A 72,089-nucleotide genomic window follows, 5' to 3' on the forward strand; every position below is an offset into this window, starting at 1 on the left:
CAATCCAAACACACTGGTTTAGATAAAACAATGAAGCAAATTTATTATCTACAGATTTTAATTGATTACAAGTGATGAGGCACATACGTCAGAATTGGTTACAAAGAAATGAAAGGTAAAATGCAACTAACACCTAACTTAGGAAGCTAAGGGAATACAAAGCAAAGGTCTTTCTCACCACATGTTCCAGCTGTCTTACTGGTTGAATCTCTTTCAGTCAGGATCTCCCACCCCCAGTCCACCGTTGCTTCCTTTGTTCTTCAGGTGTTGAGGATGTCGTGGGTAGAGAGAAAGGGAGAGATGATTTGAGGCGTCTGCCCTCTCCTCTTATAGCCCTTCCTCTTCCTATCTCCTGCTGACATTCAGGGGACAAACTCTGTGTGGCCAGGAACCTTAAGCTGCTTCTTTGTCAAAATGTAGATCTTTTGCCTACACCCTCTCTCCTGCTGAAGAGTGGCCACTTAATCAGCTAGTGGTCCCTTTGGTCCCATTGATACCTGTCTGAGGCCTTGGCTAGCCTTTTGTCTCTGGGGAACTTGTTTGTGACTGCCCTTCAGAACATGTTGGAACATGTTTTGGTAATATCCCACCATGGAATCTTATAGCTTTACATACAATGTTCCCACACATTTTATCAGGACAATAATGATCAGCAAATTATGAGTTTTCAAATGATACCTTAAATTTTGTACAAAGCGTACCATGTAACATAGTCTTGTAAAAGGGGGGAACATAGGGGTACAGACTGTCAAAATTGGATTCAGACTTCTCCCAGAGGGTGTGTTGCTGACAGTGCTGTAGCCCGTATGATGTATGAGGAATACTGAATGGTCACAGAAAAGAACAGTTTAAGACCGTGGTGGGCAACCTGCAGGCCACATGTGGCCTGTCAGGGTAATCTGCTGGTGGCCCGCCAGACAGTTTATTTACATTTGCACTGCTGCCTAAAGCTCCCAGTGGCCATGGTTTGCCATTCCCGGCCAATGGGAGCTGCAGGAAGTAGCGGCCAGCACGTCCCTTCAGCCTGCGCCACTTCCCACAGCTCCCATTGGCTGGGAACAGCAAACCGCGGCTACTGGGAGCTGCAGGCAGCTATGCAAATGTACATAAACTGTCTGGTGGTCCGCCAGCGGATTACCCTGATGGGCCGTAGGTTGCCCACCAATAGTTTAAGGAGTACCAGATAACAGGTACGTTTACTAGCAAATTATCATGTTTTCAAGGTTGGAATGTAAAGGCAAAAACAACATCAAAAGGAGCAGAAACCAAACTACACAATTTTATTAGTACTTCAAATTAAAAACTCAGACATACAACACCGACAACATGTCACCTCAGCATTCCATGCCCTGTGCTCATTCTTTACTGCCTGTCTGGTTCTGGATCAAATTATAAACCAGGGGCCACATTCTGCAGTAGGCATTAACCATGCTATATCACTGATGCCAATAAAGGGGGGAGCCAGCCTTTGGAGAATAGCTCTTGTGTAAGGAGGTTCTGTGTGCAGTCATCACAGTGGTGCTATTCTACCTTTCCAGTGCCCAGCATAAATGAGTGTGAAGAAGAAAGAGGGCATAGCTGGACTGCACCGAGGCTACTCTAAATTATACTGGGGGTCAGGCCATCTCCCCCTGGCTGGGGCTAGAATATAGAAGGCATAAAGGAGGCTTAAAACTACTTGTACCTTCTTCAACAGCTCTGTTCCTGTGCTGATCCCTCTTGGCTCCAATTATCTAATGGCCAGATTCTAATACCCTTATATGCATGGTACTGCCTTACGTCACAAATAATCCCACTGATTTCAATGGCACTTCATATGGAATAAGGTACTTCACGTTACATCATATAGTACAAGTAAGGGTATTACAGTCCATTCCTTGGAGTCTACATCTGCCTCCTGAAACATGACTGTGATGTTATTAATATAACCTGTGACCGTATAGGTCATTGGTGCAACCACTGTTATATATTTGCAGCAAATATTGTACAAAGATTGTCATTTAAGGTGTCTATGGAAAGGTTATGATTTGCTAATTATGATTATGCTATCTGTGTGTGTATCATTTTTGTAGTTGAAGTTATGAATATTGGCTATGTACTTGTATATCAATGTGTTTTGATTCTGAAGTAGCCTTAGTGAAGCATTTGGTCAGCTTCTTGAGAAAGTAATTTGCAAGTTGAGTGCCCAGTCAAGAAACACTTAACTGACAATAGACCTTGGAAGACTCCAATCCACATAAGAAGTCTTTCTGGGGACATTCAAGATAGCATGTGAGCAATGACTGCTACCTGTAAAGAACTGAGTCATGCATGGACATGTGGCTTGCCCATGTGACTCCAGGCTCCATCTTGCTGCTGTGATCTTCCACAGGGCAGAGGATATAAAAGGCCCTGAAAACTCCTCCATTTTGTCTTCAGTCTTGCTTCAGACCTCTGGAGGGACTTTGCTACAAACTGAAGCTATGAACAAAGGACTGAAGGACCCATCCCAGCTGTGGATGTACTCCAGAGACTTGATTTGAACCTGCAGTTTATTCTATCACTGCTACAAGCCTGAACCAAGAACTTTGCCATTACTGTATGTAATTAATTCCATTTAACCAATTCTAGCCCTCATCTATATCTTTTTTCCTTTTATGAATAAACCTTTAGATTCTAAAGGATTGGCAACAGCGTGATTTGTGGGTAAGATCTAACTTGTATATTGACCTGGGTCTGGGTCTTGGTCTTTTGGTATCAGGAGAAACTTTTTCTGTTACTGGGGTATTGGTTTTCATAACCATTCATCCCCATAACGAGTGGCACTGGTGGTGATACTGGGAAACTGGAGTGTCTAAGGGAATTGCTTGTGTGACTTGCGGTTAGCCAGTGGGGTAAAACCAAAGTCCTCTCTGTTTGGCTGCTTTGGTTTGCCTTAATGGTAAAAGAACTCCAGCTTTGGGCTGTAACTGCACTGCTTTAAGCAATTTGTCCTGAATTGGCACTCACAGTTGTGTCCCACCAAAGCCAGCTTTGTTACAATGACCTAGCCTAACAATGCCATTCCACAGGAGTTCTGGAGCTGACAGTGCCAAAGGGGGAAAACAATATAGTCAGGGGACTATGTATTCCTGACAGCAGACATGCAACACCTGATCATCCTTCAATAAGATGGTAGGTGGAAGAGAGAGCTTCGATGAAATTCAGACATTGCAAGTCAATTAATTCTGTCAATCTTTTAAAACTTAATTTTATTATTGTATATTTACAGTACATGAAAGCTAAGGAGAAAACAAGTGCTAAATAAAACTCAATGGTGTCCTCAGATGAACCTTATAATACAATTGCTGTTTGTCTAAAAACAACAAGATAAGCCAGTGGAAAAGTGAAGGGCTAGGTTCTGTTCTCACTTACACCTGTGCGATCTCATTAACAGCAGTGGAGTTGCATGAGCAGAATTTGGCCCATGCAGACCAGTAGTTTATTAAGTGGTGCTATAATTATTTTAACACTAAAATGTTTATCAAAATAATAACAACAATAACTTTCACATGACGAGATGTCATGGTGGATTTGGGAGGAAGAGATTCTATTAATAGGTGCTATAACAATAACTTTGTGGAGAAACAGCCATTGTGTACAGAGACTTAGGGTATGTCTACAATACAAAATTAGGTCAATTTTATTTGTCATTGAGCCTCCGATTTAAGCAGGTTGATTCTGCATGTCCCCCACTATGCACGCTGTGTCGGTGGAGCGCATCCTTACTAGGAGGGCTTGCATCGACTCACGGAGCGCTGCACTGTCGGTAGCTATCCCACAGTGCCTGGAGCCGAGTGGAATGTTGGGTTGGGTTGGGCTTGCAATGCCTCATGGGACCAAAACATTTCTGCGGGTGGTTATGGGAACGTGGCATTAGCCTCCCATGATACACTTGCCTCCCTCCCTCCCTGAAATCAACGGCAAACAAACCAAGCCTTTTTTGCACCTTTTTTCCTAAGTGTGGGTTACCCACACAGACACCATAGCATGATAAGCATGGACCCCACTCAGCTATACACTTGTTGTGAGCATTACAAATAGCTCATGCCTTATCCTGCAGTATTTGCTCAGCCAAAGCAGGAGCTGCCGTGCGGAACAATGAGGCCGTGCAAGCAGCCCTGGTGAAAGCCATAGAGTGGAGCAATTTGCAGATGCTGGCGACAGTCGCGCATCACCTTGACATGGTGGAGTGCTGCTTCTTAGCCTGGGAAACAAGCACTGACTGGTGGGACTGCATTGTTATACAGCTATGGGATGACAAGCAGTGGCTGCAGAATTTTTGAATGTGCAAGGCCACTTTCATGGAACTGTGTGAAGAATTTCCCCCAGCCCTAAAGTGCAGCAATACTAAAATGAGAGCTGCAATGACAGTGGAGAAGCGAGTGGCGCTAGCTCTGTGGAAGCTTGCAATGCCAGACTGCTACCGGTCAGTGGGGAATCAATTTGGAGTGGGTAAATCTACCGTGGGGTCTGCTGTGACCCAAGTTTGCAGGGCCATCAACAGACTTCTGCTAAGAAAGGTAGTGACTCTGGGAAATGTGCATGTCATAGTGGATGGTTTTGCTGCAATGGGGTTCCCTAAATGCAGTGGGGTGAAAAATGGAACACATATCCCTATCTTGGCACCTGATCACCTTGCTAAAGAGTACATAAACCAAAAGGGGTACTTCTCAATGGTGGATCACAGGGGCCGTTTCACTGACATCAAAGTGGGATGGTCGTGAAAGGTGCATGACGCACACATCTTTAGGAACTCCACAGAATCATAGAATATCAGGGTTGGAAGGGACCTCAGCAGGTCATCTAGTCCAGCCCCCAGCTCAAAGCAGGGCCAATCCCCAATTTTTGCCCCAGATCCCTAAATGGCCCCCTCCAGGATTGAACTCCCAACCCTGGGTTTAGCAGGCCAATGCTCAAACCACTGAGCTATCCCTCCCCCAGTTTGTTCAGAAAGCTGCAAGCAGGAATTTTCTTTCCAGACTGCAAAATAACCTTTGATGATGTTGAAATGCCAATCATAATCCTGGGAGACCCAGCCTCCCCCTTGCTGCCATGGCTCATGAAGCCATACACAGGAAGCCTGGACAGCAGTAAGGAGCGGTTCAACCGTAGTCTGAGCAAGTGCAGAATGGTGGTGGAGTGTGCCTTTGGACATTTAAAAGCCCGTTGGTGTAGTTTGCTTACTAGGTTAGACCTATTGAAAGCAATATCGTGATTGTTGTTGCTGTGTGCTGTGTGCTCCATAATATCTGTGAAACAAAGAGAGAAAAGTTTCTGTCGGGGTGGGGGGTGGAGGCAGATCACCTGACAGCCAATTTTGAGCAGCCAGACACCAGGGCAATAAGAAGAGCACATCGAGGTACGCTGCGTCTCTGAGGCTTTGGAAACTAGTTTAATCAATGACCCACAGTAATATGACACTTATGTGTGTTGTTCCTTACCTAGCTGTCCCCTTCATTGCATATACTCCGCTGTAAACTACACCCCCACTAACCACAATGTGCTGAATGAATAAAGAGCCTTTTCGCCTCAATCCACTAATTTTTATTATGCTCACAAACACTGAGAGACAACAAAGAAAAGTAAGATAACCTGGGGCAAAAGGGCTGATAACACAGAGTGGAGGTGGGGGGTGGGTGGAGAAACAAGGGCAGCTTGCTTATAATTGCACTGCAAGTAACAATCAAAGGTGTGGGAATGGGCACCGTCTGGTCCTTGTATCTTCCCTTGGAGTTGAGTGCAAGGGATACCGGACTTTCCCTGCCACATCCTAGGACATCTGGGAGAGGAGAATGTGGAACTCAGCATAGGATGCAGGAAGACTCTAGCGTCCAGCTGCCTTTCTTGAACCTCAACCAGAAGCCTCAACATGTCTGTTTTCTCCCTCATAATCCACACCATCTCATCCTGCATGTCACGCTCGTGTTCCCTGCATGCTCTTCTGTCCTCGTGGTCATTGTGCAGGCTCTGAGACAGTTCAATCCTCCATGCACTGAGCTTCGTCTTCTCACTCTCTGAAGGGCACATTAACTCATTGAACATGTCCTCTCAAGTCATCTTTTTCTGCCTTCTAATCTGGAAAGTCTCTGTCCCGGCAAGGAGGATGTGGCTATGGACAAGGTTTCAGCTGCAAAGAATGCAAAGCACAAGATTTCAGCTGTAAAGAATGCAAAGCACATTGACAGTGCATACATTGTTTCTGGTGCAAGGTTAAATATTTATATTAAAAACACCCCTCAATGCACTTCCCTGCAAGCCACAAATTAAGCAGAACCGCTGGCTAATGCAAGAGTCACTTTGCTGCTACAGCCATGGTGAGTAAGGCCATGAGGCATGGGCGAGAGGTCTTGTGCTGCAGCTTTTGTTAAGACATCCTTGGGATCAATGGTTGCAACCTCAGCACAACCCCCTTTCCCATAGCAAGCTGGATGATGCTTGAGGACAGGCACCAGAGTAAAGCCCCACAAACAGTTTGACTGTTACAAAAGCAGCACCGGGTTGGGGTGGAACAGAGACAAACAGGAAGCGTCCCCCCCACTCCTTTTTAAATGCTGGCTGCAATATGCAGTGATCCCTTCCAAATACAACCAGGGCATGCTCGGGAAAGTGTGGTTGTGTGACCCAGAATTCACCAGATGGGATGGATTACTTATTGAATTGCTTGCGGTTTAAGGGCTAGCATTTAAAACTTCCCCTGTTTTCCGTAGGTGACCCTATGCGATAACCCTCTCCTGAGGGTAATAGAGGTGGAAAGGGAGCAGATGCTGCAAGCGTCTAGGTACAGACCTGGTCCTAATGCTGCTATGCTGTGTGCTGCAATGATGCCAGAAGAGTTAATACTGGAGTATCCTGGTGGGCGAAATAAGGCAGCCCTTCCCAGAAACCTTCTGCAAAGGATGGCAGAGTACCTCCATGAAAGCTTCCTAGAGATCTCCAAGGAGGATTCCCGGGCCATCCTTGTGCACATAAACAGTCTTTTTCAGAGAGCACCCTCTGCATAGCTGGAGTGGCTGCTGATAACTTCTATCCCAATGTTTTTATTCAGATTCAACATTAAAAATAATAGCATGTAACCCCTACAGTTCAATTGGAAATGTGTACTCACCAGAGGTGCCTTCCCTGGCATCACGCTGCACCGACAATTGGTCCTGTAAAGGGATGGGCTCCAGAGTTAAAGTTCTTGGCTGTCTGGGAGAATGGAACCTCCCCTTGCCTGCTGTGCATTCTCCTCCTCCTCTTCTTCCTCATCAACAATGTCCTCCCCCTCATTGTTGCCTGAGGTTGCCTGGGGCTCCTGGGAGGTATCTACAGAGTGTTTTGAGGTAGTGGGGGGGTTGCCACCGAGAATTGCATGCAGCTCCTCATAGAAGTGGCATATCTGTAGTTCAGAACCAGAGTGACTGTTCGCCTCCCTTGTCTTCTGGTACGCTTGCCAAAGCTCCTTTATTTTCACGTGGCACTGCTGTGTGTCCCTTGTGTAGCCCTTCTCCCCTATGCCCTGCACGATTTTGACATAGATGTCACAGTTTCTTCCGCTGGTTTGGAGCTCTGCCTGCACAGACTCTTCTCCCCACACAGCAATAAGATCCACTACCTCCTGTGTGCTCCATGCTGGAGCGCGTTTGTGGCCTTGAGCACCCATTGTCAGCTGTGCCGATCAAACAGGAAATGAAAATTCAAAAGTTCCCGGGGTTTTAACGGGGGGCAGCTGTTTCCTGAGTACCTGGCTGAAGTGCAGTGGAGTTGAAAGTGCTCTCCGGAGCGGTCACAGCGGAGCACTGCGGGACACCTCCTGGAGGCCAATTCATTTGAATCACACAGTGCAGTGTCTACACTATCCCTGTGTCGATGTGTGGATGCCAACTGAAGCACTACAACTCTCGCAGAGGTGGAGTATAGAAGTCAACTTTACAAGCCCTTTAGGTCGGCAGAAGGGACTCGGTAGCGTAGACACATACATTGTTAACTTGACCTAACACTGCATATGTCGACATAACTTTGTAGTGTAGACCAGGCCTTAGCATTTACTAGATGTTCTGTATTTCATCTTCTGCAATTAGACTTAAAAGTAGTAAATTAGGCTTATAAATTTCAGAGCTAATCATTACCATTACATATTTGAGATACCACCGGGTATTTGCAGTATAATTAATGATATGGTGACTCTTGTGTAGTGAATATTCACTGCATACAAGTATCCATCATTTTAATTAGTTAAGGAAGACAATCTCACTTGCTTCAATAAAACAAACTTTATTTATATGCTTATGAATAGACCATGAAAAACTCTCTGTTTTAAAATATCTTTCCAAGAAGTTGACTAGAGCTAGGTAAAAGTCAACATTCACATCTTAAATAAAAAAAAGAGTTTGAGCAGCTCTAAAGCTCGTTTTACTACATAATATAGGGAAATAAACATAAATCTATCCCCTGTATCCAAAGCATGGCAGACATCAACAAAGTCATCAGGGACAAACAAGGCCACCAACTAACAACAGAAAAAGAACAAGAAATGGGCTGGCTAGAGCATTTCAAAGAATTGATGAACAGGGAGCCACCTAAAGAGGAAGCAAACATCCAGGAGGCAGAAGAAGATCTTGATATCAACACAGACACCCCAATGAAGGAAGAGATCATTCAAGCCATCAAATCCCTAAAAAATGGGAAAGTTTCTGGCAAGGATAAGTTGAATGCAGAATTGTTCAAGGTAAATCCTAAATTAGCAGCATCTATCCTGGCCCCTCTATTTATATTGGTCTGGGGAAAGGGAAAAAGTGCCAGAAGAGTGGACCAATGGGGTTATAGTGAAGATACCAAAGAAAGGAACTCTCAGTGATTGTAATCACTGATATGGTATATCACTTTTTTTTATCTGTGCCAAGCAAAGTATTGTGTAAGATCATAGTCCAGCATATATCAGAGACAGTTGATAGCATTCTCAGAAGTGAGCAAGCCAGTTTTCGGAAAGGGCGTGGATGCACAGACCAGATCTTCACTCTACGAGACATAATAGAACAATGCTTAGAATGCAACCGTAACTCTACATAAACTTCATAGACTTTGAGAAGGCTTTTGATAGCATCCACAGAACCAGCCTATGGTGCATTCTGCAGGCATATGGAATCCCTCTTTGTATAATCAACATAATCAAAAGCTTCTATTTCAACCTTACATGCAGTTGAAGTCAAAACAGGAGTACGTCAGAGGTGTGTCATGTCTGCAAACCTCTTCAATATTGCCATCAACTGGGTAATGCAGCATACAACAGAAGACATGCCAGGAGGCATTAAATGGATACCCTTCTCATCCCTTGAAGACCTGGACTTCACAGATGATCTCTCTTCTATCACATAGCCAACATCATATACAAGAAAAAACAACTCGACTCAACGCATTCATCCAGCAAATTGGACCGAAAATCAACCGCAATAAGACAGATATCATGACCTTTAATATTACCTCACCATCACCAGTATGGATAGAGGATTATGTTCTCACCAATGTGGAAACATTCACATACTTGGGTAGCATCATCAGTCAGGAAGGTGGAACAAGCCAGGACATCCAGAACTAAATCAATAAAGCCAGGAACACCTTCAGGAGCTTAAATAAAGTTTGGAAATCATCAAAATACAACACCAAAACCAAACTCAAGATTTATCAGAACTGCATACTTTCAACATTACTTTATAGTGCAGAATGCTGGGGAATGAGAAAGTATGACACGTCCAAACTGTCTTTATTCAATACAACCTGCCTCAGAAAAATCCTCCGTTATCTTTTGGCTCAGAACAATCTCAAACCAAGATCTATTGACACAGTGCAGCCAAGAGGATCTGAGCACAATCATTGCCAGGAGGTGTTAGAGATGGATTGGTCATGTGCTTCGGATTAAAACTGATTCCATCACCAGAGTAGCAATAAGATGGACACCTGAAGGCAAGCAAAAATGAGGCCTCCTGAAAACAACATGGCAAAGAGCTGTGGAAGCCAAGCTGAAAAACCTGGGGCACAGCTGGGGAGCCATTTGAAAGACTTGCCAGGAAAGGGTAGGAGTGGAGGCACTCCATCACTGCCTTAAATGCCAGAGGTGTAATGGGAACATGATGATGACCATGATCCAAAGTATGTATTTCACACTAATCTAAAATATGGTATCCTAAAGCAAATCAATATTTCAGTGTAACTGATCAATCCATCCAAAGCAGATGAGTAATTGTGTAAGATAATAGGTTTCTAGCGATAGCCATTCAATGGGAACTGAGGGAAAGGTGGCAAAATTCAGTTATCATATTCTGCTTCTCAGCATCAGGCTAAAGTTTTAGGTAGAATCTTCAAAAGCACTGAGCATTGGCTTAACTCTGCTCCCATTGAAGTCAAAGGGGGTTTTACCACTGGGCACAATCAGGCCAGCACTGAATGGTTTGAAAATCCCACCCTTAGAAACTTTCAGGCTGAAAAATGAAATGAAATCCCATGTTGCTAATTCTTCCCTAACCTGATCAATGGAGAGATGTTGGAGGGATGAAGGTCCTCCTGAAACAACACATTGCAGTAGCTGTGTCTTATCCATCAAGCTTCAAGATATAGGAGGAAAAAGTTCTGTGGGTCTTGAGATTAAATATCTGCTGAGCTGCAGCTGAAAAAGGTGAAGAAACAACAACAACAAAAATCTGAGTGAAGGCTCACTGAAGAGGAGTTTTATTAACTCTAGTGTTCTGTTGATCCCTGTAATCTGACAGATCAGAGGGGGAGAATTTTTCCTTGTGTTATGCCTTCCTTTGTTGATTCATGTTCAGATCCTGCAATCAGATTAGTGTGAGGCCTGACCAGACCCTTTCGTCCCCATGGATCCCCAGTGACTTCAGTGGAATAAATGTACTGAAATAATCTATATTAATATAAGCACCTTTATACTGGTATAACTGTGTGCACATTTAGGGTTTGCACCAATTTAAGTATATTGGTTTCTAAAATGGTAGTTAAATTAGTACCAAAATATGTGAAGATCAGCTCTTAGTGGTTAAGTGTAGCTACTACTATACTGTAGTTAAAATTCAAAAGTCAGTTTTTCAGCATCACACAAAGAACCCTGGTTAGTAACAAATAGAAAATTGCTAGAGCAATATGCTTTCTCTGGCTATTCTGAGACACGTTCCCAAAAGTTATATTCTGTGGGTATGACATACTCAAAGAGGATGGTTCTAGTGTGAAGTTTTGGCACTAGGTAATGCTTTTGTATATTGTGGATATCACTAGCAGAAAGCAGTTACACCTAACAGTGATTTTGGAAGATTCAGGCAGAACAGATTTTACTAGTGATGTTTGTCAGATGCACTCTGATACTACTAGACAAATATAATAAGCTTCTACAAAGAGCAGTATGGTGGCTGTTAATAAGTATTTCTCCAAGGTCTAACTCCTGATCATTCAGATGAACAGAAACATCAAGAAACATCTTGCAATAGTGCCCTCTGGTGACTTCTCATATTGTTACAACTGGAGGGTTCTTCACAGAAGGAAGGCATCTTGTGTCTCCATTTTAAGCCCATTCCTCAGCGAGCTACCATTCCAGCTGTCTGCATCCCAGTGCCTGTCAGCTTAACTGAAACATTCTCAGTGGTTGTCACAGGCGATTCATTACAAATCATTTACCTTATTCCCACACAATCATGATTTGCATCTCAGCCACAAAAGTCTTGATTCTGATTTGTTTCTCCTTTATGGCATCTTCTTCCTTTACCTCCTTGGACATTTCCTCTCCAGAATCCTCTGGAATTTTTCACCACGTTTTTCCAAGAAGTTGATACTACACCACCAATAGGGCTACATATAGGTTGGCAAAAAATGGTTGCATAATTCTCCACCAGTGGAAGAAAGGTCAGAAATTGAAGCAGAGACAGTGTTTTTTACCACTGTGTCATCTAAGCTTACACAGATGAAATGGTGATAAAACACTACCCTCTGTCTGCTACAGCTGCTATCATCAGCACAGACAAGGACTGAATGTTTGCTTTCCAGTTACTGCTGATGCTGTTGTTGCTAGCTGAATTTACGAGGTTGGTGTTGGCAGCTTAACTCTTCATCCATATCCCAAGGCTGGGAAATTTGCCACTGGGATATTAATCTACTTTTAAATTAATTCCTTATTAACTCCCTTTGGTTTAGTTCATCTTAGATTCTTGGTTTTGGGTATTCAGTTCCTGAATGCTGTCTGAAACCTCTCTCACTTGATAACTTTCTTCACAGACTTAAAGGAGTGGGAAAATATGTACTGCTCACAACTAGACCAGGTCTGGAATTTTTCCGCTAAACCTGTTTTTTTTTTTTTTTTGTATTTTTGTTGGAAAATGCCAATTTGACAAAACCAAAGCTTTTTGTAGAAAAGGGTTCATTTGGATGAGTTTCCTATTTTTGGGGGGAGAAAAAGTTTTGAAATGATCATTGTCCTTTTTTAACACATTCTCTAAATGAAAAGTTCTATTTTTGGTTTGAAATAACTCTTTGTTTTGAAATTTAAGTTAATTTATAATTAAAAAAAAATACAAAGGCTGAAATCAAAATGAGACATTTCAAAATTACTGAAACAAAATGTTTGTTTAGATTGACCTGTTCCATACACACACTTTTCCCCGCAGACCAAATATATATAATTTCCTTGGTTTAGGAAAAATTTCAAGGTTTTAACTTTCCATTCTGATCTAGAATGGACATTTTAAAAAAACTTTGAACATTCTTGCAAGATGGAAAAACATTTCCCACCGAGCTCTACTGACAGCCTCTCTTTGGCTGAAATCTCAGTTCTGCTGTCCTGTCAGAATCAGTGACGTTGATAGTCCTCCTCTTTCAATATGCAGTATGGCTGGCTGGGAAACAACAATGAAGTTTTGCAAAAAAATCTGAGGCCTTGAAATTTGTTTTTATTCCCAGGCGGAATGGGAATGAGACCTTTCAAAACTTTCACAAAAGCCCATGAGCGAGAGCGCACCTCCTTACATTAAACTAGCCAGTAGGCTGGCAGTTAGGGTTCCTGTCCTGAACCTGGGTCTCCCACATCCCTGATGAGTGCCCTGTTAGCTATTCTGGGTGATTCTTGCACTCCAACTCCTAAAGGCGACTGATGATGACACTTTAAGTGGCTGTATTGGTCTCTTTCCTTAGGCTGAGTCTGGCACATCAAATACCCTAGGCTCGTTCCATACAGATGTCTGTGTACATGACAGCAGAAAATCAGAGGCTTTTATAGGTCATTGGGTAGGCTTAACCTTATTTTTAACCTGAAATCTTCCTCATTATCCAGATCTGTTATTTTGCCAACTCAACTGTTCATAGAAATCCTTTGTGGCTTTTTCATTCATACATTTCAATGCACATGCTGCCCCTAGGGCTTCAGCTCCAGACCTCTTAATTAACAATTTACATACATTCTCAGAATTCCTTTGAGTAGCATCCAGTTAGGACTTAAGCCAAGTCTTTACTCTCAGGCCTTGGCTACACTTACAGATGTACAGCAGTGTGAGTTAAACCCGCCTTCGTACAGCTGAGATGGGCAAGCGCTGCAGTCTGTCCACACTGACAGCTGACAGCGCACTGGTGTGGCCACATTTGCAGCATTTGCAGCGGCACTGGGAGCGGTGCATTATGGGCAGCTATCCCAGCATTCAAGTGGCTGCAACGTGCTTTTCAAATGGGGGTGGTGGTGGTGGAGTGTGACAGGGAGCGTGGGGGGAGAGAGAGTCGGTTTTTGGGGGGCTGAGAGTGTGTCAGCGAGCTGTCTTGTAAGTACAGACCCCTCTCCCTCCCCCGCCTCTCTCTCTCTCACTGAAAGCAAATGGCAGCTGTGTCTTTTTTTCTCGTGGACGAGATAAGCAGCCGCTCGCTGAAATGGACCCCAACCCCCCCCCCCCCCCCCCGCCGCCTGTCTCTTCAAGCAAACATTAGCTGTCAGCACTCCCAACGGAGCCCCCCTGCCTGCCTCTCACTCGTTCAAAGCAAACGGTAGCTGTGTTTGTTTTTTTGATAAGCAGCTCCCGAAACGGAGCTTTGAAACGGCACTTCCGCGTCCGGAGTTCACAACAAAACAAGAGAGGACGCTTCAGTTACAAGGATTATGGGACGTTTCCGGAGGTCAATCAGAGCGCAGGAACTTAACTCCTCCTTCACGCTGACCTTGGGGCGTCTCAGCCACTGCGCAACAGCCGTTATCCCTCTCGGGGAGGTGGAGTACCAGGAGCGCTCCAGCCAGGGAGTCAGAGCGCTCTACGTGCCTTGCCAGTGTGGACGGGGAGTAAGGGAGAGCGCTCTGGGAGGCTTTATTGAGGTATAGCATGCAAGTGTAGCCAAAGCCTCAGTGAGACAGTTAACCCGGTAGAAACACATTATACCTGTCTCTGTATATCCTGTGTAAAGGTTTTCAGTGGTTTCCACATACTTTTCCATTAAATAAGCCACATCATAGGGGTTAGATTCGGTAACTAACTTGGATACTTTCATGACTTTTCACTGTTTCCATAAGAATCATAGTTAGGAAATCCCTGTCCTGCAAAGCATTACTGCTGTAATGAAGCCACACTACTTTTATTTTTGGCATTTTAAACAATATTTTATTGTATTGGCTCATTTCTTCAGATAGTGATGTTTGGAGAACAAGGGTTTTATTCATAGTGCAGTTCACCTGTTGCCTAGCAATGTGTATACCTGTGTTAGAAATAGAAAACTCTTAATATTCTCCTGGATGGCTGACTTAGTTCAAACAAGCTTTTCTAGAGCCTTTCTATATTTCTCCCTCACTCTGAGTTCTGCTTGTATTGTGAGGGTTTCATTCCTTGTCATTATACATTCCTAGTCTGGTTCCTGCCATAAAAATTAGGAGCTTTGGACAACTTTAGTAACGTACTATTAAGACTTTGAGCTCTCACTATGACTAGGCTCGTTGCTCTGCATTCTCAGCATGACTATCTTTATTCATGTTGTGGTCAGATCCAGTTTGTCCTCTTCAGATAAGCAGGTGGCTGCTTCTTACGTCTGATGGGCCTACAGGTATGAGGCCTTGGATAATTCAGATGTCTACATCAAGGACCTCCTAGTTCTGGTCTTTCCTGGGCTGAAATCCTGGCCCCACTGAGGTCAATGCCAAGACTTCAAAAGATAAAGATTTTATCCCTTTTGTTCTCTGCATCTCTCTAGGGGGTATTCACAAATCCTTGTTGGCTCTATTCCTCTGAGGTGCTTAGGATAGTTAATAATTCTCCACTCTAACACTTTCTAGGCTGTCTTAGGTATCAAAAGATGTTTCCTTAGTGCTGGATATCTTTCTTAATGAGCTGATCTGTTGCCTGCAAGTCATGGAGGTAGAAGTTGGGAAACTGAGTCATAAGTCCACCCAGTTGAGGCTTAAACAGTTTTCATCTTTATTTGTACAATTTCAGACAGAATTATTGTCACCTATAGTGTCTGGACATGCCATTTTATGGCAGACAAATAATAACAGACAAGACTGAATTCGGAAAGGGGCCCAAGTTACCACATTCCAGGGAACCAGGAAGTCCTTCCACCTTCCCTGATGCCTTGGTGGGGTCCTTCAGTCTCATCCTTCAAGTTCTGGTTCAGTGTTTCCCCAGTTTGGGCCCATGTTCATTTAGGTCTTTTATATATTTCTTCATTACAGATCACTTAATCTTTATCCAACTGGATTTTAACACATCAGCCCTTTGGGTTTTAGGTAACCTGTACATTAAGCATGTGCAAACACCCAACTTCTGTATTTTTTTTTCTGCTGCTTTTGCAGAAACTGGGTCATGTCATTTTGTCTCCCTGCCCTAGGTCTTTTCAGAAAAAGGGATTTTTATTACAGGATTGTGCGTTCTTTTTTTTTTTAATCTCAAAACATCCAGCACAATGTTGCCTTTGTTTGTCAGCAATAATATCATTTTTGAAGCAGATCATCAACCCTATGTAAAAGAAGAATTGGCAAAAACACTCTTATGTCAGCAAGGCCTTGGCTGAACTGTTACCTCACCTGTACTCATTCACTGTCCAGAATTACAAATCCTTAAAATATGACTAACAAAGCTTTTAATTTTACTATTTGGCAATTGTTCATTTTTATATTACATTATTATTGGTCAGTATACATTATCTCTTTAATCTATTTGTGGAGAAGAGTTTGGAGAGCATGCTACGATTCTTTAATGTCAACAGGTTTTATCTTATTTAAACATGGGTTTTTTTATTCAAAGTCCAGTTTTGTTTGTGAATCTACACATAAACTTCATTGGAAATTTCCCTGGAAATGCATTTTGAGAAATGTCTCTATTTTAGGGCCTTGACATAATTGCTTTTAATGGTACCCAACAAGGCAATACTTTTGTTGTCTCAGCTGCCTGCTTCCTAGATGGCGTAATTGTGATTGTCTCTAGTTATTTGTTCTTCTTTTTTTCCCTCCCAGGTGGTGCTGATATCAGAGCAATACAGGTAACTTTTTTCCCTTCGCTTGCTTATGTTTTAAGGCTTGCTTAAAATTTCCTCTCTCAGTTTTGATGGTTTGTTTTTTAATTCTACTTTTGTTCATCTTATAGGTCAGAGTAATTTCCTTTGCCAGCATACAACTCTCTTAGCCTAATTCTTCTCTCATGCTACGTAAATCAGGAGCAACGGCATTGTTGCCAGTGGAGTTACACCAGTTTTACATTGGTGTAAGTGAGAGGAAAGTCAGGACCTCTGAATTTTAATGAGTTTCTAAACTTATCCAAATAGGGTACTCTGTACTAGTCTGGAATATGATAGTTAAAGGGACTAAAAAGAGACAAAGGATATTGAATCAGTGGCCTCTTTATAGGATTCTCAGAATTTGTACAAGGTAGCTTATAAATAAAAAAATCTTGATGCTCATTTTAACACTTTGTTTTATGGAAATAAACACCACTCCCATCCAAGATGGTGATTTCTTCCCCTCACATAAAGCTATTTGAATCACAGCAACTGTTCAGATACCCTCATAGGTACTCAAAAATCCTACTAGTTGATATTCTGTAGGGCACTACCTGTTTTATTTCTCCTTTCTAGAGTTTTTAACCATTGACCCCCAGGTGAAATAGCACAGACAAACTCCAGCCACATTGCAATATACAGTAGAGGAGGAGATTTTTTTAAATTTATTTTAAAAATTCAGTTTAAAATATGGTGGTACAACTTAATTGCATGTGTTTTTCATATACATATCTCATCGTGCACCATTAAAATCATGGCAATACTACCATAAGAAAGTGGGGACACCCTACAATGTATTCACTTTTACACTCCTAAATGGGAAAATCCTAAAGGCAGGTATTTTGAATTCTACATTTCCAGATGCTTCTGCAGTCCCCAGATAGCTGTGCATTGTTTAATTAATCGTCTCCTAGACTTAGCACAGACATTCTTCAATTTCAATTACATCCCTTCACACAACATTTAATTTAAGAGGCCAGTAAATTCCATGTAGGGTTTTCCAGACATAGCCTCCAGAAATTAAATTTAGCTTGTCATACATCCAACACACACTGCCCCAGATTCTGATCTCAGTTACACTGATATAACACTGGAGAAAGGCCATTGAAATCAGTAGAATCTTATTTTTTGGTGCACCTCTTCCATATGCCAAGAGTGTGTGTGTGTGTGTGTGTGTGTTTGTGTTTGTGTGTGAGAGAGAGAGAGAGAGAGAGAGAGAAAGAAAGCTTTTCCCTTTCTAGATGCATTTCAGCTACCACATCACAGCTAGCTGGGGAAAATGCCCAGCCAGAACTTGGTGGTGCTGAACAAGCAGGATGTCCAAGGTGGGAGCGAGCCACTCAACCACTTTGGACGGGCGGGGGGCATAATGGGATGGGGACTGGTGGGCGTGCATGCACAATAGAGATCTATGGGATAATGAATGGTAGAGAGGAAGTCAGCTGGGCTCTCTTACATTTTCCACTAAAAGTATCAGAGCATACCAGAATTAAATGATGGCCAATGGAAAATGTAGTGGAGAGAAGCAAATGCTTTTCACACAACATAAAATTAACACACTTAGTTCACTACCATTGGATATTACTGAAGGAGACCTTAGTATTATATTCAAATATGGATTTTAGAGAGAGGAAGACTCTGAAATTTCATTAGCGAAGATAAAAAATTATAAGGGTTGTCAGTCTAGAGGCTTCAGGGCGTACATTGTTTAATAGTGAGTAGGAATAAATTTCACTCTTCAATAACCCCATATGGTATCACACAGCTGTTATTATTTGTTGTCACAATAGTACTATTGTGCTAGGCACTGCACACAAAAAATAAGTGATACTCCTTGTCCTGAAAGTCTAACTCTGGGTCTTGTTTTACTAGAGTGAAAGTGGGAGGAGAAAGAGAGGTGCAAAGAGGAAGGATGGTTCAGTGGTCATTAGCCTGGGAGTCAGGAGGCCTGGTTTCAGTTCCTTACACTGCCACAGACTTCCTGTGTGACCACGGGCAGTTGCCTAGCCTCTGTGCCTCAATTGCCGGTCTGTAAAATGGGGATAATAGCACTGCCTTCTCTCAGAAGAATGTTGTGAAGATAATTCTGCTAAAGACTGTGTGGTGTTCAGCTCTCATGGTCGTGAGCCCATATAAGTAGCTTAGGTAAAGAGACTTATCCAAGGTCACATGGCAAAGCCAGGGATAGAACCCAGGTATTTTGACTCCAAGCCAGTGTCCTGTCTGCTACACCAGTGGTTCTCAAAGCCGGTCCGCCACTCGTTCAGGGAAAGCCTCTGGTGCGCCGGACTGGTTTGTTTACCTGCCGCGTCCGCATGTTTGGCCGATTGCGGCTCCCAGTGGCCGCGGTTCGCCGCTCCAGGCCAATGGGGGCTGCGGGAAGGGCGGCCAGTACATCCCTTGGCCCATGTTGCTTCCCACAGCTCCCATTGGCCTGGAGCAGTGAACCGCGGCCAGTGGGAGCCACGATCAGCCGAACCTGCAGACGTGGCAGGTAAACAAACCAGTCCGGCGCACCAGGGGCTTTCCCTGAACAAGCGGCGGGCCGACTTTGAGAACCACTGTACTACACAATATTGACAAGTGAAGTTAGGTCCCTCAGTGTGTGATCTTATGTGTACCTCTGAATCATTTGGCATTGACCATTGTAAGATAAGATACCAGCTTTGATGAATGATTTGCTATGATCCAGAAAGGCAATCACCGAGTTTCTGAATGGGGCATTTGTTAACCTTTTTTTACTTTGCCAGAATATAGAAGTTTCAACATAGATTGTTCCCAACAAACCTGTTTATAGAACATTCCTACCAAACCAGCATCTTTGTGGTACTGTGGGTGTATGTTACTGTACAGTGTCATCTTCCTTTGAAAAGCAACACAAGCCTCTTACAGAAGTTTGGCTACTCTGCAATGTGCTCTTTGTGGGAGGCAGGGGCAGGAGCAAGTTGTGGTTCAGTGTTACACAGATATCTAAAATGTTCCCCTATAATGGTTTTGTCGAGATTTTGTGATCTCTAAGTTTGAGAAATAAGATGCTCCTGGCATTGCTGTAATTTAACGTATGTGGAAAAATTCAGGTCTGCTGGGGCATTATAAAACATTTATCCTGCAAGCCTAATCATGTTAAGCACCAGCATTGAACAGACTCTGCATAGCTTGGCAGAATATTCAGTACCTCTTAACAAAGGCTGGCATTAGGCACTGTATCTGCTGTGCGACGTTTCACTTAAGCTATACCTGATCTAGGTTTTCCAGGTTTGTCTACACTCTGCGTCAGTGCACAGCGAGCCAGGGTATGAATCTGCAGTGCACTAGACTGCTGCACACTAACTGGCTGTGTACACGCTGGTGCCGGGCACTAAAAGTTCCGTAGTGCACTTTGACGTTCTGCTCTTTCACAGGGGAGGATGTCAAAGTTCAGCATGGACCTTTTAATGCCAAGTAGCAGGGACCACCTAGCCATTTAGTGCGCAGCAAGCAAGCATGTTGTAGATTCACACCCTGACCTGACCTAGAGTAACTCACCATGGAGGTCAGAGCTGCAGTGAGCTGTTCACCGTGTTTGGACTCTGGACATTACCCCATGTAGGTTTGCATGAATAATGAACACTCTGCTTTCGTCACCATTCTCACTCCTACCTGACATGTCACTTCCTTGGTGTTGAATATACCTAATCCTTTTTACGGAGGCCTTGTCTACACGTAGAGAAAGGGTTGTTAGAATAGCTATACTGGCAAACATTCCCAGCAGAGACTCAAATTATACAGAAAAAGAGTTCTGTTGCTAGCATAGCATAAATAAGTTTCCTGACTGGAATAAGCTATACTGGTAAAAGGATTATTTTGCCAGTAAAACTGAATCTAGACTGGGGCTTTTGCCGGCATAGCTATGTCACTTATGGGTGTGATTTCCCTCCCCCTACATCGTCTTAGGCACTACAGTGTAGACCAGGGCAGAGGGAGACTGTAGAAACTATCGAGGAAAGCACTTGTGTTGTCCCACTTGGACATTGTTAATCAAGTTGGTGTAAAGAGACAAGACCGTCACCTTGAAGAAAGCACTAGAAAAGGCTGGATTTTTCGATGAAATAAATTCTATCATCTGAAGCTGAAAACAGGAACCAGAACTAAAGGGGACAAAAGATATGTTTATTTTGAATATTTGAGTTTATTGTAGATAAAACGTATGGATAAAGAAGAGGGGTGGTGCAAGATCTGCAGCAGGGAGAGGGAGAAGCAAGAGCATGTTTTTAAATTAGTCTCTTTAAAACATTGCCAATTGTCTTTATGCAGTGTCTAAAAAAGAACAGCAGCAGCCTCTGGAAGCAGCATGAAGCCTGAAACTTGCAGGTTTAATGATTCCCAGCTTTTAAAAAGAGATAATTTGCACAACAGATTTTCTAAGCTGTCATATCAGTCTAAGTTCTGTGACTTCAAATGATTTCATGCACTGAAGTTTGCTAATCTAAAGCATGCCTTTTCTGTAGTTATTCAGGGGGTGGAGGATTCTCTTCCCCAACTCTGCTAAGGGTCCCCCGTTCTACCTGTATTTTCTAGCACATATACAACCTGAATCTCTTGCTTCGTCTTATTTATCCCTTCAGTTTTCCTTGTTCTGTAGTTGTCCTTGTCTGCTCTCTTCCCTCATCTTGTCCCAATCGTCTCATTTTCTTCTCTCATCCTACACTCATCCCCTTCTAGTCCAAGTCTCCCTATAGCAAGTCTTAACACTCTCAGTGCCATCCACATCCCCTCACTTTATACTGCTCCATCATGACTTGTCTCCAATCACTTGTGGTGCATCTTATCATATTTTAGCATCCAATGGGGCACCCTACATGTATGTGTTGCCCTCGGAGTCAGAGCTCGGGCATTCTCTTCCCCTGCATTTTAACTTTTGAAAAGTTAATGCGGTGTTTGGGTCAGCTGCCAGAAAAAGTGGAAAGCCAGGCTTGTTAAGGCACAGGGCTGAGGACCCTGTGAGACTGGTGGGTTGTATAATATCACAGAATCTGAACACTACATCATAAAAGAGACGAGGATTAGTCAACACATCAGAACTAAGTTTTGAAATGTTTATTTTCAGGGGAGGTCAAGTGATTGGAGACAGAAGGATGTGGTGTGAGAAGCTAGCCAGGCGTACATCAGAGTCTCCATGCTAAAAATGGCAGCATTGGCATTGACCATTGCAAAACAGGGAAATGGTACAACAAAGGGACTACAGGAACAAATAAAACCAGAGGCATCTACATACCAGGGTTATCCGTCGCAGGATAGGCCACTAAAATAATGAGGAAAATCCTGAATTAAATATGATTTCTTCAGATTAAATTAGATCTCTGATGGGGGAGCAGGGAACGAGGAGGGGAAAAGAAGACAACTAAAAGCATGAAAACTAAAACAGTTGAAGAAAACTCAAATATTCTGAGGATGCAGGCTAAAAGCCATTTTTTTCTCATTTTGATTATGTTCATGCAAAGTATCTCATTGCTGTCAGTGGAATTTTACACACAGAGCTACTCCTCTGAAGTAACGTGTTAGAATTTTCACTTGCAAAGTCCATATGTCCCAATGATTTTTGCAGGTACTAATACTGGCATTTGTGTGCACACAAGGGGTAGAATTTTTGAAGTGTAGGTGCAGATGTTTGCACTTGGAATTTGTGAGTGCATATATGTAGGTGGGCAGTTGTGTGTGCACTTCTGAAATCTAGGGGCTGAAATTATGCCCTGTATCAAATATATCTGTAGCATCAGGGTGGGTGCCTTTCACAGAGAGAGACAATGCCCTCCTTAACACTGAAACCAGGAAATGTTGCAAAGTTTTGCAGCTGTTTAGGATTAAAACCTTATTTATTGCTGGTTACGAGTGCTTTACACAGTTGAAAACAATCAGGTTGACTACAGTGACGGTAAATTGAAGTCCATTTGGATTAATGCTGGTTAGAAGAGCTCTGGACAGTTTAAGCAGATTACTGAATTTCATCCAGAAGATGAGAAGTTAAACAAACCCAATGGCTGCTCCACCATGTAGAAGCAGATACAAGTATTTGATGGAGTATAGTGAAGTTATCTGAGCATTGGAGATGGTTGGACTGGGAGAAAAGTTTCAAAATAAATTCTGTACCTATTGTGGTACTATACCCTATATTCTTCAGGGATATTATATGATTATGACATAATCATAATATTTTATGCAAGATAAGTCATTTGAGGTGTCATTGGAAAGGTTATGATTTACTGAATATGATTATCCTATTTGTATGCATGGGTTTTTTTTATTTGAAGTTAGGAATATTGACTATACGTCTGTATTACAAATGTGTTTACACCTGGGGAACACCAGTGATAAGCTGCCAAAATCTTAACAACGGGTTCCCTCTTCACCCCACGAGGGGGTCGTTGCCCACCTCGCCCCATCCAACCCCCCTGCATTCCTTGACGCCCCCTCCCCCAGCCCCATCCACCCCTCTTCCCTGTCCCCTGACTGCCCCCAGAACCGGGCAGGAGGGTCTCATGGGTCACCGTAGTGGGTGCCCACCCCAGCCCTAAGAGCCAGAGGAATCTGCTGGGGGGGGAGGTGGAGAGTCCCGGAGGTGCTTACCTGGGGCAGCTCCCAGGAAGCATCTGGCAGGTCCCTCTGACTCCTAGGGGTGGGGGAGCATAGCTGGGGGGAGCAGGGGGAGCGGCCGCTCCCCCACTGATCACATCAAAAGTGGCACCTTAGGCGCCGACTCCCTGGGTGCTCCGGGGCTGGAGCACCCACGGGGAAAATTTGGTGGGTGCAGAGCACCCACCGGCAGCTCCCTGCCCTGCGCCCGGCCCCAGCTCACCTCACCTCCACTCCACCTCCTTCCCTGAATGCACCGCCCCGCTCTGCTTCTCCGCCCCCTGGCTTCCCGTGAATCAGCTGTTCGGCGGGAAGCCGGGGAGGGCTGAGAAGCAGGCGGCAGCTTCCCGCTCAGGCCCAGGATGGCGGAAGGCGGAAGTGAGCTGGGGCGGGGAGCGGTTGCCCTGCCCCCTCTCCCCCCTCGCAGATTACCTGCTGCGGTGCAGGCGGCCCTCCTCCCACCCCCCACCCCCTGCCCCAGCTCACCTCTGCCTCCCTGGGCCTGAGCGGGAAGCCGTGGCCTGCTTCTCAGCCTGCCCCGGCTTCCCGCACGAACAGCTGATTCGCAGGAAGCCTGGTGTGGGGGGCAGAGAAGCAGAGTGGGGCAGCATGTCCAGGGGAGGAGGCGGAGAGGAGGTGAGCTGGGGCCGGGGCTGGGGGTGGGGCGGGGAGCTGCCGGTGGGTGCTCTGCACCCACCAAATTTTCTCCTTGGTGCTCCAGGGCTGGAGCACCCATGGAGTTGGCGCCTAAGGCGTCACTTCGGGCCGGTTAAATTTAGAAGCCCTTTTAGAACTGGTTGTCCCCCGCGGAACAACCGGTTCTAAAGGGCTTCTAAATTTAACAGCCGGTCCTAGCGAACCGGTGGGAACCGGCTCCAGCTCACTACTGGGGAACACCCACTAGATAAGATGCTTTCATTCTGAAAAGCTGGCTAGGAATGGCCCATTCAGGTTGAATGGCCATTAGACAAAACAATAGGCCTTAGAAGAAGGCTATTTCCCACCTGGGGGCCTTCCTGAGGATGCTGCAGACAGCCTCAGACTCATGGCTGCTGTGACACTACAGGGACATGTGACCAGGTCACCTGGTGCTGGACTCCATCTTGCGGTATCAGTGTTTTTCCACTGACTGGCATGGGAACCAAGCTTTGAAACAAAGGGTTCCCACCATATGCAAAACTATTTAAGGCAGGGGAGTGACATCATCATGGTTCTTCACTGACTCCCCACCCAAACAGACTCCTGGAAATACCTGAGGAACAAAGACTAAACTAGGGGAAGAGGTGAACCCAGGCTAAAGGGATTTTTAGCCTATGAATGGAACATCTGGGGATTCTGAGCTGTCAGCAATTGCAGCTTGCCCCTTAAGAATCTGCAGCCTGCTTGTATCATCGCTTAGGGTGAGGATCTGCTCTTCATATCCAATCTCTTTAGTATATTAAGCTTAGATTGTATTTTTATTTATTTGCTAAGTAATCTGCTTTGAGCCGTTTGCTGTCCCTTCTAATCACTTAAACTTGTTTTTGCTTTGTCTAAAGCGGGTGTGTGGGAGTTATAACACAGGGCAGAAAGTTGTATATTTCTCTTCACATTGAGGGAGGGGGCTGAATTTAATGAGCTTATGCTGTACAGTTCCCTGTGCAGTGCAAGACTGTATAATTTTTGTTTTACGCTGAAGAGGAGGGTGTGTACCTGAGTAGCTGGGAAGTTCCTTAGCTGCAGCCTTCCCATGCAGAGCTGGTCATAGTGTCTGCATATAACTGCAGCTGGGTGTGTCCTACCTGTATGTGTGCTGGTGAACGTGCAGGCTGGAGCCTTGGAGAGGGCTTGGCAGGGTGGTCACAGCAGTCCAGTGTAAAGGGAGCCCAGGCTGGTGGGTCAGGGGGGCTCAGTGGTCTCCCAGTTCCAGGTGGCACCCATTCCACTTATCAATACATTTGCTTCTGTAGGAGTGGTAGTGGGAACACTGAGTATGTATTTCAGAAGTACTAGAATTTATTTAGTCTTGCCGATTACATCTAAAGGCTTTTGTCACAGCTCTTGTAGGGCTCCCCCTGGCAGGACACTCACCAAGCTGTTGTGCTTGGATTGTGGTATGCTGGACCTGCGTGCTCCTAAGCTTCACTTTGTCTGAGTAGGTTGCAACACCGTCTCTTCTCTTGGCCTCTCTGGGTATGTCTACACTGCAATTAAAACTCTGTGGCTGGCCCATGCCGGCTGACACAGGCTTGGACGAAGGGGCTGTTTAATTGCAGTATAGATGTTTGGGCTCAGGCTGGAGACTGGGCTCTATGACCCTGTAAGGTGGGAAGGTCCCAGAGCTTGGCCTGTAGCCCAAGACTGAACATCTACACTGCAACTAAACAGCCCCTTAGCTCAAGTCCTATGAGTCTGAGTCACCTGGCACAAGCCGGCCATGGGTGTAATTGCAGTGTAGACATACACTCTGGCACACTTCCTGGGGCCAGGTTCTGTCTGTTACCCCTTCAGAGAAATGGGACCTTGTGGCCCAGCTCTCCCAGGACCAGTGCTGACCCCATACCGACCAGTGGCTTAAGCACACCCTGCCCAGAGCTCCAACCTTGTGGGCACCCATAGGATAGTTGAAAGCAAAATACCAGCAGACTTCGCAAAGGGTTCCTAAGCATAATTATTCATTTATTTGTATGTCACAACAGATCCACAGATCTACCCACACTAATAGGTACACCTACACCCATTTCCCAGCCTCAGTCTCCTCACCACTCCTGAGCATTCTTTGGGCTTAGAACAAAGTCCTCCCACCTGCACATTGTTTCTGTTCCAAATCATGGAGCCTCTTTCTCCACTGCAACCCATTATCTTCTTCCTCAGCGGGTCCTGCAGTTAAAAATAGCACCCCTGTGCTCTGAATGCATGCCCATTTCCCTCTCTCCTGCTCAAGCTTCCTATGGGTCAGAGTCCCCTCCCCACCTTCTCAACCTTTGCAGTTTTACAGGGCTGCACCAACATTTAGTTTTTCTTCTGCCGCTGGGGAAAATTCCATGGTACTAGACCAGGGGTGGGCAAACTATGGCCCACGGGCCGGATCCAGCCTCTCAGGTCTTTGGATCCGGCCTGAAGGATTGCTCCCCGTGGTGCCGTAGGCCCCACGCTGCTCACAGAAGTGGCCGGCACCACATCCTTGCGGCCCCGGGGGCGGGTGCAGAGGGCTCTGTGCATTGCCATTGCCTCCAGGCACCGCCCCCCGCAGCTCCCATTGGCTGGGAATGGGGAACTACGGCCAATGGGAGCTTTGAGGGAGGTACCTGGAGTCGTGGCAAGGGCAGCGTGCGGAGCCCTGTGCCTCCCGGTCCCCTAGGGACCATGCAGGGACGTGGTGGGTGGTGCAGCGCGGGGCCAGGGCAGGCATGCAAGGAGCCTGCCCTGGCCCCGGTGCGCACCACTGCCACCCCGGAGCCGCTTTAGGTAAGCGGCGCTGGGCTGGAGCCCGAACCCCTCCTGCACCCCACACCCTTCCTTCACCCCAACCCCCTGCACTGAGCCCCCTGCCACACCCCACACCCCTCCTGCACCCCAGCTCCCTGCCCTGAGCCCCCTCCCACAGTCCGCACCTCTGCCCTGAGCCCCCTCCTGCACTCTGCACCCCTCCTGCACCCCAACCCCCTTCCCTGAGCCCCCTCAAACACCCCACACCCCTCCTCTGCCCCAATCCCTTGCCCTGAGCCCCTTCCTGCACACTGCGCCCCCTCCTACACCCCACACTCCCTCCCGCACCCCAACTCCCTGCCCCAGCCCTGCATACAATTTCCCCACCCAGATGTGGCCCTTGGGCCAAAAAGTTTGCCCACCCCTGCTCTAGACCCCCAGCCCCCTTCAGAGATATCAGAGAAAAAGGGTTTTCCCAAGGCTTCAGTCATCCTTTTTTCCCAAGTTGCTTCCACTCGAATGGGAACAGTTCAGGCTTTTAAAATAGATCAGTGAATATACCAAAGAAGTGGAAGAAATAGTAAGTCCTTCATTAATGCCAAGTCTAAGGAAATTAAAAGTCAATGGCTTTCTCTTGCAGGTTTATTTTTTAATCTGTGTAAAGCTGATTAAATGACATGAAAGTTCCCCTGCTCCCGAGAGACATTATGGCTCTTGTCTAGCACCGTTAGGTAGAATACTGAACAGTCCACTTTTTCCTGTCATGGTACAAGTGCGCATTTATCTGATTATCGGAGGACGACTGAAAACAAATCCACAGATCCGAGTTTGACGTTATCTAATTAAACTATGACCATATAGATCGTTGTTGCAAACACTATTATACATTTGCAACAAATCTTGTACGAAATGTGGCATGTAAAACATCTATGGAAAGGTTATGATTTGCTGAATATGATTATGCTATTTATATACATGTATCATTTTTGTGTTTTAAGTTATGAGTATTGGTTCTATACCTGGATTTCAAACTTTTGCTCCTGGGGTAACGCTCACAAAGTAGTTAGCCAGCATAACTTGGAGGGACTATTCAAATTGAGTGGCCATTAAAGGACGCTTAACTTACAATGGAAGACACCTATCTACTCTTAATGGACTTTCCTGCCAGGACTAAGTGAAGTCATGCATGGACATGTGACTTGCTCATGTGACTCCAAACTCCATCTTGTACCTGTAATTTTCACTAGCTGCGCTGAGGGCTTTGTTTGAAACAATGGATTTCCCTTCACATGGCAGAAGCTATAAAAGGCACTGGAAACATCTCAGTTTTGCCTCTTTCCTGCTCCAGCCTCTGGACTATGAACTTATACTAATGGGAGCATTCTAACCAATGGACTGAGGACCTTTCAATGATTTGGAAGCAACCAGAGACTTGTCAAGCGAGGAGTTTATTCTATCACTGCTACAAGCCTGAACCAAGAACTTTGCATTTATTGTATGCATTTGACTCCTTTAACCAATTGTAATGCTCTTTTTCTTTCTTTCTTTCTTTCTTTCTTTCTTTCTTTCTTTCTTTCTTTCTTTCTTTCTTTCTTTCTTTCTTTCTTTCTTTCTTTCTTTCTTTCTTTCTTTCTTTCTTTCAATAAACCTTTAGATTTTAGATACTAAAGGATTGGCATCAGTGTGATTTTTGGGTAATAGCTGAGTTGTATATTGACCTGGGTGTGTGGCTGGTCCTTTGGGATTAGAAGACCCTTTTATTTGGGGAGATTGGTTTTAAAGAACCATGCATCCTTGTGTTTTTGGTGGTGATACAAAGATTGGTATGCTTAAGGAATCTGCTTTTATGACTTCTTGTTAGTTAGTGTGGTGAAACAGAAGTTTACTTTTGTTGCTGGTTTGGTATATTTCATGGGAGAATAACCTCCAGTTTTGGGGTATGTCTGCCCTATTTTTCAGCAGGTTGTCCTGAATTTGGTACACTTGGTTGTGACCCACAAAGGCACGGTTACACCAAGCATACCTGAAATTTGGGGGGTAGGGACTGGAAGCCAGATCCAAAAAGGAATGTCACACTTGGCCCTTCTGCTAAGCTTAACTAAACTCTTCCTTCAAATATACTCACTCAGACTTTTGGGTCTGAAGGGAAGGGGCTGCTAGATTAGAATCAAGTTGTGTCCTCTAATATGCATATAGTATAATATAGGTGCACACACTGTGTGGTACAAATGTGTAATATGAGATGCTATAGTTACTTCCTGTTATAGGCATAGGAAAACAAGTGCAGTATCTCAGATACCACAGTGTGGTAACTATTGGTGAATGACTGTAAGGGCCACCCCAGTCTGTCATATACATACTCACTCATTCAACTACAAGCCCTGTAAGTGTGACCTGGAAGAAAGTGATGTGACTGAAGTGTTTCAACATTTTATATGCTGTACAGTTGATAGCTATTTGGTCCTTTTTCACTTTTAATGCGGAGAGTTAGGGTTACTCATAATAAGGAAGGCCCCTGATTCTGCAAAGACGTACGTACTTGCTGAAGCTCACACATTGAAAGCAGTCCCACTGTAGTCAAGGAGCGTGCTCACAGTGCAGAAAGCTCTGCACTTGCTGAAGTCTTTGCAGGATCGGGGCCTACATTTGTTACAATTATTATTTTAGAATATTTTCCTTCAGACCTTGCCAAACAAAGAGCTAACTCGGAATTGAATTGAATTTTGAAAGCTTGTGTATATAGCTACTGTAACACTTTTATCCTGATTTATATTTTTGCTCTCAAGTTCGGTAGCACAATGGCTTTTCCTACTGGGTATTTTTATTCAGTCAAGTGTGGTTTTAAGAGTGGCTGTGTACAAAACAATTTCTCTTGTGCTCTATTACAGAATAGCATGTTATTAACTTAGCAAATATAAACATCTGGACTTTTTTCCTAAATTGTGATTCCAAAATTACAGTATTTTTCAAATAAATATTAATTAAACTGCTATTGCGATTTAGCAATCAAACCTTGGGAGCCACACATTTTCATAGCTATTAAAAATTGTTTCCATGTCATTGCTTGGCAAGCAACTTGTCACCACTATCAACTTTTGGCAGCCCAAAGAAATGCAAGACCTCAGATACATTTGCACATAATACACCCACACTTCAGTACAGCAGCATTTAAACTAATTAAACTGTTCTGCTTGAAATGTCTGTCAGGAAGAGACAACCCACAAAATGTCCCACCCGTAGCTTGTGATAAATCCAATTCAGCACACTTGCATGCACTTGCACAGGGCTGGCGGAAAGGGACCAGAGAATCTATTTGTTTTCTCATTGAAACAAAAACTTTCTTCAACCCATAGCTAAAGTGTCCTTTGCTAGAAACGGCCACACTTTGTTCCCAAATGCTTTACTGAGTATAGCACTGGTACATCATTCAGATCTACCCAAGCAGAATTAGGGTCTAAACTAATAGTGTGGTGTAGCGTTCAACCACATCTACTGAAGATAGGAATGGAGGCTTTGCTAGAGAAGAGGTGAGGAGATGCAGGGGCTTGGAATTGATCCTGGGTGCCCTCTCCTGCCTTGTTTCATCTTAAAGCAGTCCTGTGTCATGCAGGAAGAGAAGATCTGTGGCACCCCCCATTGCAGCGCACAGTAGCATGTTTATATAACGAGAGGCAGCAAATGGCAGGTGGGCAGTCCAAGCAACAAGCCAGGCAGGCCCACCAGAGAATCCTATCAGGAAGTTGCGATAATGCTTCCAATCCTCTGATCTGTCAGATTATAAGACCTTTCCTATTCCTTGGAGTCTAAAGATGGTGTCACGCGTTTGTACAGCACGAACCATTGCTGCCCAGTTCAATCGCTGATGTCTCTACTCTCCTTTCCCCACTCTGATGCTGATTTTGTCTGTATCACCACTGAAGGCTTCTGCTAACTAAAACAAAGGTGGTTTTATGTTTTATCCTGTGATCCTAATACTGCTTGAGATTTATAGCTATTCTAATACATTAATCCAACAGCAACTACAAGATAGCAACCTACAGTAACAGAGACTTTCATAATTATGAATGGAATTGATAAAACTCTGATGCATATCTCACTTTATGACATGTAAACATTAGGAAACTAGGAGTACCAGAGTTGCCATTAAAATACTGATAGTTTGCAAGTAGCTTTACATTACTGCACTAGTCATAGACTATCAGGGTTGGAAGGGACCTCAGGAGATCATCTTGTCCAACCCCCTGCTCAAAGCAGGCACAATCCCCAATTTTTTTTTGCCCCAGATCCCTAAACAGCCCCCTCAAGCATTGAACTTGCAACCCTGGGTTTAGCAGGCCAATGTTCAAACCACTGAGCTATCTCTCCCCCCACCAAAGCTAGTGTGGCTATCCAAGTAATATTAATTGCATGTAAACCTTCTGCTAGGTGGTGTAGACAGCAACAAGGGCTGGGTTCAAAAGTTAGGGGTTCTTCTTAATGTTACAAAACAGAAGCGGTTCAATACCCCAGCCAGTAATCTGGGAACAGGAAAAAAAAATTCCTGGACAACACTGAGAGGCCACACGTCCCCAGTCATAGCCACTGCGTCTGTGTATAACAAAAGAGAGCTTTCAGTAAAAGAAGAAAGGTCTGCATTAGTTTGGGAAACATGGCAACACTAACTTGAAAGTATGCAAAACAGCCACCCCACAGTATGCTGGGCAGTGTTTTTTGCCTCAGATTTCCCCTTGCCATGTGAAAGTCCATTGGATGACTGTCTTTAACATGCCACTCCACCCCCTCATGGTTTGTTGTCCAAGGTCAGCAATGTCCCAGAGTGCAGGGGAGTGGGTGGTTGACTGATGCCTCCACCTCTACTCACCACTGCTTGTCACGGTCTCTGTCTGCGCGACTAGCACGGCTGCCACCACCTCTAGCTGCAGTGCTGTGTTCTGAGGTTGGCGGATGTGATTGCAGAGCCATTGGCCATTATCTTTGAAAACTCATGGTGATCGGGGGAAGTCCCGGACGACTGGAAAAAGGCTAATGTAGTGCCCATCTTTAAAAGAGGGTAAGAGGAGGATCCAGGGGACTACAGTCCAGTCAGCCTCACCTCAGTCTCTGGAAAAATCATGGAGCAGGTCCTCAAGGAATCAGTTCCGAAGCACTTAGAGGAGAGGAAAGTGATCAGGAACAGTCAGCATGGATTCACCAAGGGCAAGTCATGCCTGACTAACCTAATTGCCTTCTATGATGAGATAACTGGCTCTGTGGATGAGGGGAAAGCAGTGGACGTGTTATTCCTTGACTTTAGCAAAGTTTTTGACACAGTCTCCCACAGTATTCTTGCCAGCAAGTTAAAGAAGTATGGGCTGGATGAATGGACTATAAGGTGGATAGAAAGCTGGCTAGATCGTTGGGCTCAACGGGTAGTGATCAATGGCTCCATGTCTAGTTGGCAGCCGGTATCAAGCGGAGTGTCCTAAGGGTCGGTCCTGGGGCTGGTTTTGTTCAGTATTTTCATTAATGATCTGGAGGATGGTGTGGATTGCACCCTCACAAGTTTGCAGATGACACTAAACTGGGAGGAGTGGTAGATACGCTGGAGGGTAGGGATAGGATACAGAGAGACCTAGACAAATTAGAGGATTAGGACGGAAGAATCCCATGCACTGCTACAGACTAGAGACCAAGTGGCTAGGCCGCAGTTCCAAAGAAAAGGACCTAGGGATTAAAGTGAACGAGAAGCTAGATATGAGTCAACAGTGTGCCCTTGTTGCCAAGAAGGCTAATGACATTTTGGGCTGTATAAGGAGGAGCATTTCCAGCAGATTGAGGGACGTGATCATTCCCCTCTATTCGGCATTGGTGAGGCCTCATCTAGAGTACTGTGTCCAGTTTTGGGCCCCACACTACAAGAAGGATGTGGAAAAATTGGAAAGAGTCCAGCGGAGGACAACAAAAATGATTAGGGGACTGGAGCACATGACTTATGAGGAGAGGCTGAGGGAACTGGGATTATTTAGTCTGCAGAAGAGAAGAATGAGGGGGGATTTGATAGCTGCTTTCAACTACTTGAAAGGGGGTTCCAAAGAGGATGGATCTAGACTGTTCTCAGTGGTACCAGATGACAGAACAAGGAGTAATGGTCTCAAGTTGCAGTGGGGGAGGTTTAGGTTGGATATTAGGAAAAACTTTTTCACTAGGAGGGTGGCGGAGCACTGGAATGTGTTACCTAGGGAGGTGGTGGAATCTCCTTCCTTAGAGGTTTTTAAGGTCAGGCGTGACAAAGCCCTGGCTGGGATGATTTAATTGGGGATTGGTCCTGCTTTGAGCAAGGGGTTGGACTAGATGACCTCCTGAGGTCCCTTCCAACCCTGATATTCTATGATTCTACGACACTTAGCCCAGATCTTAGTGATTTCACTGTGGAGAGGGGAACCTGCCTGCTGCTGTCTTTTCACCACAACACTGTCTTTGTACCAGAGTGAAGGTTCAGCCCCCTTAGATCAGCTTATCAGTGATCTCACCTCTAGTGATCACTGAGAAAGAGCCAAGACTCCCCATTGAGTCTAGTCTGACCTGTCTTTAAATATTGGAGGGGGAGGATAAAATGGCTGCTAGGATCCTTTCATAGAATCATAGAATCATAGAATATCAGGGTTGGAAGGGATCTTTAAACAGATCCACAGCACAGGGTAGGAACACCTGCCCCCCCCCGCTCCCTTTGACACCATTATTCCCTGCTTAGCATGTGAGGTTGAGTCAGGGTGACCCCCTCCAATCCAATTAGGGCATATTAAGTATAGTTCTGCTGCCCTTTACTCATATAGTCAGGATAATATATAATTACCCCTGCACTACCACCAGACTAACATGAATCTTAAACCCAAATGGCCAAAAATGATGATGCTGGCAGAGCTAGGCAAAGCAGGTGTGTCTATGTAAATATATTCTGCTCCTGAAGTCTTTCCTCCCCAGTTTATCACTAGATGGCAGAGAAGCGCTCATTCAGAGCTCTGCTTCCATCATATCAGCTTTGATGTGCCTGGCTGATAATGAGGCTTCTCTTCTAAAGTCAAGATTGATAGAAAATGTTATTAAAAAAAACAAAAAAAACCTGTAAACCTGGACCATACTGAGAGGAACATCTGGGAATTACCTCTAAAGTCTCATCATGGTGTTAGAGGAGCATAAAGGTACAGGATGTCCCTGCACACCACTTTATGAACCATTGTAGTACTGCAGGGTGCCCCACTTTAATTTCCCTTGATTGACAACTATAGGGTCACTGTAACAGTCCAGGGCAAGGAGAAGCCAACACACCGTAACAAAATAGTATGTCCCCTTCTTAATACAGGACAAGAGCAATTACAACAAACGGTTCAGAAGCTCCTCACCTCAGGTTACTGGCTCAGAGCTCCCATATTTAACAACCATAACACCCAGTCACATAGTCTAGTCTCCTGGACCCTGAAAGAACACCCCCTGCCTGCATGACTTTTATTTCCCCCTCTTCCTGTTTATATTGCCCAGGGTGGGCTGGGGTTGATTACACAGCAGAGTTTCCCAGCTGTGGGCTGCAGCCTGTCCCTTAAAGGGGTGGTACATTCCTTCTCAGGCAGCTGTGTTCAGGCCATTGATTAATTGTATGAAATAATGTTGCTAACGAGAATTTCCGTGTTGTTGTGCACCAACATCGTCAACTAGCACGCAACCAAATACTGAGTAACTAAAAGTTCCACTCTCCAAGGATAGGTCTTCAATTTAAAAGAGAGACTTAGTTGTGCGAAAACAGTAACAGAACATAAACTACTCTCAGCTGGTCACACAAAAAAGACCCCAGAAAAAACCTGCATTTTGACAAACTTTATATCGTTTAACATAAAAAAGCACTTTAAGATTTTGACTTTGACAGGGCTTTTCTTTTTCTGAGCAGATCTTTCATTATTTTAAAATAATCCAATGCTTATGGCCAGTGATGAGCTGCCAAAATCTTAACAACCGGTTCCCTATAAAAAGTTCTGATTTAAGGGATGTGTCACCTTATGTATTTTTTGTACCAGTAGGGTTACCATACATCCGTATTTTCCCGGGAGGAATTTTTAAAATTTTAAAAGTCCTCCCGGACGGCGATTTAAGAACCAAAAAGTATGATGTAACCGGGAAAATACGGATTTATGTTAACCCTGCCTAAAGTTCTTTTTTAAAAAGATGGGTCTGAACTAGAAATGAGCTCCGTTTCACATGTCTGGGTCCCCGCCACTCCCTGGGGGTGTGCTAAGGTGACCAGATGTCCCAATTTTATAGTGACAGTCCCGATTTTGGGGTCTCTTTCTTATATAGGCTCCTATTACTCCCCACCACCTGTCCTGATTTTTCACACTTGCTGTCTGGTCACCCTAAGGTGTGCACATGTGTGGGTCCCAGCTGCTCCCTGCCCCCCTCATTGAAGCAGGTGTGCAGGGTTACTACCCTGGGAACTGCAGGGCACCAGTGGACGTGGGGCCAGCTGCAGACGGGGCATGGGGCAGGGCTAGCTGGAGGCAGGGGGTGCAGGGCTGGCTGCAGGCAGGGCAGGGGGTGTGGGGCTGGCTGGAGGCAGGGGAGGGGGGTGTGGGGCTGGCTGGAGACAGGGGGTGTGGGGCTGGCTGGCTGGCTTCGGGCACGGTTGCAGGGGGGTGCGACGGGTGGGCTGGAGACAGGGGGGTGTGGAGCTGGCTAGCTTCGGGCAGGGGTTGGCTGCAGGCAGGGCAGGGGGTGCGGCTGGGCCTGGCTGTGGGCTGGGCAGGGCAGGGGGTGCGGGGCCGGCTGCAGGCAGGGCAGGCGGTGTGGCAGGGGCTGGCTGCGGGCAGGGTGGTGGGTGCTCATGGGGAGGGTGGCTCGGAGCAGCCCGAGCAGCAGGACGCAGCCCAGGCCCAGCAGAGCAGCCGGGGACCCACCAGGCAGCAGCGGGAGCCCCAGGGCCAGGGGTCGGAGGAGAAGCAGCAGCAACAGGGCTTGTGCCCAGGGCCAGGCGGCAGCCCACATGGCTCCCACAGCACAGCGCCCCTGGCGGCCGGAGGAGGAATTACATCACTTCTCGGCTGAAGCCCATCAAAGCCTCAGCGCCCCCTGCAGGGAAGCGGGTTAACAACCGGTTCTAAAAGTGCTTCAAAATTTAACAACTGGTTCGTGTGAACCGGTGCAAACCAGTGAGAACCGGCTCCAGCTCACCACTGCTTATGGCTTGATTTTTCAGAAATGGACGCTGACTTTGTGCCCACTTTCTTGTGCCTTCACCAATTCTGAAGTTAATAATTGCTGATGCATTTTATTGCACTTAGAGAGCTAACTACTGCATTGCACCTATATAATTATTAATCATATAGCATCCTGAGTGTGCTAGTACTTCACCAACAAGTCAAAGTCCCAGTTCCTGCTTTGAAGATCTTACAATCTAAAGACCAGTAAAGACAAACACAAAAGAAACAGGTAGAGTTTCAAAAACAGATTCCTATGTTAGCGTTGGTGTCTCTGCATGTTTCTTGGTGTGTTGTATTTAAAGGTTGGGATTTTCAAAGTCTTTTAAGGGAATTAGTTGTCCAAATCCTATTGAATTTCAATGGGATTTGGGTACCCAGCTCCCAAAGTCTCCTTTGAAAATCCCATTCTTAAATGCTATAAATTGCTCCCACATGTGCCCTATTTGCAACCCCTACAGTGATTTGAGAATGCCAAGTCAGAGGCTGCTTCGAGGCCCATACAAAAATCCTGGCCTTCCTTTTGTGTTATATTAAAAATAACCTTCACTATATATGGAAGTTTTGATTTTGTTATTTTAAAATCAGATCAAGTCTAGCAAAGCTAATCTGCATAGTTTTACACAAACTCAGTTTTTTCCCCATGTACTTTTACATTTCAAACTTGCTTTCAAAGCCTATAATTATTACTACTCTAGTTATACTGCCATTTAAACACCTTTATATCCATTTTAGAATAATCAGGTGCCTGAATATAAAATACTTTCTTTATGACACTGTTTTCCTCAATATCTGACCCTGTAGAGAGAAAAATGGTCTCTCTACCTTGTTATTAGAATTACATCAGGAGACAATAGCTCAGTGAATGATATTAACCTCTGAACATTGTTCTTTAGAAAATCATTTGCCTCCTTAGCATTTTTTGTGCACAGGCAAAAGTTAGTATATTGCTTGAGGGGATATAAATGTGACATCAACGAAAATCCAGCAAACAAACCCAGAACTTTCAAACAGTGCTGGTTGGGAATTTTTAGACGGGGGGCGGAGGGGGGTGGGATTTGATGGAAAATGTCAATTTATCAAAACTGAAACTTTTTGTGAAAACATATAAATGCCAATGAAACTTTCATCCAGAAAGGATGGAAAAGGGAGGAAAAAGAGAGCGTGAGAGAGCCCAGTGGTTAGGGTGCGCAGCTGGGATGTGGGTAAGTCTGTGCTCTGACTGATTTGGTGCCCTAACTACTGGATTACAGAGTCAGTCTGTCAAGCCCTGGGTCTAGTTAGCATCAGTATACTCAGGTAATTTCATTCACTTAGCTAAATTCCCACCACACTTTCAACTGAGTTATTCTGACATATTTAACTTTCTTTAATTAGTCTGGTTTTGTAATGTTGCTGTGCGTTCTAATCCAGATTGGTTTTCACTGATGGGGAAAATTATCCCTATACATTTCTTACCTGTGTCATGGGGACATAGTGAGCCTTAATGAGTTATGGTTTATATATATAAAAAAAGTGTACTTACTTTTGCCTTTAATCAGAAGACCCCTAGAATAATGTGTGCATTTCCTATGCACAGAGAGCTTTCTTTTATCTTGTCACATTAAAACTGATGTTCATGGAGTATATTTACAGTTATTTAATGCTGCAGCTTCTTAAGCATTTAATCATCCCTAAATCATTGTATTGCCTTGCATATTTCTCCATTTTCCATTGAATATATCTATATATCAGCACTTGTGGGCCACATCCTCAGCTGGTATAAATTGGTGCAGCTCCATTGAAGTCAGTGCAGCCGCACTGATTTATACCCACTTGGGATCTGTGGGGATCCATTACTTAGGGGTCAATAAAAAGCCTGATGGTGTGGACTGGGTATTTATTGACCAAAGACTCTCTTCTTTCCTCATGTGATTATTAAAATGAAAAGAACCGGTAGAGACTAATACTAAATGTCTTACTTGTACTGCAAGTAAGGGGCTGATACACATACTGTGCAGTACCTGAGTTCTTGTGTAATCATCGTCCAAGAACCTACTCTATTTCTCACTCTTTTGCCTTTCAGAACAAAGGGTGAAATCCTAGCCCTGCTGACGTCATGGGGAGTTTTGTCATTAATGCTAATAGAATAAGGATTTCACCCAAAGTCTGCATGGAGAAATATGAAAAATTATCCGGAAAACGAATGATCAACATTTCATTCAAAACCTTGTCATCTTCTGGCTGGCAGATACATTCTGTTACAGTGAATGTGTCTTTCTACAGATAGAATCATTGACCTGAGCCCAAATAATGATCATCAGACTTTACACCGTTATGGTGCCTTTCATCCAAGGATCTTAGTTTTCAGCTGTTTGAACCTGGCTCCTCATAAGAGCAAAGTGTGATTGAAGTGGTCTCTGAAGTACCCTAATCATGCCAGCTGGTATATTTTATGTGAGAGAACAGTACCATAAAATGCTTGTTATACCCGTGGCAACTGCTTGTCTGTGACTTCCTAAGAAATAGAATAATAGGATCATTGGATTAGAAGGGTCTGCAAGGGTCATCTAGTCTACCCTGCCAGGATGCAGAATAACAGTAGCACGCTGGAGTTAACATGCAAACTCTGTTGTTACCTTATCTGCTTTCTTAAATGGAATCTGATATATACCACATGCACACGCTCTCTTTCTCTCTCTCCCTGGTTTGTTCTTCCGGGAAGCCTGTCACAGCTTCTTCCCCTTTGCTGATAATTGGCCATTCTCCCTGCCCCTCCCCACTGCCACCATCCCAGACCTCCAAGACCTTTGCAATTTCATCGTACACATCTTTATTCCTGCAGGAATTCTGCAGCTTATAGATATAGATAAATATAAAATTCCCATAGTGCTGAGGAGAGAGGCTTCAGCTCATATCAACATGCTCATATCAAGAGCAGGATTTTAATATGTCTTAAATATAGAACATTCACAATCAATCTGAAAACTAGTCTAAGATTTTACATAGTTTATGTTTTTGCTGCTTGCCTCCCTCATGCAACTAGTGCCATGGAAACCAATGACATTGCTCCCGAGAGCAAAGCAAGCAGCGCTTTACAACAAGAGCTAAAGATCAGGACACTTCTGGCAGCACTGCAATTTCAACATTTCAGATGGAAATGTTTACAATTGCTGGTTCAGTGTGATGCACAGATGAAAGAATATTTTGAGGGCTTAATAATAACCTAGAACTAGCTTCAGACACAACGCACAGCAAACAGGTAGAGCTTATAGAGGTTCCTCACAATATTGTATATCTGGGAGTGGGAGTATGTTTTTAATGCCTCTTGAAAGTGAGTGTATCTGTAGTCCTCCTGGCTCTTGCTGTGATCCTAAGGACTAGTCTGTAGCCTTACAATCTGCTCTGAGTTGTGCTCTTCAGGAGCCAACCAGGGACCGAATAGTGACACAGTCAGGAACCAGTTCAATCCCTGCTTCTTCCTCAGTGCTCCAGGTAAAATAAGCTGCACAAGCCTGTTTGTGGGGAGTAAGTGAGCTCTTTACTCATAAGCATGCAGCAAAGGTCAGGGTCTGGCCTTATACCATCAGTGGATTCTAGGGCCATGTCTACACTACAAAGTTAAGTCGACGTCATGTAAGTCGATATTGAGCCTCTGATTTAAGCAAGTCAATCTTGCATGTCCACACTATGCTCATTGTTTCGGTGGAGTGCATCCTCACTATCAGGGCTTGCATCGATGCATGGAGCACTGCACTGTGGCTAGCTATCCTATTGTGCATGTAGCTGAGTGGAAGTTTGAGTTGGGCTTGCAGTGCCTTATGGGACCAAAACATTGGCTCGGGTGGTTATGGGAACATGGCATTAGCTTCCCATGATGCACTTACCTCCCTCCCTCCCTGAAATCAATGGCAAACAAACCAAGCCTTTTTCGCAAGCCTGGGTTACCCGTGTGGATGCCATAGCATGATAAGCATGGACCCTGCTGAGCTGTACACTGTTGTGAGCATTACGATTACCTTGTGCCTTATCCTGCAGCATTTACACAGCGTATACAGGAGTCACCACATAGAACAATGTGATGCCATGCTAGCAGCTCTTCTGGAAGACATACTGCGGAGCAATTCACAGTTGCTGCCGACAGTCAGGAATCACCTTGACACAGATGAGTGCCGTTTCTGGGCCCAGGGAACAAGCACTGACTGGTGGGACTACATTGTTATGCAGCTATGGGATGACGAGCAGTGGCTACAGAACTTTCGAATGCATAAGGCCACTTTCCAGGAACTGTGTGAAGAGCTTTCCCTAGCCCTGAAGCACAGCAATACTAAAATGAGAGCTGCTCTGACAGTGGAGAAGCGAGTGGCAATAGCTCTGTGGAAGTTTGCAACGCCAGACTGCTACCGGTCAGTGGGGCATCAATTTGGAGTGGGTAAATCTACCATGGGATCTGTTGTGATCCAAGTTTGCAGGGCCATCAACAGACTTTGTCTAAGAAGGGTAGTGTATGTGGAAAATGTGCAGGATGTAGCGGATGGTTTTGCTACAATGGGGTTCCCTAACTGCAGTGGGGCTATAGACGGAACGCATATCCCTATCTGGCACCAGACCACCTTGCCAAAGAGTACATAAACCAAAAGGGGTACTTCTCAATGGTGATACAAGTGCTGGTGGATCACAGGGGCTGTTCCACCGACATCAACATGGGATGGTTGGGAAATGTGCCATTTTTAGGAACTCTAGTCTGTTCAGAAAGCTGCAAGCAGGGACTTTCTTTCCACACTGCAGAATAACCATTGGTGATGTTGAAATACCAATCGTGATCCTCGGAGACCCAGCCTACCCCTTGCTCCCGTGGCTCATGAAGCCATACACAGGTGGAATGTGCCTTTGGACATTTAAAAGGTTGCTGGTGTTGTTTGCTTACTAGGTTAGACCTCAGTGAAAGCAGTATTCCCCATTGTTATTGCTGCCTTGTGTGTTCCATAATATCTGTGAAACAAAGGGAGAAAAGTTTATGCTGGGGTGGAGGGTTGAGGCAGATCACCTGGCAGCCAATTTTGAGCAGCTGGAAACCAGGGCAATAAGAAGAGCATGTTGAAGGGTTCTTCATCTCCATGAGGCTTTGAAAACCAGTTTCAGCAATGAGCCAGAGTAATGTGACACTTATCTGTCTTGTTCCTTACCAAACTGTCCCCTCCATTGCATTTTCTCCCTGTAAACTTCATCCACACCAACTACCATGTGTTGAATGAATAAAGACCCTTTTCTCCTCAATCCGTTAAGTTTTATTATGCACACAAACACACAGACAGAGCAAAGGAAAATAAGATAACCTGGGGCAAAAGGTCTGTTCGGGGAGAAACAAGGACAGCTTGCTTAAAGATGCACTGCAATAACAATCAAAGGTGTGGGATTGGGCGCCTTCAGGTTCTTGTACCCTCCCCTGGTGTTGAGTGCAAGGGACACCGGACTCTGCTGCCCACCATGCTGCCTCATACGATGTTTGGGGGAGGAGGATGTAGAACTGGGCGATGATGGCAGCAGGTTCAGCACTGGCTGCAGTGGGACTCTAGCATCCAGCTTCCTTTCTTGAACCTCAATCAGACGCCTCAACCTGTCTGATTGCTCCTTCATAAACTGCAGCATCTTTTCCTGCATGGCACGCTCTTGTTCTCTGCATGCTTTCCTGTCCATGTCCAGGCTCTCAGACAGTGCAATCCTCCATGCACTGAGCTCAGTCTTGTCATTCTCGGTGGCGTGCATTAACTCATTGAACATGTCCTCCTGAGTCTTCTTTTTCCGCCTTCTAATCTGGGAAATTCTCTGTCCCAACATGGAGGATGCACCTACAGACAAGGTTTCAGCTGCAAGGAATGCAAAGCAAAAGGGTAGCACTGACAGTGCATACCTTGTTTCTGGTGCAAGGTTAATTTTTTTATTAAAAAAACACCCCTCAATGCACTTCCCTGCAAGCCACAACTTAAGCAGAACCGCTGGCTACTGCAAGAGTTGCTTTGCTGCTCCAGCCATGGTGAGTGAGGCCACAAAGCATGGGCGAGAGGTCTTGTGCTGCTTTTGTGAAGACATCCTTGGGATCAGTGGTTAAAACTTGAGAAAAGCCCTGTTTCTCTAGCAACCTGGATAATGCTTGAGGACAGGAACCAGTGTAAAGCCCCCAAATAGTCTTTATTTTTTACAAAAGCAGCTCTGGGTTGGTGGGAAAGGGAGACAAACAGGAAGCTGCTGCCCCCCCCCCCTTTTTTTTTCAATGCTGCTTGCAATACATGGTCATCCCTTCCAACCACAACCACGGCATGTTTGGAAAGTGTGGTTATGTAACCGAGATTTCACCAAACAGGGGGCGGATTACTTGTTGAATTGTTTGAGGTTTAAAACTTCCCCCGTTTCCCCTAGGTGACACTATGTGATATCACTCTCCTGAGGGTAACAGAGGGAGCAGATGCTGCAACCATCTAGGTGCAGACCTGGTCCTTACGCTGCAATACTGTGTGCTGTAGTGATGCCAGCAGAGTTAATACTGGAATGGTGCGGGAAAGTGTCCTGCCATGGTGGATGAAATAAGGCAGCCCTTCCCAGAAACCTTTTGCAAAGGATGGCAGAGTACCTCCATGAAAGCTTCCTAGAGATCTCCAAGGAGGATTCCTGGGCCATCCTTGTGCACATAAACAGTCTTTTTCAGAGAGCACCCTCTGCATAGCTGGAGTGGCTGCTGATAACTTCTATCCCAATGTTTTTATTCAGATTCAACATTAAAAATAATAGCATGTAACCCCTACAGTTCAATTGGAAATGTGTACTCACCACAGGTATCAAGCTCCGCCACGAGCTGGTCCTGTGAAGGGATAGGCTCCACGGTTAAAAACTGTTCTTGGCTGTCGGGGAGAATGGATCCTCCACTTGTGTGTCTCACATTCTCCTCCTCCTCCTCCTCTTCCTCATCAACAATGTTGTTACTTGAGGTAGTCTGGGGCTCCTGGGAGGTATCCATGGAGCGTTTTGGGGTAGTGGTGGGGTCACCACTGAGAATTGCATGCAGCTCCTCATTAAAGCAGCATGTCTGTGGGGCAGAAACAGAACTACTGTTTACCTCCCTTGTCTTTTGATATGCTTGCCGAAGCTCCTTCATTTTCACATGGTACTGCTGTGTGGAACGCTTTTTATAGTGGGGGTGCTGAAAGCCAGCAAAACTATCCCCAAACTCTTTACCTTGTGTGCCCCCCATCTACCCCAAGCTGAGGCCAGGAGCAAGGCTGTGTCTCCGGGCCGGGGGGGAGGGGGGCATAGATAGGAATCACGGGGCTGATGCTGGGGGCAGGCGCAGGGCCAGTAGCGGAGCCCTGCATGCGGGACCGGCAGCTGGGACCCCGCGTGCATGGCTGGGAGTGGGGCCAGCATCCGGGAACCCTGGGCACGGGGGCAGCAGCTGTGATGCGGGACCCCGCATGAGTGGCTGGGAGTGGGGCCGGAAACTTGGACCCCACCCACAGCCCAGAGCAGGGCCGGCAGCTGGGACTCCGCGTGCTCTGCCTGCACAGACTCGTCTCCCCACACAGCAATAAAATCCACCACCTCCTGTGCACTCCATGCTGGAGCGCGTTTGCAGCCTTGAGTCTCTATGATCAGCTGTGCTGATGAGCTCTCCATGCTGATCAAACAGGAAATGAAAATTCAAAAGTTTCCGGGGCTTTAACAGGGGAGCGGCTGTTTCCTGTGTACCTGGCTGATATGCAGTGGAGTTGTAAGCGTTCTCCAGAGCGGTCACAGCGGAGCACTGTGGGACACCTCCTGGAGGCCAATTCATTCCAATTACACAACGCACTGTCTACACTATCCCCCTGTTGACCCGTGGATGTCGAATCAAGCACTAAGCCTCTCGCAGAGGTGGAGTAAGAAGTCAACTTTACAGGCCACTTAGCTTGGCGGAAGGCACTCAATAATGTAGACACATACATTATTGGATCGACTTAATGCAACTTATGTTGACCTAAGTTTGTAGTGTAGACCAGGCCTAGGATAAGTTAAGTGACTGAGTCAAAACTGAAAAAGTACATAAAAGCCTGTAATAGAGAAAAGGACAGAACGTAAACTGATCAGTATAAAAATATTTCTGTTATGAAACTGTTGGCTACAGCATAGTGGAAAATTGCAGAAATTCACTCACCTCAAGAAAGTGACACTGCAATCTACTGATAAATTACAATTCTCTTGGGTCTGCTCGATGAGATAAACTAATTTTCATTCTTGCAGGAATAAGAAACAGCCATAGGAGATTTTTTTTTCTGCTATAATTTGAGAGGAATACTTAAGAGGAAGGATAGCCTTGTGGATAAGGCATTGGATGGTGGAAATCTGTATTCAACTCCCAACTCTTCCATAGGCTTCCTGTATGACCATGGGCAAGTAATTTAAACACTCTGTACCTCATTGTAAAATAGGGATAATGATACTTCCTTTCTCCCATGTTTTTTCTATCTATTTAGATTGTAAGCTCCTCGGGGTAGAGACTGTCTTTTGCTATGTGTTTTGCACTGAGCTGAGTAAAATGGGGCCCTGATTTCAATAAGGGCTTCTTAAGCACAATTACATTAAAATAATCAATACAATTTCTTTCTTATTTTCTAATCTTTGAGCCTGATTCTGATCTCAGTACTCCTTTGTACACTGCTGTAATTCCATTGGCTTTAATGGAGAGGGTTTATATTTACACAGGTGTAACTAAGATGAGATTCTGGCCCTTTCTATTTATTGATAATGAATTGTCTCCTGTGATCAAGACTATAGACAAAATGAATATTTTAAATAATCATTAGCTATTGCTCCACTGTGGATACAGATAACATTATTAAAGCATTTTTGTTGCTTTCATCATACAAACATAAATGGGGTGGTAGTGCCACAAATATCTGGAAATATTTTTAAAATATTATGAAGCTTTTATTATTAATATGGCATCAAGCAAATTATTTCAATGGACTGCCACAACATAGTCAAATGGACAATAACTCTTGATGATGCAATTAAGTCAGCGTCTGAAAATTAAAATAATGGTTTTTATACTTGCTAGGATAAAATGTCAGGTCTCAGGTGATTTATTCAGCAGGCACCAGGCTTAGGAATAATTATTTGAAAAAAAAAAAAACAAAAAAAGCGACAACCCCAGAGATCTCCTATAAGGCGAATTGTGTCCTTGTCAGGGAGCTGTTGCTCATATTAGAGACAACATATTTTTATATTAAGGTATCAGATTGCTGTATTTTCTACTAGGGAAACAAAAGGACTGAGGGGTGGGAGGGTTTCAAGTTCTCTTGCAGTCTAAGGCACCTATTAAGTCTTTGAAAACAATAGCCACCCGTTAACACCCTATCACGAATCTGAATAAAAATAAAGAATCTAAATTCTTTAGGCAAATGTTTTAGCTAAATGCCTTAATCTAAATCTACATATGCTTTAAAGCTTAAGCCTTATCTTCACCAGGAACAAAAAGTGTATTTTTAACCTGTATTAACTAACCCATGTTCAAATCCTACTGATAATAAGGCGCTGTAGCTCGTCACGGTAAACCCCAGGTGAGTGGGGTGCATGTCCTCACTAGGACGCTTGTATTGATTGTACTGTCAGTGTGGGGCATGGTGGGGTGGCCCCTGAAGGCCAGTACAAGTGGAAGTAAGCATCTAATTACTTCAATCATAACTCTATGCCACTCCAGGAGGTGGAGTGACTTAGGGCTAGTCTACACTTGCAGAGCTTTAACGTGCCTTGTGTGATCGTGGTGCAGCTCTCCCAGCACTCTAAAAAACCCACTTCCATGAGGGGTGGCTCCCAGCGCTGGTGCACTGTCCCAGCGCTGGTGCTTTACAGCACTGAAACTTGCTGCGCTCGGGGGGTGTTTTTTCACACCCCCGAGTGAGAAAGTTGCAGCGCTGTAAATTGCCAGAGTAGACAAGCTCTAAATCAGTGTAGAGAGTCACTTACTTTGGTGGGAGCTAAATTTAAGTAAAGACACTTCCACAGCTCGGTTGGCACAAGGCAGTGTACGATAGCCTAACTTTGTAGTAAGAACAGGAGTACTTGTGGCACCTTAGAGACTAACACATTTATTAGAGCATAAGCTTTCGTGGGCTACAGCCCACTTCATTGGATGCATAGAATGGAATATTTAGTAAGAAGAAATATATATACATACAGATACATTGGAAGTTGTCATACAAACTGTGAGAGGCTTGTAGACCAGGCCTAACACCTTAAAAACAGTGAAAGAAAAGCAGTTCTTGTATTGCTTTAGGGGACATCTTCCCATTCTCGCTTCACCTGCAGATTTCCTGTCGATAGCTGTGTGGTCACCGGCCACTGCAAGAGAGTCACAGAACACTGAATGCCTGAACTTCAAGTCTCGGCTGATAATTGCAGATTACTTGGAAAAGGTTTGTAATTTATTTATTTGTATAATTTTAAGTCTACACCTGTACTGTGAAACCTGTCCTAAATGACTGAGAAACTTGGTTGCTTAACAGATGTAGCCTTCCACTGTAGGTGGCCAGAACTGCTCTCTGTTGCTGTGTGTTCACTGGCAAAAAAAGGTACGGGTTTACAATTCGAGCTGGCTATCTTGCTGTAAAATTCTAGGGGAGACCAGGCACTGTAGTTTTTAACCTCCCTGTAGCTAGCGAAGGTAAACCTCAGGGATGGGGATAGTGTTGACCTTGACTAGTTACATCAAGGTAAAATGTACACCTGTGCCTTGCCTTCACTAGGATTTTACAGCAAGATGAATAACTTGAGTTAGCTTATCACTGTCAAAACACACTTTTTTCTGGCAGTGAAGACAGTCTGTAAATTGTGTGATTTTTGGGTTGGTCTTTAAGACCAGTATTTGGCCAACAAAGGTGGCCTCCTGTACAGGTTTCACTGTGTTCCACGAATGAATTGCCATCTGTTTAAAAACACAACACAAGTTCCCCTTCAAATAACAATGTGCCAATTTCTGACTCACTTATATGGGTTAAATGCGGTGGAACTCTATTGACTTCACAGAAGCTAGCTCCCCTACCTCTGCCCTGCTTTTATTTTGAAATATCCCTTTATTAGGCCCTGTTTACATTAGAGAAATTTCCACTCGTGTGTAAACCCCTGTTATCGATATATGGCACTGGTATAAAACAGGGTATACACTGGTGAAATGTGCTTCGGTGACATTGCTGCCATTAAATTGGTGCAAATGTCTCTGATGTGGCCAGAGACCTAGAGTAAATGGAAAGGGTTAGCAAGAGACCCCATTAAAAAAAAAAAGTGATGAGAGAGCCTGAAGTTAGATTTTTACATTTATTTCTTACAAAGGTATCTAGGGAGAGGTGGCCTAATATTAGCTCAGGTAGTGGTTTTTATATGCTCTCATAAGTTTGTACCAAAAGCAAATATTTATCAACTTTTATTTTTTTTATTCAAATAGTTGGATTTTCTGCAGCAATGTTTGTGCAGCCCTTTAATGTTCAGTTTATTCCAACAATTGTTAATCATCTGTTGGGATGTTGGTTATAAATGAATTTCTGAAGTTTGGCACATCAATACTGACCTTTCCTTCTGTTTTATACTTGCTTCCAGATCTCAGAGTGCTTTTTTTTTACCCAAAGAGCATATTGGTTAGCTAAAGAAGGGAACATAATAAATCATTGGCATTCAAAAGTACCGGTAGTTCTAATCTCAAACTAAAAATTGATGAACAAAAGATCAGAGTACAATAAAATATCTTAACGATGACCTGCAAAGGATTTCTAACTAGTTAGGATTCTGCCCAGTTTTGCTTCTTTAGAATAAGTAGTTAATCCTGCTGACTGTTTTTTTTTTTTTTTTTTTTTACATCAACAACATCACGCCTGGTCTTCTCTGGTTTTGCTGAGGCACCTCCTGCAGCCTCAGAGCATGTTTATTGTAAACTCTCACTCCTCTGTGGGCTGCTGAATCTTTAACAGTAGCAGCCTTTAGCCAAAATGTTAATTTAGTCATTGAGTATAAATAAGTGCTACTTAAAATTCACTAAGTTTTAACCAGTCTGAGTAAAAAAATCACTCTTCTCTAAGTTGCTCAGCTTTCACTGTCTTGACTCTTATGATGTTGCCTTGCAACACCCATGCATGGGTGTATCTACATGAGTGTATCCCCTGCAGTCATAGAGTCTTTCACAGAAGACACAAACTGAATTTCGAATGGAAGAATCACCTTTTTAAAAATAAAATAGTTCTTTCCTGCTTTATGTATTACAAAGAAGCAAAGGAGGATGACAGCCCACATTTTTTTTAAGGCCACCTTTCAATGGGGCCATAGTCTAGGTGTGGCCTAAATCTAAAAACCTAATCAACCTTATCTACGATCTTAACTTGGAGAATTCTTTTTCAAAACAAATCTCATTTGGGATATATCCCTCGGAGCAGGAGATCCTTTCTTGAAGTGAGGTCAGGGTTTTGATATGTTTGTCTTTTAAAATCAAGGAGAGCTGCTGCTTTTTGGGTCTCACTCTGCTCCCTATGCCCACAGTTAATATTGGGGGGAGGACAAGAGAAAGGTAAGCAGTATGGCTAAGAGAGACAGAGACTGGGGTCTATACTCTGCTGTGCTACTGGTTTGCTATGGTTAGTCATTTCACATCCTAGTACCTGCTTCCCACTCTGTAAAATGTAGAGAGCGATACTTTCTTCCTTTGTAAAGTGCTTAGAGATCTATGGATGAATCGTACAATACATCAGAGCTACCTATGGGACAAGACCACCAAGGGGATGAGCTTTACCTGCTCCAGCCGCAAGTGTTGGAGTCTGCTCCGATGCCTTGGAGCAGCGCAGCAGCCTCCCACACTCTGCCGACCCTCAGTGACACCCACCCAGGTAGCTGGACACCTACTTAAAGTGGCCAGCGCACCTTTGTAGAAACAGGTGCGAAGACAAGTGAGGAACCAGTGACGTATGTGTTAACGTGTACACCATACCAGAAGCTGCCCAGAACCATTCACTGTAACAGAGCTGGAACAAACACTGGGTAGCATCAAGCTGCAGGCTGTGACAACATGTCTCCAGAATTCCTGAGAAACGTTGGCTCCTGTGCTTGGCTTTGGCTTGTGAAATTCTTTACCAGGGTCATTAGTGAAGACAGGCTACTGAAGATATGGCGCACCGCAAAAGTAATTGGCCTCCTAAAGCCTGGAAAGGACCCAAGTCAAGCATCAAGCTATTGTTCCATATAATCATTGTCGGTGTGCTTCAAGGCACTGGAGCGCTTGGTCCTACAGTGCATACTACCCGACGTGGAGAGAATTTTGAGCCCTGACCAAGCTGGCTTTCGCCGAGGCTGTAGCACATGCAACCAAGTACTCGCACTGGCCACATTTGTTGAAAATGGCTTCCAGAGAAACTTGAAAACAGGTTCTGTTTTCATCAATCTAACAGCGACGTACGATATGGTGTGGCACACTGGCCTGCTCGTGAAGGTATAACGGGTCCTGCTACCTTGGGTCACAGGCGTCATTGAACTGTTCCTCTGCGATAGGCAGTTCAGAGTTCATATGGGGGAGAAGATGAGTGCTTGGAGACAACAGAGCAATGGGTTACCTCAGGGCTCTGTGCTTTCTCCAACCCTTTTCAACCTTTACATCAATGACCTGCCAACAATGGAGACACGAAAGTTCATTTACACAGACGACATCTGTTGCGGTACCCAAGCCTGGACGTTTCACGAGCTTGATGCCACCTTAAACTGGGACACGAAAAAGTTAGCTGACTACTGTAAGACTTGGCGCCTCCAACCAAGCATCATAAAAATAGTGTCCGGTTTGTTCCATCTTCATCATGCCAGCGCAATCCGAGAACTGAATGTTTATCGGAATGGTCAGAAGGTGAAGCATGCAGTAGAACTGGTCTATCTAGGTGTGACCTTAGACCGCACACTGAGTTACCATGCCCACCTGAAGAAGACAGCAGCTAAAGTTAAGATGCACAACAATCTTCTTAGCAAACTGGCAGGTTTGTCATGGGGTGCTTGTGCTCCAACTTTGCAGATGTCAGCTCTTGCCACCTCAGAATCGGTGGCGGAGTACTGCGCACCAGTTTGGAGTTGATCATCACACACCAAACTGGTGGATACGCAGTTACATGCCACCATGCTTATCATCTCCGGCACCCTGCGTCCGACTCCACTGCCATGGCTTACAGTTCTGAGCAATATTGCTCCTCCTCATATCAGATGGGAGGTTGCCACTGGCAAGTTACTGGGGAAAGTACGCACCAATTCAAGCTTGCCACTGCACAATGACCTTTTTAAACCACCAGCTGCATGTTTGCCACCACGTCACCCATTATGGTCTCATCCTCCACGCCAGGATGTTAGGGCGGAAACACTCTGGTGAGAGGAATGGAATCTGTTATAATCCCCAACCAGTCCCTCATCGCCAACCCCACAATTTGCCCACCTGGTTTTGACCTGTCCCGTCACCAGTGGTCCCTGTTGAACAGGTTCCGGACCGGGCAAGGTCTCTGTGCAGCCAACTAGTATCTCTGGGGCTTTCGTGACAGCCCTTTGTGCAGCTGCGGCACAACACAGACGATGACGCACATTGTGGATGAAAGCCTGCTGACTAGGTTCAGCAGTGGCCCAGAAGAACTGCACAGCACCACTGAAGATGCCATCGCTTGGCTAGACAACTATGCACTCGCTAAATCAATAAATGAATCACCACAGTCTTTATTTTGCTTTGGAAACCTTTTGGAGGTAATAAGATCTTTAAAGAAATTTGATGTTGTATCATTGTGTTTGGAAAAAAAAATACTCAGAGGCCCATATTTTAAAAGAGAGGCAACTGAAGTTAGGCAGCTAAATTCATAGTTAGGCCCCTAACTACAGACTGATTTTTAAGATCTCTGTGCTCCATGTACATCTCCCACTGAAATCAGTGAGAACTACTGAACTTTTGAAAATCAGGCTACCTACTGAAGTACCTAAATAGATACCCATTTTTTAAAAACTTGACCACCATATTTAGTAATAATGTGAGATTTTTTTTCTCGTATTTTTATGGTACGTAACCTCATAGCATTCTAGAGATTAGAAACAAGTGGAGCTTCTGCATATGGATTTTTGCACCATAGCGGTCCATCTTCACTGGGAGTTTGTGCCAATGTAGCTTCATGGGTGTATCTCCGGTGGTGTAAAAATCCCTAATGAGGATAAGACTTGCAGCCTAAATTAGCATCATTGGATGTGGTTTGCCTTTTCTATGGTTTATATTTTCTTAAACTTTTTTGACAAATTCCTATGCATAATGAGGCTTAACCAGATTAGTCTATTCACTGAGTAACAAGGTGTATGAGGTAATATCTTTTATTGGACCAACTTCTGTTGGTGAGAGACATAAGCTTTCAAGCCACACAGAGCTCTTCTTCAGGTCTGGGAAAGGTCTGTGTGGCTTGAAAGCGTGTCTCTCTCTCACCATCAGAAGTTAGTCCAATCACGGATATTACTTCATTCATCTTGTCTCTCATATCCTGGGAACCAACATGGCTACAACTACACTGTAAGTTCATCGAGTAGGCAGTTTACTTCTATATATTGTGCCAAAGTTCCTGCGCTACCTTGGTGGGTCTTGCACTTATTGGTGGATTTGCTCACCTTGGAGCTTCACGGCAGCCCTCAGTTTGGCTATTTTTCTGAATTCACAGTCCAGGTCAACGACTCCTGTGTCTGACCAGGAGTTGGGAGGATTTGGGGGGAACCCGGTCCCACCCTCTACTCCGGGTTCCAGCCCAGGGCCCTGTGGAATGCAGTTGTCTAGAGTGCCTCCTGGAACAGCTGTGCAACAGCTACAACTCCCCGGGCTACTTCCCCATGGCCTCCTCCCAACACCTTCTTTATCCTCACCATAGGACCTTCCTCCTGGTGTCTGATAATGCTTGTACTCCTCAGTTCTCCAACAGTCCGCATTCTCACTCTCAGCTGCTAGTGCCTCTTGCTCCCAGCTCGTCACACGCACACCACAAACTGAAGTGAGCTCCTTTTTTAAAACCCAGGTGCCCTAATTAGCCTGCCTTAATTGATTCTAGCAGCTTCTTGATTGGCTGCAGGTGTTCTAATCAGCCTGTCTTAATTGTCTCCAGAAGGTTCCTGATTGTTCTGGAACCTTCCCTGTTACCTTACCCAGGGAAAAGGGACCTACTTAGCCTGGGGCTAATCTATCTGCCTTCTATTACTCTCCTATAGCCATCTGACCTGGGCTTTTCTTACTTTTTGCCCCTGCTTCATCTTCCCCTCGACCGGGCCAGACGCTTTTTCTTCGTTTTGTTTTGTTTTTGCTGTTTTTCTGCTGCCGTTTGACTGCTGGTCGGCTGCCAGCTAGCTGCCAGCCCCCCCACGCCTGCCCTTGGACGCTGCTACTGCTCCGGCTGAAACCCCCGGAGGAGGGGGGGGACTGCCAACCCGCTCCCTGGAGGAGGGGAGTGGAAGCCCCCAGACCCAACCGTTTTGCTGTTTATTTCTGGACCCGTACCGGGCCGAGAGGCATCTTCTTATCTACTCGCTGTCTAAAGCTACAAAACCCGGAAGAGAAGGCAGCCGACAGAAAAACCACCCAGGGAAGCTACGAACCATCGTGGAGGGGGCCGTAAGACTGAGTAACTTTTGAACTGTACTCTCATGTGGGGGGAGGTTTGACTGTGTCTTGACTGCGTTTGTAGGGGCACAGGGGGTGTGGCATGGAGCTGCCCCCCGATCCATCGGTGCCCCCCCCAACACTACTACAACCATCACGGCCCCCACGCCATCCATCCCTGCTGGCAACTTGCCATCTGCCTCTGGATTCAGCTGCTCGCCCTGATTCCACCGTCTGGACCAGAAACAACAGCCGACCAAACGAGACTCTTTGGACAAACGTGCGTGGGTTCACGTTCCCCCCCCCACAACTGTCCACCCCACAATTTGCCCCTACTACCTGACCCCAACTCCTGTTTCCTCCCCCTGTCCAGTCCGACCCATTTTCCCCCTCCCCCCCGCCTGCCTGCAGCCTAACAGGGAGAAGTGGTTAATCTGCTTCCCCTTCCCCCCTCCTCCTTCTGGTGTCTCCCCTTCTCTCCCTGCTCACGATGGCGGGGAATGAGAGGGGTGAGGCCGCTCTAACAACCTCAGCTGCCCCTCCCCCACCTGCCCCCCGCCCAACCCCCAAGCCTCCCCCCGACCACTGCTGCCAAAACACCTGCCAACGCCCCCGCTGGGGCATCGACAGCAGGAGGCACTGGGGCGATTACCACCGCTGCCACGCCCACCGCCTCCGCAGATTCTAGGAGAGCCCCCCCAGTTGGCCGGAAAGGCCAGGGTGTGAAGAAGGGAAAGGGCCCCGCTACAACCACCAGGCCCTCCATGGCAGGGGCTGCCCCCACCGCTGTGGCCTCATCATCTACCATGGCGTCCCTCCCCGCTGTTCCCTCCACCCGCTCTGCGAGCATCCCTCCCCCAGCCCCCAGGGTGTATGCCCGGGTGGCGGCAGCCCCCCCGCCTGCCACCTCGTCATCTTGCCCACCCACCGCCTCCGCTACCATCAATAGCGGCCGGGACCCCTTTCCCACCATGACCAGGAAACACGGCGTCCATTGCCTCCTGGTGCCCGCATCGCCCCACGTGGAGACATACGTGCAGGCGTTGGCGAGGCTGGTAGGACCCACGGCTATTGTGGCGGCTTCCAAAATGTACGGGAAGGTTGTCCTTTTCTTAGCATTGGAGGCTGCCGCCCAAGAGGAGGTGGAGAAGGGCTTGACGGTGCGGGGGGTGTTCGTCCCCCTGGAGCCGCTAGAGGACCTCGGCGTCTGCCTAGTCCTGATCTCTGTCCCTCCTTTTCTACCCAGTGCCGCCCTGTTACCCGCTCTCTCCACCCTGGGGAAACCCGTCTCTGTCATCAGCCCTCTCCCGTTGGGCTGCAGGGAACCCACCCTCCGTCACGTCCTCTCCTTCCGCCGGCAAGTGCAGCTTCTACCGCCGGCGGCGGCACGTGACGGAGAGGTGTTCGAGGGGTCCTTCCTAGTCCCCTACCAGGGAGCCCGCTATCGGGTCTTTTACTCCACGGGAGAGGCCCGGTGCTACCTCTGCCGATCAGCGGGGCATGTCCGAAGAGACTGCCCCTTGGCCCGGCAGGGAGGGGAACCGAGACCCGGCAGGACATCGGCTCCGTCGTTACCGATGCCCCTGGCCGCCTGGCACCTGAAACCACCTCTCCTCCGCTACTTCTGCCCAGGCCCAAGGGACACCTCCCCTACAATGCCCAGACAAGCGAGGGAGCCCCACTCTTGCTGCTAACAATCCAGCAGAGCCCATGGAGGAGGGTGCAGCAAAGATATTACCGGGCATAGGAGAGGGCCTGCCCCAAGGGGAACCCCCTCTCCCCCATGCTGCCTTACAGTTACCCCCCTGAGCCCCTGAACCATCGCCTTTGCCCCCCGACACGACCCCGCTAACCAGCCCCCAGACGATGCTATGGAGGGCTGGACCCTAGTCCAGGGGAAGCGAGGCAAGCGGAAGGCTCGAGCTCTGCTTTACCTATCTGATGCGGAGGCCCCCCGGAAGACCAGGAAGGAGGGCACTGACACCGAGCCTTCCGCTCTGCCCACGAGTGAGATCCATCCGCCGGTGTCGGGTGGGGAAGACAGGATAGCACTGGAGGGTAGGATCTCCCCTCCACGGGAGACCCTCCCCTCCAAGACCCCTGAGGAAGCCCCTTCTGCTCGGACATCACCCGAAACCCCCGCGAACCCCAAGGCAACCGTCCAGGCGGGTGCCAGAGGGGAGACCCCCGGGGTGGTGGAAGGCAACCTCTCCTCCATGTATGAGGAGATCGAGGCCCTAGGTTTGACCCTGGTCACCCAGGGAGAGGATGACCTACTGCCGGCTGGCCTCGATCTGGGCAACCTTACCCCAGTCCCCCTTTCCCCATGCTCCCTCCCCTTAACCGCCTTCCCGGGCGAGCACCCTGCAGAAGGTGGTCCACCACCTGATGCCATGGCTGCCAAATCGACCACAGAGCCTGCACCTAGCATTACTGGGAGCCCCCTCCCCACCCCCTTAACCCTCAAATCTGTTTGGGAGGCGTCACCTCTCAGCTGCTTGACCCCAAAGCCCAGAGCCTCGCCTCCGTCCCTGCCCCCACCCCTGTCCCTGCCCAATCCACCTCCTCCTGCAATGCTATTGCGGCCCCTGGGGTTATTTCTTTCCCGTTTTTTGCGAATCCCCCCCAAGGAGCAGCCTTTGCATTTTCCTGCCACGACCCATTAGGAGCTGCAATCTTCCCTCTGCCATCCCCTTCTAACCCAAGGCTTGAGACGGACCTAATAACTTTGGCCTGTAAGATGCCCCGTCGGTGGTCCGCACCCTGTTTGCCCGCCTCAGCGGACCACGAGGCTGCACCAAGAGCCCCACCAGGGAATAATTGAGAAATTGCAACCCCACCCCCCCATGAGCTGCGGAAAGTGTTGCGGGAGTTTTCAGAAGATGCCCGTGGCTCCCGCAACAAGGCACAGCTAGCTCTCCAGCAATGGGGGGACTTTGACCAAATCCTCCAAGCCACAAGGGCCCTTATAAGAGAGGGTAGAGGGACAGGAAGGCAAGGTGCCACGGCCTACGGGCGGGTCCTCAGCTTCCGTGATAAATTACTCACTTACGGGATGGGTCACGGATTGTTGCGCGATCCGCTGGGGGCCGCAAACACCCCCGCCAACAAGGAACCCCCACTCCCCCGAGCCCTCCACATGACGCCTCTCATTATCGCAACCTTGAACACCAGGGGCTGTAGGATGGCTCTCCGCAGGTCCCAGGTGCTCTCTTTCCTTCGGGAAGGGGGGTACTCTGTGGTTTTCCTGCAGGAGACCCATACGGATCCGACCGCTGAGGACAGCTGGCGGCTGGAGTGGGGGGGACGGGGTCTACTTTAGCCATTTCATGGTTTGACAGGCTGGAGTGGCGATCCTGTTCTCCCCCGACCTACGGCCCGAGGTGCTAGGGGTCACTGAGGCTGTGCCGGGCCACCTGCTGCATCTCCGGGTCCGTATGGAGGGGCTCGTGATCAACCTCATTAACATCTATGCCCCGACAATGAGCCCGAAGCGGCCGCAATTCTATCAGCGGGTGTCCGACTTCCTCAGCACCCTAGATTCTCACGAGTGCCTAGTCCTGGGAGGGGACTTTAACACCACCCTCGAGGAGCAGGACCGCTCAGGGGCCGAGCTGAGCCCTGCTGCCGTGAACATTCTCCAAGAAATAGTCGAACATCACTCCCCAGTGGACGTCTGGCGTGACCACCACCCATATGACACTTCCACATTTACCTTTGTCTGGGTGGAGGCCCATCGGTCACACCACTCTCAGTTGGACCGTATTTATTTATCCCGTTTCCGTCTTTCACGAGCCCACTCCTCCAACATTCGGCCGGCCCCATTTTCCGACCATCATCTAGCCACCATAACAGCCTCCCTCCGTGCAGAGAGGCCGGGGCCAGCCTATTGGCATTTTAACAACAGCCTGTTGGAGGATGAGGGCTTCGTGATGTCCTTCCAGGAGTTTTGGCTGGCCTGGCGAGAGCAGTGGCGTGCCTTTCCCTCGGCGCGGTGGTGGTGGGATCTAGGGAAGGTGCGCGCCAAGCTCTTCTGCTATGACTACACCCGGGGCACCAGCCGACAAAGAAATGCGGCGATAGAGCAGCTGAAAAGGGAGGTCTTAGAGATGGAGAGGCATCTGGCCATCAGCCCCGAGGACCTGTCCCTCTGCGGAGCGTGCCGGGAGAAGCGGGAGGAGCTCCGGGCCCTTGAGGAACATCGGGCCCGAGGTGCCTGTGTTCGATCCCGCATCCGCCTCCTTCGGGAGATGGATCGCGGCTCCCATTTCTTCTACGCCCTGGAGAAAATGAGGGGGGCCAAGAAACACGTCACCTGCCTTCTAGCAGAAGATGGCACCCCCTTCACGGATCAGGTGGAGATGTGTGGGAGGGCCCGTGACTTCTACACAAGTCTTTTCTCCCCAGATCCAACCGATCCTGGCGCTTGCAGGGTGCTCTGGGAGGAACTCCCCATGGTCAGCGTGGGCGACCGAGACCGACTAGAGCTGCCTCTCACCTTGGCCGAGTTCTCGGAAGCCCTCCATCGCATGCCCACCAATAAATCTCCGGGCATGGACGGGCTGACCTTAGAGTTCTACCGCGCATTCTGGGACATCCTTGGACTAGACCTAGCCACTGTCTGGGCCAAGTCCTTGCAGGGCGGGGTCCTCCCTCTTTCGGGCAGGCAAGCGGTGCTCGCCTTGTTGCCGAAGAAGGGGGACCTCCACGATTTACGAAATTGGCGCCCCGTCTCGCTCCTTAGCACGGACTACAAAATCGTAGCGAAAGCAATCTCGCTGCGGCTAGGGTCCGCGATGGCGGACGTGATCCACCCAGACCAGACCTACACTGTCCTGGGCCGCAGCATTTTTGACAACCTATTTCTAGTCCGAGACCTTTTGGAACTCAGGCGTAGAGACGGTCTGTCGTTCGCCCTCCTGTCTCTTGATCAGGAGAAGGCGTTCAATAGAGTGGACCATGGGTACCTCCTGGGCACTCTGCAGGCGTTTGGATTCGGACCTCAGTTTGTGAGTTTTCTCCAGGTGCCGTACGCTTCCACGGAGTGTCTGGTTAGGCTCAACTGGATCCTGAGCGAACCGGTCAGCTTCGGGTGAGGAGTATGGCAGAGGTGCCCCCTCTCGGGCCAGCTGTATGCTCTGGCGATCGAGCCCTTCCTCTGTCTCCTCTGAAGGAGGTTGACAGGGTTGGTGCTGCAGGAGCCGATGCTGCGGCTGGTCCTGTTGGCGTACGCCGATGACGGGCTCCTCATGGTCCAGGACCCGGGCGACTTGGCGTGGGTGGAGGCTTGCCAGGCCATCTATTCGGCAGCCTCCTCCGCCCAAGTCAACTGGATCAAGAGCTCTGGCTTGGCGGTAGGGGACTGGCGGTAGGTGAGCTCCCTCCCACCCGCGCTTCAGACCATCCGGTGGAGCGTGGGTCTGCTGCTCTACCTAGGCGTTTACCTTTCTGCCATGCACCCTTCTCCGCCTGAGAACTGGCAAAATTTAGAAGGCTGGGTGATAGAGCGGCTCCGAAAATGGATGAGGCTACTCCGATGTCTCTCCCTCCGAGGGAGAGCGCTGGTGCTTAACCAGCTAGTCCTGTCCATGCTCTGGTACCGGCTCAACACCCTGGTCCCGGCCCCGGGTTTCCTGACCAACCTCCGGACATCGATTCTAGAGTTCTTTTGGTCAGGAATGCACTGGGCACCTTTTGGGGTTCTTCATCTACCCCTGAAGGAAGGAGGGCAGAGCCTGAAGTGTTTGCACACTCAGGTCCGTGTCTTCCGCCTCCAGGCCCTGCAGAGGCTCCTCTATAGTGCAGGTAGTTCGACGTGGAGCATACTGGTGCACGCCTTCCTGCGCCGCTTCCAAGGGCTCCGATACGACTGGCAGCTCTTTTATTTTTGTCCGAGAGGTTTTCCGTGAGACGTCTCCGGGCTGCCGGTCTTCTACCCAGCCCTCCTCCGGACCTGGAAACTGTTTTCAACAACCAGGTCTGCGGCGGCCACCTTGGGGGAAGATCTCCTCACGGAGCCCCTGCTACACAACCCCCAGCTGCGTGTGCAGGTGGCGGAGTCCCGCTCGGTGAGCCAGAGATTGGTCCTGGCGGAAGTCACGAGAGTTGGAGACCTCCTGGACTACAACCGGGGAGACTGGCTGGATCCCCTGACGCTTGCTCAGCGCATGGGGCTCTCCAGACCTCGTACCCCCCGGCGCGTACTTCAGGAGGTGAAGGCCGCTTTGACGCCTGCTGCTCAGGCTTATCTCAACCAAGCCCTACGCGAAGGCGCACCCTGCCCACCCTCTACCCCAGGCCCGCCGGACCTTTCAATTGGGCCCCTAACCCGTAGATCCCAACAAACCCCTCACCCTTTCACTGCGAGCCGGCTGCACGAATTGCAGCCTGTCAGCTTTCAAACCGCGCCAAGGAAACATCTATACACACTCACGCTTCACACCCTTCACGCCCTCACCCTGGTGTCCCGCCCCGATACAAAGTGGCGGGATCTTCTGCCACCTTTGGAGGGTGAGCAGCCCCCGTGGACCAGCCTGTATTCCACCTTGGTCCCGAGGCCCGTCGGGGACATTAGTTGGCGGCTTCTTCACGGAGCTGTGAGCACGGGTGTGTTTTTGATGCGGTTCACCCCCATCCCGGATACTTGCCCTTTTTGCAATATGAGGGAAACCCTGGCACACTTATATTTAGAGTGTGCCAGGCTGCAGCCCCTTTTCCTGCTCCTCACGAATATTTTATTACGCTTTTGGTTGCACTTTTCCCCTCACCTTTTTATATACACATTCCCCATCCGTGGCCCCACAAAGTCGCAGGATCTCCTGGTTAACCTCCTCCTAGCCCTAGCTAAAACAGCCATCTATAAAACCAGAGAGAGGAGGTTGGCCAATGAAGTGTCCTGCGACCATAGGGCCGTTTTCTGATCCTCAGTACATTCACGTATCTGGGCGGAGTTCCTCTGGGTGGCATCCACCGACTCCCTTGACACCTTCGAGGAGCGGTGGACGCTGTCCGAGGTTCTCTGCTCGGTGACCCCATCCGGTTTCCTCCATCTGACCCTTTGATTGAGGGGAAGAGCGAGAGACCCCAGCCCCAGCCATTGCCACTGTGGATACCATCATCACCGTCACCTAGGAAGGCTCCTATCACACGTGGGTGTACATCCCTCCCCACCCAAACTGCCCACCCCGCAGCCATGCCCATCTTGTCGGGCACTCTCAGGAGAGGAATAATCGGTGACACTGGGTGTGGCACTAGGTAACTCGAGGGGGTGGAAGACCATGAGTGTCGAGGAAGCCCCCCTGCTCTAGGCCACCAGGTAACTCAGGAGGGTGGAAGACCATGAGTGTCGAGGAAGCCCCCCGGCTCTGGGCCCAGGCTAGCCTGAACACTTCTCCCTCCTGAAAGCTGCTGTGTTATACCTTGCGTTTACTTTTGTTTTGTTGCATAGTTTTGCTTTTTCCTTTTTTGGTGATTCTATGTAAGTGTTATGCAAATAAAATTCTTTTCTGCTTCAAAAAAAAATTACTCTCCTATAGCCATCTGGCCCGACCCTGTCACAGTATATATGTAATTGATTCCAATTACAGCAGTATCTATTAACGATGATGTAGTTAAAGTTATGTCAGCATTTCTATTGCACACTCAATTGTTCCTGTTATAAGTTCATCGTGCAAAGCTGCTTTGGGTCAAAACTAATTTCATAAACTCAGCCTGTCTTTTTGTTTGTCTTTATAATTAAAAATGAATTTGTCTCAAAGGGCAACGGAATAGAATAGTTTATTGAGCTAAGATCTTCTTACAGTCATATATTTACCAAGTTGTAGGAATATAGGCCCATTAAATTTTGGTCAATTATTTTAAATTGAGTTGGGATATTAGCATAAGCAATAGGCCAAAAGCATGTGACCACAAAAAATGAGATCATGAGAAAGAAAAGTTGTGTTAAACTTGTAGTGACCCTTTGACAATACCAGTGTTATCTTATTTAAGGTTTGGGCTGAAGTAACAGAAATAAAACATGGTTAACCAGGTACCAGGTACATTGGCTATATAAGAAACTCCTTAAGATGGCCTTAGCTAAGGTTCGATGACTGTTAATGACATCACTTGTTTATTAAAAGGTATATAAAAGTTAACTCTTTCAGGTTCATTATTAATACCTGCCTGACCAAGTTGGAGGATAACAAAAATTTGCATATTATCAGTATGAGGATGATAACAAGAAAAGCACCATATTACTGAGCATTTGAGGAGCAAACAAAATGTAGTTTAATTAGAAATTAGGTTGCACCTGAACAGCCTGGTGCCAAATCTTTTGAGGAGCTGGTTAAAGCTGTCACACCGTCATAACCCCACCAGAGATTGGGCAGTTTTGTAAATTTAACAGTTTCTCCTGCCAACCTGGAATGTCTGTGTCTGTGTCAGGTTTTGTAGCAGAACGGCATCGTTTATCAGAACACGTTGGGTTTGGAGCTACATTAAGTGCCGTGATTTGGGATAGACTTGTCTGCTCTGGAACTATCGCCAGGCCTGGAAGTAGCTGCGCAGCATGCTTTGGATTCACAGAGCAGTACTAAGCAGCACGTAGCCAGGTAAAGAGTCACCGGCGCTGTGAGGGGGCGCTCTACTCGTCGCAGGTATTGTGCCTGGCTGTTCTGGGGAATAGCTCACCAGCTCAACGCCCCTTCCTGCAGCTGCATGCTGTGGCAGGTTGAGGGCCGGGGCAGGGGTGCCCCTCCCCCAGCCATGGCAGGTCCCCGGGCTGGTTCCCTGGGCACCTGCGTGGAGGTAAATAGGCTGCAGTGCAGCCGCGTGGCCATGCAGCTTACAGGGAATTTAGCTTGCCACTGTTATCCATGCTTTTGTAACCTCAAGATTAGACTACTGTAGTGTGCCCTATGTGGGAGACTGAAGCTAGTGCAGAATACAGTGGCTGGCTTATTGTGTGGGGGCATTTAATTGGGAGCATAGGACACCAGTGCTCCAGGATCTGTACTGGCTGACTGTTGAGCATCGGGTGGAGTTTAAGGTGTTCGTCATGACCTATAAAGTCTTAAAATGACATGGGACCCGCCTACCTGAGGGATCGCCTCTCCCCTGAGCCATACTGCCACATCTATGGTCCTCTGAGACGTTCAAGCTTTACAAAAGAGAGGGAGTGGCTGGCAGGCCATTCTCTGTGAGGGCTCTGAGACTCTGGAACTTGGTCTGAAATGGCCCAAATCTGGTGATTTTCTGGGAATGCTGCCAGTGGGTCTGTGGAGATGGCTCAGGGTATGCTGTCTGGATGGTGAAGGGGTCAGGTGACCACTCACTGTGGAACTGATTTTAATGTTGCTGAGATTTAATTTAGCTGTATTTATTGTAAGATTAATTATGCTAGGGCACCTAGAGTCTTGGATAGGTGTCTGTTTTAAATATAACACAGAGGAAATGCCATTTCCAGGGATATAACACATAGATGGGCACCCAAGGCAAAACATTCAATACGCTCCCCTTTTCTCCCCACAACCTCAAATGTCTCCCTTCCACTTTTGCCATCTATACAGTGTGCCTCCTGCCCGCTTCTCCCATTCAATCCCAGGTGGCTCTGCCTTCTTCCACTCAACTGCACAGTAGTTCACCTCCTATCCTCAGTGGACCAGCAGGGATTGATGGTTTTCCACACCCTGTTGATTTTCTGCTCTGCATTCTAGTGCTCCCTGCTGCTTTTCGTATTCCAGGCTACAGTGGTTTCTGCAGGGTTCCCTGGATTCATGGGCCCTCAGACACTGAGAGAGTGAGGGGCTGATGCTCAAGGCTATTTCATTTCACCATGACTGGGGTTAACTTGATCTCTGTAGTTCACCTTGACATCTGCTTATGCAGCACTTTGGAAATTTACATTATTATAAATCTTTGGCACTTGCACAGCAGATTGCAGTTCATGTCAGTAAACTTCTGCCTATGCAGTCTTTTGCAGTCACAGCGACAGCAATGCCCATACTTGGTAATTGCAGTTTCACCATTTCAATTAGAGTGGCAAATGCTTCCTGGGTAATTTAAATCTTAGAATTGCTTCATGCAGTGTTTCTCTAAATTGTAAACCCCAATCTTCAGCAGAAAAGGAAATCCCTATCCGTCGGTCTAATTCTCAACTCTGCTATACATCTGTTAGGTCACCAAAGTCCAAGGGTTTGCACTGCTGTAAAACTGGAATAGCAAAGTGGAGAATTGAGCTGCAACGGGGTTGCACTCACCTCTAGCGAGCCCCCCTGCACTCTTTCCAGTGGTGCAAGTAGAATTCTTTTCTTACCGGTATGCTGCATCAGCTAAGGGGGGGCACGTGACCTCCCCAGGTGACCGACCCCGCCCCCAGCCTGGGGCCCTGCATTCTCCCCCTTCCCTCCCCATGATCCATCCCATGTTATTTGGGAAGGGGGCTCTGTCCTCCTCCTGCTGCATTGGAGACTTCTGAACTGCAAGGCTCTCTGGAACTGCAGCAGTGAAAGGAGCAGAATGTCGAGCCACTCAGTGGTCCCACGCCGGAAGCTCCTCTGGTGCGGCTGTACTGCTCCCACCCCTGTTCTCCGGTGGGGCTGCTGTACAGACTTCCAGACAGAAGATACTAAACACTGCTGTGTGGAAGGGCTGGGGGTGGTACAGCCACACCAGCGGCCCCACGTTCTGCTCCTCCTGTGTCTTTCCAGTATGGCGTATCAGCTGTAAATATCTTACTGGTATGGCGTACCAGTTATAAATACCTTATTGGTATAGCGTACCATACCGTACTGCCCTGCTTGCACCAGTGACTCTCTCTCTACCTGTTTGTGGTGGGTCTTCGCTGACACAGCCCTCCAACCAAGTCATACAAAGTCTGTCTATGAGATAAAAGCAATGCAAACCCCTTTTGAGGTACAAGTCCAACAGGCGTCTCTCTCAGTGCCCTCTGTAATGCCTCCCTCAGTTTGTCCCTGCTCCGGATTAGAGCAGTGCCCCAGGGCTCCTTCCCTGGAGACAATGTCTTCACCCTCTCAGGGCCTTTCTGGCCCCAGCACTTCATCTGGGCCACTACAGTTTAGTCCCCCTTCTGAGATGCATGAAAGTCCAGGCCACTTTCCCAGTGGCTTGGGGGAGATCCGGGCCGGCCCTCTACTCCGGATCCCAGCCCAGGGATCTTATAGATAGCAGCCATCCGCAATGTCCCTTTAAATACACCGTGTTGCTGCTACATGAACCGATTAAGAATACTCAAATCCCTCTCAAATTCAGTGGATGCTGCTTTGCTGGTTTTGGCTGGGAAGAAAGGTGTCTTTACATTTTGTAAAAACAACGAGGAGTCCTGGTGGCACCTTAGAGACTAACACATGGATTTGGGCATAAGCTTTCATGGGCTAGAACCCACTTCATCAGATGCATGGAGTGAAAAATACAGTGGGCAGTATATAGATTACAGCACATGAAAAGATGGGAGTTGCCTAGCTCCCCACTTGGTAAGGCAACTCCGATCTTTTCATGTGCTGTAATATATATACTGCTCACTGTATTTTTCACTCCATGCATCTGATGAAGTGGGTTCTAGCCCACGAAAGCTTATGCTCAAATAAATGTGTTCGTCTCTAAGGTGCCACAAGGACTCCTCGTTGTTTTTGCTGATATAGACTAACACGGCTACCCCTCTGAAAGCTGTTTACATTTTGTTTATCTCTAAAGTGCACCCTATCTTAGCCACTGCAACATTTCCTGACACACTCAGACTTTCCCAGTTTGACATACTGTTCTGTAGTGAAAAGTGATTAAAGCTGCTCACTTCGTATCAGTGAGGCTACTGAGAGGAGACTTGTTGTTTCATTAATAATATCCAAATAAAAGTGCAAGCTGTGGTTTGTGAGTTCACAAATAACTGGCAGATAGCTGCTAGACTGAAAATCTTAAGAGTTTGGTGAATTGTAAAACAGATGATTATTGATCTGACAATTCATACATGTGTTGTTCATTATACTCTGTTCTTTATTTCTCATTTTATTCTCCTGTTTTAAGGCCTCTGCAATCCAATCTGAGAGCAGAAAGAATACTATGTAACTAAAGGCTTATCTACACTGAGTAGTAATGTGCACTACAGGGGTGTGATTTCTAATGTGCACTGACATGCTGCACATTAATTGGTCTGTGTAGACCCTGCTGGTCCACGTAAAAAGTTCCCCGTAGTGCGCATCACCCACCATGTGGACGAGTCTTTAGATGAACAAGCAACCCATTATGAATATCGAATAGTGAAAAGTAAAGTGAAAGTTTGATTAATTTATTGACTGAAATTTGCTTTCTATAAACTATTTGACAAATACTTCACAAAAAGTGCTTTGCTACAAATTAGGATTAATTAACAAAGAAGCTAGTCATAATGACAATTATTCACAACAAAAAATTTTACAGCCCCCTACTCAGTTCTGTCTGCTGACTCTAATGACAAAACATATTTTAACCACTTTTGACTCCCTTTAACTCTGCAGAACCAAGAGAGAAGGAGATGGATTTCATTCCTTCTTGTGCATCATCCACAAAACTGTTTATTAGAGCTGTTTGCACAGGAAAGTGTGACAAGTTATTCTGATACAGTTATGAGGTACAGTTATGCCAGTATAACCCAAAGTGTGTTATTCAGTAGATGGGCAAGTCTACACTTAAAACGTTGCTGCAGCTCAGCTTCCCTCCTGCAGCTGCACCGATGGGAGAGGTTCTCCTGTTGGCAGTTAACCCACCTCCACTAGAGGCGGTAGCTATGCTGCAGGAGAAGCCCTCCTGTTGACACAGCGCTGTCTACACCAGGGTTTAGGTTGGTTTAACTGTGTTAGTCAGGGCTGTGGATTTTTCACAAACCTGAGTGATGTAGTTATATTGATGTAAGTTTATAGCATAGACCTGGCCTGAGAGTTGCTTTTTCCAACTTAATCTTAAACCCCTTCCCAAGTGACATAAGTTTAACTAAAAAGGCACTCCGAAACCAGAATGAGTGTGTCTTCAAACTGCACGTGCGCGTGTGTGTGTGCGCATGTGTATGTGTTTATACTTGTATAACTGTATTCGTTTAAATTCACATCTTAGGTTATACTGAAAAAACCTTTCCCCATGTAGACAAGGCCTATGGCCCTGTTCCTGCAATTGATAGTATGCAGTTGTACTGCTGTGGTTGTACAGAACCCACTGAAGTGAAACCTGGAAAATTAAGAGGCAAAAGTATGTGAGAATGTTGAAAAGCCTTAGGATGGAATGCTGATCGCAGTGAAATCAATAGGAAAATCCTGATTGACTTGAATGGAGCCAGAATTTCACCCTTTGTGTTTTGTTTCTTTTAATTCAGAAACCTGACAATCGAGAGCAAAAATCTCTCTGTTAAAGATTTCAGCAAGAGGCTGAGAAAGCTTCCAATCAAGTTCCTTTGTTCCCCAAAGAGACCAGTAGCAAAATTCAGGGAAGACAAAAAACGTGATGTTCTTGATATGTAAAAGCAAAACCCCACCACTTCCTTTTAGTTTTTAAAAAACATTTCAGGCTTTCACATACATCATAAGCCAGCAATCTAGGGTACAAATCTAATTTTTCCCTTATTTGCAAGTCTCCTTTAAAATTCTGTAAAGTGCGCCCAGATCCACAGAGTTGCTACAGAAATACAAAAAAGACCATAAGAATGGCCATACTGTGTCAGACCAATGGTCCATCTAGCCCAGCATCCTGTCTTCTGGCAGTAGCCAGTGCCAGATGCTTCAGAAGGAGTGAACAGAACATGGCAATCCCCTATTATCCAGTCCCAGCTTCTGGCAGTCAGAGGTTTAGGGATACCCAGTGCATGAGGTCGTGTCCCTGACCATCTTGGCTAATACCATTTGATATTAAGTACCTCCAGGAACTTATCTAATTCTTTTTTTGAACCCAGTTATACTTTTGGCCTTCACAACATCCCTTGTCAATCAGTTCCACAGGTTGGCTGTGCATTGTGTGAAGAAGTGCTTCCTTATGTTTGTTTTAAACCTGCAGCCTATTACTTTCATTGGGTGACCCCTGATTCTTGTGTTATGTGAAGGGGTAAATACCACTTCCTTATTCACTTTCTCTACAACATTCATAATTGTATAGACCTCTATCTTATCCCCCCACTTTAGCCATCTCTTTTCTAAGATGAACAGTCCCAATCTTTTTAATTTTAATTTTAATAAACCTTTTTGGGGATCGCGTGATCAGAATTGTATACAGTATTCAAGGTGTGAGCATTTATATGGTGACATTATAATATTTTTTGTCTTATTATCTATCCCTTTCCTAATGGTTCCTAACATTCTTTTAGCTGTTTTGACTGTCACGGCACATTGAACAGATGTTTTCAGGGAACTATCCACAATGACACCAAGATCTCTGCTTGAGTGCTAACGGCTGATTTAGACTCCATCAATTTGTATATATAGTTGGGATTATATTTCCTAATGTGCATTACTTTGCATTTATCAACATTGTATTTCATCTGCCATATTGTTGCCCAGTTACCTAGTTTTGTGAGATCTATTTGTAACTCTTTGCAGTCTGCTTTGGACGGAACTATTTTGAGTAATTTTGTATAATCTGCAAAATTTTTGCCACCTCACTGTCTCCCCGCCGCCCTTTTACTGATCATTTATGAATTTGTTGAACAGCAGTGGTCCCAGTACAGATCCTGGGAGATCCTGCTATTTACCCCTATTGTGAAAACTGACCATTTATTCGTACCCTATATTTTCTATGGTTTAACCAGTTACTGATCCATAAGAGAACTTTCGCTCTTATCTCATGACTGCTTAGTTTGTTTAAGAGAATTTGGTGTGGAACCTTTTCAAAGGCTTTCTGAAAGTGCAAGTACACTATATCAACTGGATCACCCTTGTCCACGTTTGCTGACTCCCTCAAAGAATTCTAATTGATTGGTAAGGCATAATTTCCCTTTACAAAAGCCATGGTGACTCTTCCCCAACATATTGTATTCAGCTATGTGTCTGATAATTCTGTTCTTCACTATAGTTTCAACTAGTTTGCCTAGTATTGAAGTTAGGCTTACCAGTTTGTAATTGCCAGGCTTGCCTTTTGTGCGTTTAAAAAAAAATCAGCATTACATTATCTATCCTCCAGCCATCAGGTAGAGAGCCTGGCTTAAGTGACAGGTTACATACCACAGTTAGTAGTTCAGCAATTTCATATTTGAGTTCCTTCAGAACTCTTGGATGAATACCATCTTGTCCTGGTGATTTATTACTCTTTAATTTATCAATTTGTTCCAATACCTCCTCCACTGACAGCTCAGTCTTGGACAGTTCCTCAGATTTCTCACCTAGAAAGAATGGCTCAGGTGTGGGAATCTCCCTCATATCCTCTGAAGTCAAGACCAATGCAAAGAATTCATTTAGCTTCTCAGCAATGGCCTTGTGTACTACTTTAGCACCTTGATTGTCCAGTGGCCCCACTGGCTGTTTGTCAGGCTTCTTGCTTCTGATGTACTTAAACATATTTTTGCTGTTAGTTTCTGTGTCTTTTACTAATTGCTCTTCAAATTATTTTGGCCTGCCTAATTATACATTTATACCTGACTTCCCAGAGTTTATGCTCCTGTCTGTTTTCCTCAGTAGGATTTGATTTCCAATTTTAAAGCCTGCATTTTTGCCTCTAACTGCCTCTTTTCTTCTGTTTTACTTTTACAGAGTAATACTGAGTATATTAATATGTTTCTTGTCTGGTCTCTGCAAACTAGAATATCAGATAATAATGGTATTTGACAAATGAATGATACTGGTCATTCATTCCATTCACTTGTTTTTACCCTCCTGCCTCATGACCGTATACAGAAGTTCTGCAACTTGAAAGCCACTGAAACAGAGTATGGGTCATTTCTTCACAGCAGGAATGGCATCCTCCACTAATTTGCCAATTGCTTTTCAAAACCTCCCTTTGTGAAGGCACCATTATTTAGCATTATTCTGGCTTTCAGCAGACTTAATTAGCACTGCAAATTTGATTTTCAGCTGACTTCAGCTGTGAAATGTGTAGTGCTCAAAATATAGCTAACATAGGGTATACGATCTAAATGTTCTCTGAAGGATTTTAAGTTATGTTTACTAAGATAAAGACTTGATGGCTTTACTTCATCTGTCCTGCTGTCTTACAAAAGTGAAATTAAAAGTAAATTTCACTAAAAGTGCACATGGCTGACACTGTGTGGGTATGCTGGAGGTGTTAAGATTCAAGAAGCCCCAACAACTGGTAAAAGCCATCTGTTATTGGTCTTGCTCGACTAGTGCTTACAGCAATGAAATTGGTACTGAACAGCACATCTGCCATATACATGTGTCTGTCATAATATATGGAATCATGTTCCTTCTTAAGCCAAAGGTGTTTTTTTAAAAAAAGGAAAACAGCTCTAACAACAGATTAAAAAATGCACTTTGGTTCCAGCCCTGTCTCCTTTGTTTACCAGAAATAATGCCCTATCTCAAACGCTAACAGTAGAAAGCCATTTAGTGTCTGAATAATACACTAAAAACAAACACCATTAATGTCTAGGTGTGATGTGTGTATAGCTATGATCTTCTCACCTCCCTCTGATGTACTGGCAGGAGCCAGCAGAGGGGTTTGGCGTGAGTGCAGTCTACATGTTTCAGACAGGTGTAATAAGGTGCTGCACACTAAACTCCTTTGGGGCTCCTAGAGCCATTATAACTCACATAGTACTATTATAGGTAGTTTAAATCTCATTGAAGCTGATGTGTGTAACAGATAGCTGAAAGAAACAGTTAAGTTCCTTTATAGCAATTAGGAACTATGTGGGCTGAGATCTTCTCTGCGTGGGCGGGGGGATATTGCTTTGGTAAGAGAGAGAGAGAAGCAAGGAGAAGCACACACAGAGGAAGCCTCAGGAACAGCCTGGACAAGTACAGTGTGTCACCCTGGGCTTAGCCTGTCAGGCTTTCAAGTCTAGTGATGGCTAAAGGAGTTTTGCGGCTGTAAGAAAGGAAAAATCTCCTGTTGTTTGGTTCCCCCTGTGTTCAGGGAAACAGGACTTTGTTCATTACTTGTAAATAAACAAGATTGCATCAAATGTTCCTGGCTCCACCATGAACTTCTTCTCCTAGCTGGAACACCCTGCAAGGGTCAGCTGCAAGACCCTGAACTTTTGGCTAGTTGTTCTGCGCAAAAGGGGTAACTGTACTTTAGATGAAGTAAAGCACAGGGATATCCACTGTGTACATTTAACAGAATCTGTTAGGATGGATGAAACCACCATAAACTAATATACCACATTTATAAACCATGTTTATTCTTGGTGTAACTCCACTGACTTCAATGAGTTTACACCAGGGTTGAAGCTGATCCATTATCCATCTTTCTTGGGCCTGGTTCATCTGCTCAGATAAGATCATTCAAATTGATGGGTGTGAAGATTATAATATAGGACTCACTTCATCTGTTTGAAAATGTTACAAATTCAAAATACACTGGCTTTGGATTATTTTTTAATCAGCTACAGCAGGGGGTCTCAACCTTTTCCTTGATGAGCCCCTCCTCCCCCCCCCCAACATACTATAACAACTCCAGGGCCCAGCTGGGGGGGATGGGGACACAGGGTTTGGGGCTCCAGGCTGGATGGGGGGGGAACCCTTGGACATAGGTGTAGTTTGACTTCTATTGGGGGCGGTGGAGAGCAAGGGCTGTCAGGGCTCGGGCCAGCTCTGCACAGTGGGGTCCAGGCAGGGAGCGCCACCTCCACCCCCTGACTTACCTCAGCAGGCCACTTGCCTGTCTGGATTGTGGCAGGCTGCAACCAAAAAATATAACTCAAAGGGGGAACTCAACTCAAAAAGTTTGAAAACCACTCAGGGTGCAGGCAGGGAGTAGCTAGGGGCTGTGTGCAGGCAGGAGGTAGCTAGGGGCTGTGTGAGGGCAGGGGGGTAGCTCAGGTTGAGGGAGAACCAGAGGTGGCAGGTTTGGATAATTTTTGGTGGTGCCCAGAATGGGTCCAAGTCCACCCCCTCCCCACCCACCTAAGACTCTGGGAGAGAGTTTGGGTGCGGGAGGGGGTTCTGGCTCTGGGAGGGAGTTTGGGTGCTGGGTGTGGACTCTGGGATGGGGCAGGGGGTTGGGGTGCAAGAGGGGTTTGGGCTCTGGGAGGGAGTTTGGATGCGGGAGGGGTGAGGGGTCGGGCTCTGGGAGGGAGTTTGGGTGTGGGGGTGCAGGCTCTGGGATGGGGCAGGAGGTTGGGGTGCAGGAGGGGGTTGGGGGTTGGTGCTTATCTTGGGCAGCGCCAGTTCCCAAAAGTGACCCGCACTCCCCTCTGGCAGCGGCTTGGTCCTCGGGGTGTGGGCAGCACTTGGAGACACACACACACACACACACACACACACACGGGGATGCAGGGACGTGCTGGCTGTTTCCCGGCACGGCTGTGTCTACACTGCCACTTTCAGCGCTAAAACATTAGTCCTTCAGGGATGTGAAAATCACCCTCCTGAGTGACAAAAGTTTTAGCGCTGAAAAGCGTCAGTATACACAGCGCTTTATCGCCGAGAGCCAGTCTCCCCGCGATCCAGCTATTGCCCCTCGTTCAGGGTGGTTATTTTTATCAGCAGGAGAGCTAGCCCCCGGCGATAAAGCGACTACCCTGCCCACGCCACAGCGCTCCCGCGGCCGCACTGTAACGTGGGCAGTCCCACTGCGCTGTTGGGGGGAGGTGGCGGCTGTGGACCCCCGGGCCCTTTTAAATCGCCCGGGGACAGCAGGAGGGGCCGGGAGGTGTGTGGGGGTGGCAGGCGGAGCCGGAGGAGAGACCTGGCCCCAAACATTGGTGGAGCCAGGTCCCCGGGCCCTGACTATTCATGGAGCTTGGGCACCACGGGCCCATACAACTCGCCGCCCCTGGGGAGAACAGCTAGGAGTTGTGTGCCAGGAGGGCTCCCCCTGGAGCGGCTGCTCCCTGAGGGCTCTGCCGGCCCCAAAGCCAGGTCCCCCTATCCAGGTGGCTCTGACCGGCTGCGTGAGTAGTCAGAGGGGACTGGGAGCTGAGGAGCAGCTGCAACCCCGGGTACCTGCAGCCATCAGGGGACTGCCACAGCTGCCCAATCCATGGCACCACCTGCCAGAGGAGCAGCTGCCCCACACTGCCTGGCTCTGGCTTCCCACCTACAACCTGGCCAGAGGTTGGGGCTGGGGCAGTCAGAATGGGGCTGGAAGAGAGGAGGAAGTGAGGGGCGGGGAGCTGCCCCTGGAGTGCCCCACTCTGGAAAAGGCACTGCAATTTGGGGGCCAACTCTGCCCATGGGCTCAGGGCTTTTGTCCGTGGGGAGCCCCACTCTGGATAAGGCACTGCAGTTTGGGGGCCAACTCTGCCCGTGGGCTCAGGGCTTTTGTCCGTGGGGAGCACCGGGGCTCCTGGCTTCACTCCGCGCCACTCCCGGCTTTGAGGGGGCACCAGCTTCAGCCCCACACCACTCCTGGCTTCAGATGGGGGTGGGGCGCGTGCAAGGGCTCCTAGCTTCAGCTCTGCGCCACTTCTGGCTTCGGGGCGGGGAGGCACTGGCTTCAGCCCTGCCCCCCTCCTGACTTCAAACCAGGGGGAGAGGTAGGGGGCAACTGGTTTCAGCCCCCTGCCCGTTCCCGGCTTCAGCCCTGCAGGGGGTTGCTGGGGCTCCTGGCTTCAGCCCCACGGGGGGCACCAGTGCTTGGGGCACCGG

The sequence above is a fragment of the Chelonia mydas genome, chromosome 3, assembly GCF_015237465.2.
Source record: "Chelonia mydas isolate rCheMyd1 chromosome 3, rCheMyd1.pri.v2, whole genome shotgun sequence".
Lineage (NCBI taxonomy): Eukaryota > Metazoa > Chordata > Testudines > Cheloniidae > Chelonia > Chelonia mydas.